Source organism: Myotis myotis, unplaced genomic scaffold, assembly GCF_014108235.1.
Source record: "Myotis myotis isolate mMyoMyo1 unplaced genomic scaffold, mMyoMyo1.p scaffold_m19_p_9, whole genome shotgun sequence".
NCBI lineage: Eukaryota > Metazoa > Chordata > Mammalia > Chiroptera > Vespertilionidae > Myotis > Myotis myotis.
In genome coordinates, this window is record NW_023416401.1 from 25,556,997 (window position 1) to 25,623,661 (window position 66,665).

The 66,665-nt window shown below is 48.3% G+C and overlaps 4 protein-coding genes and 2 pseudogenes across 6 annotated transcripts; 4 read left to right on the plus strand and 2 right to left on the minus strand.

The window, feature by feature from the left end:
- Positions 1 to 15,539: 15,539 nt before the first annotated feature.
- WFDC3 (WAP four-disulfide core domain 3) lies at positions 15,540 to 25,482 on the minus strand. Its single transcript, XM_036323865.1, is given in 6 exon segments — positions 15,540 to 15,750; positions 16,589 to 16,762; positions 17,936 to 18,067; positions 23,541 to 23,663; positions 24,307 to 24,438; positions 25,136 to 25,482. Coding segments are annotated over 5 exon segments (624 nt in total). The 5' UTR covers positions 25,215 to 25,482; the 3' UTR covers positions 15,540 to 15,750; positions 16,589 to 16,604.
- A 3,325-nt stretch (positions 25,483 to 28,807) lies between these two features.
- DNTTIP1 (deoxynucleotidyltransferase terminal interacting protein 1) lies at positions 28,808 to 47,909 on the plus strand. Of its 3 annotated transcripts, none has more exons than XM_036322468.1 (13): positions 28,808 to 28,979; positions 29,553 to 29,623; positions 30,763 to 30,859; positions 35,213 to 35,311; positions 38,517 to 38,585; positions 38,820 to 38,876; positions 39,128 to 39,186; positions 40,302 to 40,347; positions 42,353 to 42,411; positions 42,500 to 42,560; positions 45,568 to 45,639; positions 47,385 to 47,440; positions 47,547 to 47,909. In XM_036322468.1, the coding sequence occupies exons 1-13, from the start codon at positions 28,875 to 28,877 to the stop codon at positions 47,683 to 47,685; spliced, it is 990 nt and encodes a 329-aa protein (XP_036178361.1). In that variant the 5' UTR covers positions 28,808 to 28,874; the 3' UTR covers positions 47,686 to 47,909. The 3 variants fall into 3 exon arrangements, with proteins under 3 accessions (XP_036178361.1, XP_036178364.1, XP_036178362.1); XM_036322469.1 differs by having other exon boundaries at positions 28,849 to 28,979; positions 29,511 to 29,623; XM_036322471.1 differs by lacking the exon at positions 29,553 to 29,623.
- An 800-nt stretch (positions 47,910 to 48,709) lies between these two features.
- Positions 48,710 to 52,224, plus strand: UBE2C (ubiquitin conjugating enzyme E2 C). The gene is made up of 6 exons (XM_036322472.1): positions 48,710 to 48,884; positions 49,302 to 49,329; positions 50,040 to 50,126; positions 50,730 to 50,934; positions 51,267 to 51,326; positions 51,970 to 52,224. The coding sequence occupies exons 1-6, from the start codon at positions 48,784 to 48,786 to the stop codon at positions 52,026 to 52,028; spliced, it is 540 nt and encodes a 179-aa protein (XP_036178365.1). The 5' UTR covers positions 48,710 to 48,783; the 3' UTR covers positions 52,029 to 52,224.
- Positions 52,225 to 54,378: 2,154 nt separating this feature from the next.
- Positions 54,379 to 54,660, plus strand: LOC118663108 (annotated as a pseudogene).
- A 151-nt stretch (positions 54,661 to 54,811) lies between these two features.
- LOC118663241 lies at positions 54,812 to 55,297 on the plus strand (annotated as a pseudogene).
- Positions 55,298 to 57,705: 2,408 nt separating this feature from the next.
- On the minus strand, positions 57,706 to 60,660 carry TNNC2 (troponin C2, fast skeletal type). The gene is made up of 6 exons (XM_036323157.1): positions 60,538 to 60,660; positions 59,050 to 59,101; positions 58,763 to 58,906; positions 58,554 to 58,668; positions 58,290 to 58,426; positions 57,706 to 57,881 (listed from the first exon to the last, which is right to left on the minus strand). The coding sequence occupies exons 1-6, from the start codon at positions 60,538 to 60,540 to the stop codon at positions 57,850 to 57,852; spliced, it is 483 nt and encodes a 160-aa protein (XP_036179050.1). The 5' UTR covers positions 60,541 to 60,660; the 3' UTR covers positions 57,706 to 57,849.
- Positions 60,661 to 66,665: the final 6,005 nt, after the last annotated feature.

Below are 66,665 nucleotides of genomic sequence, written 5' to 3' on the forward strand. Positions count from 1 at the left end.
AAAGGAGATTCTAGCATTTAGAGAAGCAAAGAATACTGATACCTAAAGATAGCTCTCTAAGCATGTGAGGAGAGGGAGGTTGAAGATTGGGTGGAAGGATTAAAAGAAGTGACTTTCTTTACTTACTCTAATTCAATAAAGACAGCGATGTAGAAAACTTTTTGTTTTTCTCTAATACTTTTTTAAAAAACATTTTTATTGATTTCAGAGGGAAGGGAGAGGGAGAGAGACAGAAATATCAATGATGAGAGAGAACCACTGATTGGCTGCCTCCTACACACCCCCTACTGGGGATCAAGCCCCAGCCCGGGCATGTGCCCTTGACCGGAATCAAACCCGGGACCCTTCCGTCCGCAGGCCGGCGCTCTGTCCACTGAGCCACACCGGCCAGGGCCCAATTTGTGCTTCTTAATCCTTTCACCTTTTTCACGGTCAGGGCCAGCCTGACAGGTTGAGCCGGGCTGAGGCAGGGAGGTGGGAACTGAAAAAGAAAGAAAGACAGGAAAGCGGGGTCGGGAGGACCCCAGTTCTCTTGATGAACTGAAGCGAGTTTATTAGTCATGCAATCTTATTTATACACAACACACTGAATCGGAGGTCTGTCAAGAGGAATGTATTCTTTGTTCCTCTTAATCTCTAAGGGAGAGACACAGCAGAAGGACAAAAGTTCTCGGTACAGCATATCTCAGTAAATAGTTACAGACTTCTTGGTAAGCTATGAAAGGCTGTTCTCATTCTACAAATGTTGCTCTCATTGTACTGATAACCGCCATCCAAACAAGTCTGGGAAAACTGTGTGGGTAAGGGTCCCAGCCTTGCTAGCCCCTTCAGGTGCAAGGACCTTGCCAGCTTACATCTGGCCCCCAACATTTCACCAAACCTCACCCTCCAAACCTCCTCCCCTCTGGTAGCCATCAGTTTGTTCTCTGTATCTATGAGTCTATTTCTGTTTTGGAAGATGTTTATTTCTTCTGTTTTTCTTAGCTATTCTTGCCCAAGTTCTTCCTATTTTAATGGTATTTTTCAAGTACAAACTTTTTATTTTATTTAGCAATTTACATGTTTACCTAATCCACTAATGTCACCTACTATCTTTATCAATCTCTTCTGTCTACTTCCTTTATATTTATTTTGCTGGTTTTGTTCCAGTTTCTTAGATTCGAGACTATGTTAACTTACTTTCACATTTTTACATTTATACAGGGTGGGGCAAAAATAGGTTTACAGCTATGAGAACATGAAACACAGAGTTTAATCTTGTATTATTATTTTTAATTATTTTTCATACAAACAACTGGAAACCTACTTTTGCCCCATCCTGTATATTAAAGCACTGATAATAAGTTATTTACAGCTGCTTATTATAGAGATGCTGATATCCTGAGCCATGGGTAGTCATGATCCCTAGATATGCAGGAGAGAGGCCGAGGCTGAGGTTCAGCAGTAGAGCTCTGATAAACCGTGACCTTGCAAGCTACATGGCTAGGCACCCAAGCACATTATGTCCTGCTCACTCGGCTGATTCGGATGCAACGGAACCCTGCCCAGGCTTGGGCCCTGGAGAAGTGAACTCATAGATACGGGTTCAACTCCTCCCGAAAAAAAGCTCCACCCCCAAGATATAATTTCAGCCAAGTTCTGGATGCTTCTGCCTGCTCTCTGCAACACCATGAAGCCAGAGTTGATCCACTTATTTATGTTGCTCCTCATCTTGTCCATGCCTCTCCGTACATTTCCCGCTTTCATGTTCCCTCTAAAGATCAGAAAACAATTGTGCGAAAGTGGATATCTTGGAGGTAAGGCACAATAGGGAGGATGACCCAGGAGGACAGTGTGGAGGAAAAGGAGATCTAGGCAGCCTGGGTGATGTAGCTGCCAATAAGAAGGAACCAAGTTCTCCTTTTATCTCAAACTGTATGGTTCTAGAGCATCTGATTCCAGGACTTACACTGAGTTCCGTCCATTATGGATTGGAGAAGCAGAAAGATAAACGTAATTCTGGCTGGTTTTGCTCAGTGGTAGAGCATCATCAGCCAGGTTCAAGGACAGGTATCTCGATTGCAGGAGGCAACCAATGTGTCTCTCTCATGTGAATGTTTCTCTCCTCCCCCCACCTCTCTCCTCCCTCCTTTCAACTCTTTCTAGAAATCATTGGGAAAAATATCCTCAGGTGAGGATTAAAAAAGAAAGAAAGAAAGAAAAAAGTAGAACTCACTTAAGTATTTTCCAAAGGGATTTCAATGTAAGAGAAGTGGGGATTATGAAAATTGGATTGATATCAAAGTGTCCAGAAAATTCCTTTACGGGTGTGTGTGTGTGTGTGTGTGTGTGTGTGTGTGTGTGTGTGTGTGTGTTGGATGAGTTTCTATTCTATTTAACACATGTATACAGGACCATTGTGTTACACTCCATGGATATGAGGCTGAGGCCATCATTTGCATGCTTAGGGCACTCACATTCTATTTAAAATTAATTTGCTTGATTCAAATTACAATAGGTAAATGGGGCAAATTCCTGGTTGTAAACAAGGGCTGTAGACTTCAAGAAGACTGACATTAACTCTTCCTTTGCCTTCAATATGGTCATCATTGTTCCTGCTCTAACTACCTATCTTCATGGTCTCAGTAAGACCAGGTGAGTCTGAATGAGTAGCCAAAAAGCAGGGCTGAATGGAGAGGACAGACATTGGTGGGCGACAGGAAGATCTTTGGCCAGACAGGACACTTTAAGCCTTCGGGGGCAGGTGTAGAAAGCCCCTCTTAGCTTGTGTGCTTACAGGGATTCTGTGGAGGTGAAATGAAGGGCTCTGACCTATGTCCTTGGGAGAACAGATGAGATGTTCACTTCCAGTGACCTGGGAAAGTGTTTGGAGAGTCAAGAAGTGGGATATATATTTAATATGAAGAAGGGATGCTGTAATGGATAGAGGAAGCCTTGGGTCTTCTTTCTTGCTTTCATAGTTAAGGTAATAGAGCTGCCTATTGTCCTTCTCTAACTGTTTATCTGAGGCATTGACCCAGGTGATAGTCTAGAATCACTGCTTCGTATCACATATACAGTGAAACTTATTCTCAGGGAACTCTCCCAGTGGTAAAGAATCAGGTGGGTTTACATGGGTTGATGAGCATTACTAGTCTGAATCCATGAGGCGAAGAATGCCCACTTAGCAGTGGGGAAGAAAACCTGACTGTGGAATTTTCATGCACAGAAATCTGCAACTATCCCCCAAAGTACGGCACCTGTAAGCTAGTTTTGACCAGATTCTACTACAACACGTTGACATTTTTGTGTGAGCCCTTCATCTTCTCTGGCTGTTCAGGCAACAGGAACAACTTTAAACAGAAACATCTGTGTGAATATTATTGTATTCCTCAAGCGTAAGTCTCTCAACTCCTCACCCCACCTCCAGTGACACTAAATATTAGGAACCGGGAGTGTTTGTTTGTTTGTTTGTTTGTTTGTTTGTTTGTTTCAGGGAAAAGCAAGTGCAAGGCCAGGGGAAATTGAGCAAGTAGACAAATTATACCTGAGTTGGGGACAGTCAGTCATAGGCACAAATTTTAATGTCTTGGGTCATTTAGTCCAACAAAACTCTTTTGAAATTGTGAAGACTGAAGCCCAGGAAGGCTAATGATTTTCCAAGGTCACTCAGAAGGAGGACATGGACCCACCCAGCACTGCACTACCACCACAGTGGCCTCAGGTCTTTTGGGTCCTGTCCAACACCTCATTGTTGCACGGTTGAAAGAGAGGCTGGGAGAGTGTCAGGAGAGCAGGGGAAGACAAGTATCTCTGTTCAGTATGGCATAGTGAGGGGTGAAACCACAGCTCAAGAGAAAAGACATCACTTTATTCATTTGTATATTGTCAGAGGTTGGCATTGTATTTGCTCACTAATATCTTCTGGGTAGACATATAGATCAGGAGGGACACTAATATTAAAAACAGCTATAAAGTTCTGCTAAGATGTATAGGACCCACTGAGTCTACCAATGACCATATCAGTCACTAAATTTAATTATTTATTTATTTATTTATTTATTTATTCATTCATCCATTCATTCATTCATTCATTCATTCATTTATTAACAGGGACTGGGGTGATGGAAGACCAAATTCTTAATGCGACAGAAGGAAGAAGGAATATTCTTTATGAAAAATTATGACAAAATTATTCTGATTAAATAAATTAGACTATTTTTGGAAGGGGTTTATTTTTTTTAATTTAAAATTCTTGTTCATTTCTTTGCCCAGATTTGCCTTTCCTGCTGATTACATATATAAAATTTTCACTGAAAATTTTCTGTGTTGGCCCTGATCTAAATTCATTCATCTCTTCCATCCTAGATTCTTCCAACATAAACTACAAAGGACCTCTCTATAGGCACCAACCTACCCATGTAATGAGTCAGTCTGTAAAAAGGCAGTCATTGTTGATATCTTCTTGTCATGATCTGCCAAATTTTAATTTGCTTCTGTATTTTGTCACCTACTTCATCGAATTTCCATGTAAGTGGCATTAAAATAATCATTATTGAATTATTTCATCTTCCCCAAATCAATGATCATTCAATCCCCAACAATGCTCCTATTCTAGGGAAATGTCTCCAGTGACCCAGGTGCCAATAATATATAAACTGTGACTTCACATCTGGGAACTACAAGTCTTGAACCAAACTGAACCTCAAGTCAGAGTATAGAGGGTCATTCCCCTTTTTCCTGACTGCCCTATTTCTATTCCTCATCAAGGGCCCAGCCTCACAAATAAGTCCAGTGATATGAGCAGCTTCGGCCAGTATTCTAAGGTCCATACACAATAGGAGGAACTGCAGCCCAGGATAAGGCCACATGTGAGCATTCTAGCTCAGTCCCAACCATGGCAACCCTGGCTTCTGGACTATGGGCATAGCCTTGGGAAAATCTTGGGAATGGTAGAAAGCATAGGTTAGAGATGTCGCCCTAGCCCCTGACCCAGAAATTACTCCTGTACAAATAAATAAATAAGGACAAATGAAACAAGAAGGTCACTTCTGGGTAATGAGTCAAAGTCTAGTGTCCCACACCATTCTGAGTCCATATAAAACAGCTCTAGCCCTGACATCATACATCTTACCTGGTGCTCATTGATGGATTCTGAAGATTTTCCTCCCTCTGACTATTGTGAAACACATTTATATATATAAAAAGCCAGTGACTGGAATACTGTAACAACTGGAATGACTGGTTGGTCGCTATGATGCCCACTATGGCCAGTGAACCAGCCCGATGAGCCAACCAGCCCGATGAGCCAACCCCCCCTCACGGCCCTCACCTGGCCGGCCCCTCCCCTGATCACCCCCCTCTACCCCAATAGGGGGCGGGCCGGCTGGCCAACTTCCTGTAGCCCCTCCTCCTGGCTGGCCTCACCCCAGATGGGCCACCACCACCCCGATCAGAGGCAGGGCCAGCCGCTAACCACCTGCGGCCCCTCCCCCTGGCATACCCCACCCCCAATGGGCCCCCACCACCCCGATCTGCCCACAGCCCCTCCACCCAGCCAGCTCCATCCCCAGTTGGCCCGCCAACTCTGACCAGGGGCAGGGCTGGCTGGCCAACCACCCATGGCCCCTCCCCCAGGCCACTGGCCCCTAATCAGCCCCCCACCCTATTCGGGATCAGGGCTGGCCAGCCCACCACCCACAGCCCCTCCCCATGGCTTGCCCCACCTCCAATCCCCCCCCCCCCAATCAGGGACAGGGCCCACTGGCCAATCACCTGCAGCCCCTCTCTTCAGCCTGCCCAGCCCTGATCATCCCCTGTTCAGGGTGGGCCAGCCAGCCAACCTCCCGCCATCTCCTCCTCCTGACAGGCCCAGCCCTGATCCACCGATTGGGGTTGGACCAGCTGGACCCCACCTATGCACAATTTCGTGCACTGGGCCTCCAGTTGTTATATGAAGAAGTCTCAAGTGTAACTTCCTTGAAATGTGTTTCAGAACTATATTCCAGTATTCCAAGGAATTACTGTAAGTAACATACTCTCTGAAGACAAAGAATTGGAGACACTAACTACCCAAAGTCCAATTAGCCTCAGGTTTTCAGGTTTCTTCTGGGAGTTACCCAAGTTTCCTTTTCACTCAGTCCTAAATTTGCCTCTTAAAAAAAAGGTACACGTGTGCTGTCTGTGGTGCTGAAGGAAGACATACACAAATGCACACAAACATCAGTGAAAGGGCACAGAGTCAGATGACATTTGTAGGCCTTCCCATAGAACTACATACCCTCCTACAAAAAACTTCTGAATAAGAGAAGTCACACAGGACATAAGCCTATATGAAACCCAAACAGCTTCCATGCTACATTCGAGTGAAACATTTTGAGGGGATAGTCCTGATAAAAGGAGGACAAAAATTAAAAGATAAAACAAGGTCTTAGGATACACTCCAAAGACAGAATGAAAATATTATAGTCCTGACTCTGTTCTCTTCCCCAAGTCATGTCTGATCATTATAGAAACTGAAAGGGAAATTTTTATTTTTTTAAATATATTTTTATTGATTTCAGAGAGGAAGGGAGAGGGAAAGAGAGATAGAAACATCAATGATGAGAGAGAATCACTGATCAACTGCCTCCTGCATGCCGCCCACTGGGGGCAGAGCCCACAACCTGGGCTTGTGCCCTCGACAGGAATCAAACCTAGGACCCTTCAGTCCATAGGCAGGGGCTCTATCCACTGAGCCAAACCAGCTAGGGCGAAAGGAAAAATTTTAATGATACATGACAGAGAAATTAGAAGTAGTTTACGAATGGTTTATTTCTGGTTCCAAGGGCCCCAAAGAGAACGGATTTGGTGGAGCAGATGTGGGAATGTGGCACAAGTTTGGCTGTCATTCAAGAGATACTGAATGCATTTTGCCTTCACATCTGGGTGCAGAGAAGAGGTAGAGAAGGGGAAGTCCCATGATCATCACAACTCTGATCTCTTCCCTACTCAACCCTCCCCTTCCATCTCCTTTACTGAAATGAATAGATCAGGAGAACACCTCCAGTCTTTCCTAAGTCTGGCCCTCACTGGATCTGAGAGATCACTCTCTCCTTGTCATTTTTGTATTCTGCAGCCTGACACCAGTCCCAGCATGCCAGGGCCTTCTCGTCAGATTCATTCATGACCTGACTACTTCCTAACTTCTTTAATTCTATCTCCTGTTACAGAGTAATTATCCTCAAGTACCATGTGTATTTTTCAGGCCCTTGATGTAGGCAGGACATGCAATGTTTATGGTTAAAATCTTAATTACACCCAATATTTGAATCCCCCATGTCTGTCCCATATTATTACTGTTTCCCACCCTGTGCTTTTATCTCAACTTCACTCATCTTTTTATGAATATCCTGGGTTTTGAGAGGAGAAAGTGACCTAAAAGATCATCTAATTCAGCTTGACCTATAATGTGTCCTGGATCTGAAGATCTGAAATGTGAGATGACTTGACATATGTCCCTCAGTACCTCATAGTCTCACTTATGTCAAGCATGCGGCCCACAACGAATATTTTTGCAGCCCAGCCAATATAATGGTATGTAAGAAATGTTTTAATAAAAATTTCGTAACTTGATTTTTACAATATCCTGCTATACATAATTATTAACGAACTACAATGTTCACTAATTACTATAATCATGTTGCATTCATTTCCTTTACATGCCTTACATGCAGGCGCACCATTTCTCTCCACTAATACTAGCAGTGAATATTCTAGCAGCCAATTGCCACGTCATTAGTCTTGTACTGACTTGTTTGGTGTGTGCAAAGGGAAATATTTCGCTTTCAGAGAACAAGAAAAATGAGTTTATTTGCTTTATGCTTATTAATTTGTGCAGTTATTCAGTGTCTGATAAGTTAATGTTCAAGAAAAAATATTAATTTTTATTAAAATGTTCTATGTTAAGGATTGCTTATTTCAGCCCTTTGTATTTAATATGTCTCTATAGAAATAAACCTTTGTCTCTATGAAAATTGAAGCTTTTGTTTTTTTGCAGCCCACATAAACTTAAACCTTGTTTATTTGCCCCATGTTAGCCTTTGAGTTTGACATGCTTGATTTATGTCTTAGTACCTTGACACCCAGTTGGGAATTTTTTTCTATATGTGATGTAATCTTTTCTACTTCTTCATTCATTCAACACATTCATTGAGCCCGATATCAGAGGATAAGGCATGGAATAAGGTAATGAGAAAAGAGGTCCATACCCTGTCCTCATGGAATTGACAATCTGGAGAAGAGGCAAACAACCAAATATCCACTCAAGCATCTGATGACCAACTGTGATACATGCTCCACAAGAAAGGCATGTCTTTAGCAGGTGGACGAGGGGAACTTAGTCTATCCATAGATTCAGAAATACTTTGCAGAGAAAGTAATATTTGAGCTGACATCTGAAGCATAATTAGACACAGGGGAACAGGTATTCCCATCAAAGGAAACAATATGTGCAAACCTTGAGTTACAATAGAGCATAACATATTCAAAGAATTGAGTGCTACCCATAGAGCTGGGGGCACAGTGAGGATAGAAAGGTTAGCAGGGTCCCAGTCATGTCAGGGAAAGAAGTTCTATTGTATTCCAACTGTTATGGATAAGAATGGAGGGTTTCAGCAATCGGACTATTAATCCCCAGAGGGAAGGTAGGGGAGGGTGGGGGTAAGGGGAAGAGATCAACCAAAGGACAATGCATGCATATAAACCAAACCAATGGACATGGACAACAGGGGGATGAGAGCATGAGTGGGGAGGGGAGGATGGGGGTTAATGGGGGGGAATGAGGACACATTTGTAATTCCTTAACTAATAAAGAATTTAAAGATTAAAAAAAAGAAGAAGAATGGAGGGTTTCCATTCAGGAATTCTGGTTCTGATAATGGCGGAATAGTTTCTATTGAACTAACTATTCTACAGATAGCAATGATTATATCTTGACAAAATGTAAAAAAATAAAACTGTTTTAAGGCAGTGGAGAGTGAATAAAATAAAGCAGAAACTGTACTAGTTGTAATCCTTTAAAGAAAAGAAGCACATTGGGAGAGATCCATTTTACATGGTTTTTCACTGAGGACAATCCCGAATCCAACCTGCATGTGGCAGGTCAAGGTCAAGCAGAAAGCCACAGCCTGGTGCCCTGAGCAATCAGGAGGCAGTGCTGCATTCAGGATGGACCACATACTGAACAGGAAATCCAGCGAGAAGAGAACCGCAAAGGGAAATCTCCAAAATATCTTTATAAACTTCTTTCAAATTCTTTGTTTGTTTGTTTGTTTGTTTTAATCTTCACCTGAGGATATTTTTCCATTGATTATCAGAGAGAGTGGAAGTGAGAGGGAGAGACAGAGAAAAAAAACATCGATGTGAGAGAGACAGGCCAATTGGTTGCTTCTTGCAGGTGCCCCAACCAGGGCTGGGGATTGAGTCTGCAACCGAGGTACATGCCCTTGACCAGAATTGAACCCAGGAGCCTTCAGTCCATGGGCTGATGCTCTATCCACTGAGCCAAACTAGCTTGGGCAACTTCTTTCAAATTCTTGATTGACTCCTCAGTCTCTTCTGTGCAGGTGCGATTCCAAGGGTTCAAGGTGAGCAATACCAGGAAGGCTGGAAAACCAGAGATTTCAACGGCCACCCATCAAAGAGGACCTCTGAACCCTGAGACATGAAAGGGACTTGATAAACACCTCAGCTTTATCTAAATTGAAAGCCTGGAAGAACCATGACTTAGGAGTAAAGGCAATGTTTCAGGACTAAAGCATCCATCCTAGAACTAGGGGATTGTTCAAACAGATCTGCCCTAACAAAGCATAAAGCCAAATCTTCCCACACTCAAGGTGATCCAGCAATAATTTAACTGCCTGCTAAAAGGAAATACAGCACACTTAGAGAAGGATGACAATCCAGTCTCTACAATGTGTCATCCGCAATGTGTATGGATTTACCTATTCTAGGTGGCCTTTTGCATCTGGTTCATTTCGCTTAGCACAGTGTTTTCAAGGTTCATCTATGTTGTAACATGTATCAATAATTCATCCCTCTTATGGCTGAGTAATATTCCGCTGGATGGACATGCTACATTTTGTTTATCAATTTATCCGCTGGTAGTCATTTGGGTTGCTTCCACTTTTTAGCTATTGCAAATAGTGATTCTATGAGCATTCGTGTGCAAGTTTTGTTTTCAATTCCTTGAGGTATGTACCTGAGAGTGGAATTGCTGGGTCATGTGGTAATTCCAGGTTTAACCTTTTGAGGAAGCACCAAAATTTCTTTCTTTCTTTTTTAATGTGGTTACTAAAAAATTTGAAATGACACATGTGGCTTGCATTTCTATTAAAGAGTGTTGCTCTGCCTGGCCAGCATTGCTCAGTAGTTGAGTGTCAATCTATGAACCAGTAGGTCACGGTTCAATTCCCAGTCAGGGCATATGCCCCAGTTGGGGCGTGCAGGAAGCAGCAATCAATGATTCTCTCTCATCACTGCTGTTTATATATATATATATATATATATATATATATATATATATGCCAAGCGACTAGACTGGCAGAACGACCAGAATGACCAGTGGCTATAACATGCACTGCGGCAGCCAACTGGCTGATTGGGGCCCCAATCACCCCTCGCAACAGCCCACGGGCCCTCTCCCAACTGGCCCTGCCTGCAGCCCCTCCCCATAGCTAGCCCCACCCCCAATCGTCCCCCCACCCTGATCAGGGGTGGGGCTGGCCGGCCAACCTCCTGTGGCCCCTCCCCACGGCTGGCCCGCCCTGATCACCCCAATTGGGGCAGCTGGCCAGACCCCACCCGTGCACAAATTCATGCACCGTGGCTCTAATATATGTATATGTATATGTGTATACGTATATGTATATTTGTATATGTGTGTATATGTGTACATGTATATATGTGTGTGCATATATATATGTATATAAATACATATATATAGCCTTCTTCCAAATAGGAGTGGAGGAACTTAATACTAAAAAACAGACTATATGAAACTGAAAATCATTAAACCAAGAGCAAAAACGAGCAGAGACAAGTAATAAAGTGGGTAACAGGAGGCAATTAATCTCGTCAGAAAAGCTGAATAACAATAGCTAACGCTTGTTGAGTGTGCATTTTATGTCAGGTTCTGTGCTAAGAGCTTTCTTTATGTATTGACTCTCCCCAGCAATCCTGGGAGATGGGTAATGTGATAATGTTATCTTCATTCATTTTGCACAGAGCTAATAAATAGAAGAATCTAAATTCAAACCCAGGCCTCACTCCAAAACCCAAGCTCTTGGTTTCCTGGTAGCCAAGACAAAAATAAAAACATTGGCTCCAGAAAGCACCTATCACAGGCCTGGCAACATTAGTGATGCCCAGTAAGTGATTCCCCTGCCCATTCTCATATTGCTCATCGTGAGAGAGAAACTTGTTCCTGACCTTGAGCCACACAAAGAATTTGCTCCTTGGTTTCATACAAGATACATTGATACAACATAATGGATAATGTCCCCAAGATAAATGTTAGCAAAACAGCAGAAGCATTCCACATCACATGAGAAAGGATGGCATAATGTTAGGTCCTAATTTATTAAGTGCAATTCAGCAGGCATCTGGAGTATAGACCCAGCTACATAATGTTTTCTTAAAGTGCTCCAAGTGGCTTGGAAAGGCTGGGAGGAACTCAGTGATCAGTATGTAACTAGGCTTCTAGAATATGTTGGTGCACCCTCACCCCACCACCACCCCTCTACCCCCGTTTCTCTTGCCCCGAAATGGTCTGTGGTTTAGACTTCTGCTGCCCTCTGATGGCTCTGAGAATAAAAGCACCCAGTGAAGAATCCACTCAAAACTCCAGGGAGGCGGGGGCGGGGAGAGCCTCTGAGTCCCTCACCACTTCAGATAGGTCTTGAGCCCTCACTGAACACCCTCACCCTTACCAACCCTTGACCTCTGCCTCCAACAAAATCCCAAATTCTAGTTCAGCCCTTCAGCGACCTCTCTCTCTCCCTCTCTCTCCTGTCATTGCTGCCTGTAAGTAGGTCTGCAGCTTCAACGTGAACAAAGGTGGGCTGCCCCAGGTGAGAAGGAAAGATCTAGAAAGGACCCTTCTCCTGGTGCTCAGTTTGAGCTGCTTGGGGCTCCCCACCTCAGCAGAAAATAATCCTACATCATTTAAGATTCCCAGACTATATTTTCATTGAAAGCTCTTCTTTGCTGATATTTTTTCACTATATGTGCATGTATTCATTTTTTTTTTTTTAATAAACAATAAAATGATAAGCAAAATAGTGGTCAAGAGGGAATCTGTCAAAGTGTTCTGCAGCTGATCACACTGACACCAGCGCTTCCCAGTTCCCTGCAACATGAGCCTGGAGCCACAGGTGTCCCTAGCATGGCCACCGCGCGGTCAGGCCAGACACATTTCCAGATCAGGCAACACTGACATATGTCTACTCTACTCAAAGAGACAAATTTCTAAACCCAGTGGAAACCGGAATTTCACACTCAAGTGTGAAAACAGAGTCAGGAAAGGGGCCACAAAAACTCATCAGAGATTTAAAAAAAAAATTGTAGTTGCACTTCACCTTTTTCCCTTAAAGCATTTCTGCAATATCCAAGATAAGCACTGATATCCTTTTCCCTCCTTGTTATAAAAGCCCTGCCTGCTGCCCAGCTGGCATGGCTCAGTGGTTGAGCATCCACCTATGAACTAGGAGGTCATGATTCGATTCCAGGTCAGGGCACATGCTTGGGTTGTGGGCTCAATCCTCAATAGGGGGCATGCAGGAGGCAGCTGATCAATGATTCTCTCTCATCACTGTTGTTCCTCTCTCTCTCTCCCTCTTTCTTCCTCTCTGAAATCAATAAAATACATATATAGTTTTTAAAGCCCTGCCTACTTAGCAATTTCTGTCCAGATTTTAATTGCATATGTCCTTTGACTCAGTATGGCATGTACAGTTCATTACCTACTGCCCCCCACCCCCCCGCCTGGCCCATCCCTCAGCCTCGGGGACAAAGCAGGATTAATTTAAGACAGTCACATTTTCCCATTTCCATTTACAGACATTTGCTTTCCCTGCCTCTCTTACAGCAACAGTTCTGGCCAATGAGATAAGAAGGGAAGTCTGGGGATGGTGGTTTCTGGGGGAAATGCCCTCTGTCATGAAAAGAAGAGCACCATAGCCCTAGCCGATTTGGCTCAGTGGATAGAGCATCAGCCTGCAGACCAAAGGGACCTTGGATTCTGGTCAAGGGCACGTACCTTGGTTGCAGGTTCCTCCCCAGCGCAGGCCCTCACTGGGGTGAGTGCAGGAGGCAACCAATCGATGTGTTTCTCTCACATCAATATTTCTCTCTGTCTTTCCCTCTTTCTTCCAGTTTCTCTAAAAATCAATGGAAAAATATCTTCTGGTGAAGATTAAAAAAAAAGGAAAGCACCATTGCCCTGGTCAGTTGTGTTCAGTGGTTAGATGTAGGGAGCAGCTTTAGGGTCAAGCCTTGGGCTGACCTGTGGCAGGGCCACAAACAAGTCCCATCCTGGAGAGCAAAGCTCTCCTAGCCTAATTAAGCCTGACCTTGTAGCCCTCCCTAATTCCCTCCTAAGTAGCTAATGGGCTGTGGGAGGTGTAGCAAGTGTTGCCAAACAAGAACTTTTGTATACATGTTAATCTACCCTTGTTTTAATCAGACCATAAAATAAAGCACCCGCTTGCAGGCTGGGTCTTTTGTGTCCTCATCCAGGCACGGGAGACCTACCAAGCCCCAGCTGTATTCTCTTGTCTGTCTTTTCTTCAATCCTTCACCACCCTCCTCAGGTTCACCCTTGGCCATGCTGGCCCAGCACAGTTAGAGTATTGTGGGTTCGATTCCTGGTCAGGGGCATGTACCTCAGTTACAAGCTTGGTCCCCAGTCTGGTTGAGGAGCATGCAGGAGGCAGCCGATCGATGTGTCTCTCACATCCATGTTTCTCTCTCTCTCCCCCCTCCTCCCTCCCTTCCACTCTCTAAGAAGAGAGTACCATTTGAGATAACTTCTCGAGGTATTTGACTGTTTGAGGTAGCCTTTCTGCCACTGTCCTCTATACACACCTTCTTCCTGCTGTGACAACTAAAGCTGCAGCAACCATCTTGCACCCACAAGGTGAAGGGCACAAGGACAAAAGCCAACATAATGATGGTGGGAAAGGAAGGAGTGAGCCTGGTCATCAGTGCTGTGGTTGAGCTGCTGAACTAGCCTCACTGCTTCTCTCCAGACTCCAATGTGAGAAAAGCCAATGTCTTCACTGGCCAAGCCACTGTGAGTTAGGTTTCTATTACTTGCAGCCCAACAAATTCCTAAAGGAGAGACTTGAGAATTACATTCATTCTTTCATTCAATAAATACTTATGGAGGGCCTATTTTTTTGTTTGTTTGTTTTTAGTTCTATTTAAAAAACTAAAATTCTGCTACTAAGAATTTACCCAGATTTACCTGTAAAGGTGGGCCAAGATTTATAGGTACAAGGAAACTAATGTCCAACAAGGGTTGACTCATTAAATTAGCTATTTTCATGGGATTCTAGTAAAATAATATATGTGATGACATAAACTATCTCAAAGATACAAAAAAAGATCCATTTTATATACATAAAAATGTAATTTTTTTTCATAAAATTGTAATTTTTAAAAATTATCTTGGTTCTGCCCTAGCCAGTTGGGCTCAGTGGATAGTGTTGGCCTGTGGACTGAAGGGTCCCAGATTCTATTACGGTCAAGGGCACATGATTCTCTCTCATCATTGACATTTCTATCTCTCTCTCCCTTTGTCTCTGAAATTAATAAAAAAATATTCTTTTAAAATTATCTTGGTTCCAAGAACCTAAAAACATCTTCTTTCTACAGTAACGCTACCTGGAGGAACAAATGGCCTGCCTTGGAGCAAGGGCAGTGCCCCCAAGGAAGGAGGTCCACGTGACTATAATAAACTTATAGTGGCCCCTTAGCCCACTTATTATTATAGTGGCCCCTTAGCCCACTTCCATCCCCAACCCATGTTCTCTGATAAGAGAAAGGTCTGACTGTCCTACTCCTGAAGTTTAAGAGTGATCTATGGCAACTCACCAAGTTTTATCTTCCCATCTCCCCCCTAGCCACACCCAACCAGCACCTATTTTCAGTGTTCTCAGAAAGAATGGATCACCTATCCTTCCCAAATAGTCCCATCATTTCACAGCCATGCTCAGACCCCTAGCTCTCTTTCCTCATCTTAGTCCTCAAACCGTACAGACAAGCCCATCTGGTGTGGCTCAGTGGTGGAACGTCTATCTATGAACCAGAAGGGCATGCTTTGATTCCCAGTCTGGGCACATGCCCAGATTGTGGGCTCTATCCCCAATGTGGGGCATGCAGGAGGCAGCCGATCAATTATTCTCTCTCATCATTAATGTTCCTCTCTCTCTCTCCCTCCCTCCCTCCCTCCCTTCCTCTCTGAAATCAATAAAAATATTAAAAAAAAAAAAAAGTACAGACAAGAGGATCAGCACCAGCCTTTATTGGAGACTAGAAGCACCACACATCCACTCCCCAACCCCTGGGCTGTTTCTTGTGCTCAGGCAGCAGCAGGAACAGAAGCAGGCAATGTGCGCCCCTGGGAGTATCACCAGCCCAGGACAGCACCTCTCCTGGCTTCCAGGACAAGCCCCTTGGAGTCACCAGAGAAGCTCAGGATACATCAGGACAGCGAGGGCACCCGGGTCTCTGCAAGAAGAAGTAACGTCAAGTCACAACTGTGCCCTCCAGGCTGCAGGTCCCCAGGTGTTTCCCCTCCACGGAGAGAAGCTTGGCACAAATTGCTCTCGGAAACCTCAATCGGCTCCCTGCTTCCTACACAATCTAGTCCAAACTGGCACTGAAGACTCTTATCATTCAGATGTCAACTTCACCTCTCCTGTAACAACAGCAGCCTGTTCCTTTGCCCACTCTCGCCTCCCACCTTCACCCCGACTCCCCAAACATGTCACATACATTTCACCCTCTGTGCCTTTGCTAACAATTGCCAGACCGTCTGTCCAGCATGTTCTCTGGGCTGTCCTCCCTTTATCACATTCTGCCTCGCCTTTAGGGCCCACATCAACTCCTCCTGCTAGCACGAAGACCTCCCAAGGCGCCCCACCCGCTCTGAAAGCCTATAAGCCCATACCGTCTACGCAAGGGTTCTGTGATATACGACCTGGAACATCTGATCTTTCTCTCCCCAGTGATGGCGAACCTTTTGAGCTCGGCGTGTCAGCATTTTGAAAAACCCTAACTTAACTCTGGTGCCATGTCACACATAGAAATTTTTTGATATTTGCAACCATAGTAAAACAAAGTCTTCTATTTTTGATATTTATTTTATATATTTAAATGCCATTTAACAAAGAAAAATCAACCCAAAAAATGAGTTCGCGTGTCAGAGGTTCGCCATCACTGAACTAGACTCTCCAGGGCAGAGACTTGGTCTTGGCCTTCTGAAGTCCCAACCCAGCCCCTAAGCCAGTGCCTCACACACAACAGTTTGCGTCCATTGTTTTTGAGGATGTTAGACTGTACTCACCTAATTCATGGTCCCGTTAGGGCTCCTGGCCAACTAGGCGCAGCATATCCGGCGGGACACAGAAGCGCCCGCAGCCTGACTTGCAGCACCTGCTCCCGGCTGGGCAGTGCTCATCCCCCATGCAGGTGACAATGCACAGGCCCACCAAAACTCTTGGACAAGTACCGGCCCGTCCTGTGGGGAAGCAGACACAGGTAAAGAGGACGCTCGGCTCCACTGACCCTGAGTTCCCATCTGGAACTCAGTCATGGGGGCTCCCAGAAAATCCATCCCAGAAGCAAAGATCTGGCTGGGAAACCTTGAGCTGGAGGATCTGAGAATCTGTAGGCCCCGAGAGAGCACTTGGACCAAAAGTGTTCCAGTAGGGTCCCACAGGGAGCTCCCTAAAGGGAGCTGGGGGTTTGACACTTCTGTGAGGGTGGGGCTGGGCAGAGTGCAGAAGGATCAAGGCTCCCAAACCACTGCCCTCCCAGGTGCTTGGGCTCCACAGGGTCACTAGGCTTCTCTGCCACCCTAGACAATGTTTGTGCTTTGCGTTCCTTTCATCCAACGTTACTATAATCCACTCATTTGTCTACCTTCCCTGTTAGGCTATCTGCTACATAAGGACAAGAATCTGTCCCCAAGCCCTGGCCCTTGCCCCGGCATGTAAATGCTGTCTAAAGACAACATCTGGGCCGGTGCTTCTGAAATGGAGTTCCACGGTGCCTGGCACAGCAGGAGCACTCAAAACATACATTTGTTTAAAACACATATTGAAGAAACAAAGAAATCACATCAGGAATGCTTTTATCTGTTGCATTTATGTCCCTTCCAAGTAAGATTTCAGGAGGTGGGGAAGCTTTGTGCAAAGAATTAGGTCAGAAAATCATGATCTGGGGCAATGCCCTCATTTTACAGGTAAAGAAACTGGCTCAAAAAGAGGGGTTGGTTTGCCCAAAGTCACAGGGCAAATCATTAGCAGAAGCAGGACCAGAAGTCACGCTGCCTGGCTCCCAGCCTAGGGATTTGTCCTCCTGCCCCACCTGCTTTCCCTAGTTGTGTTTTTATTACTTTTTTTTTTTTTTTTTGCTGGGTTTGAGGTTTATTTTTTCTCTTTTTATTATTATTTTATTCTTTATTGATGAAAGTATTACATATGTGTTCCTTAGTTATTAATGCCAACAAGGACCACTGGCCCTAGGAGGAGGGGTTGCCTTGGGTTGAGGGGCCCAGGACGACAGGAAGGGTGAGAACTCTGATCCCGCCTGGGAAGGGAACGGCAAGAAGGCCACAGATGACTCCCTCCCAAACTGACTCTGGGCTCAAGGCGCACTCAGGGAGTCCTTCCCCCAAAAGCCAACATACCTCCTATAATGTCTCCTCGGCAGCTGTGTCCACAGCCGGTGCTGCAGCATTTCTGCCCCTGAGGACAGGACTCGTCTCCATCACACAGCTCCTTGCATGGAAGGGGGTCGGCAGGACATTCACCGCCAAACTCTGCCATAGAATCAGAGCACTGGGTCCCTGAGGTGTTTCCCGCTATTTTTACTATGACTCTTGAGTACCAAATGCTAGTGCATTTTTCATGTTGTCCCATATGTACGTTAATATAGATGTGTGTTTAAAACGGACATATCCGGGTGCACTCATGGACCTGTGATGCTGATACTTTATATTCTGTGTCTCCTTTTCTTAATGCAGGCCATCAACTACTAAATTGCTTTCAAGACTTGCAGTTTGAAAAACACTGTTGAGGTCTAACCCACTTTCTGATGGTGAGCGACATCTACACTGGTGGCCCCCACTGAGCCCCACTTCCTGGGATCCCTGCCCTCATATAGCCCTCTCCCAGATTGTCTCTGGGCTTCACCATGGGACTTGCTTTGACCAACAGAACATCAGCAAGTGTGACTGGTGTGAGCAGAGGCTGGATACACAGTTACATAGTGAGGTTGTCCTCTCAGAACACTCCCTCCTGGAAGCCAGCTGCCGCGCTATGTAGCAGCTTGATGCCATGCCCCATTAGAGAGAACCTGGCTGAAGAGAGGATCCTGGGCATCCCAGCCACGGCCGGGCTCCCCACGGAACCCCCAGACACATGCAGCCATAGAAGTGATGTAAGAGCTGCACCATGTGTTGTAAGAGCTGCCCACCTAACCCACAGTAAGGTTGGGGGTGGTGTGCATGCAGCAACAGATAACTGAAACACTGGTTAACGGAACCCCAGGTTTGTTCTGAGAGGCAATGAGCCCAGCCAGCTAAAATGACTTGCTTCCCCACATTCCCCTGCAACTAGGGGTGGCCACAAACTGAGGCGTAGCTGGGCCAACTTGCGCACTCCTGATGTAGAGACGACGCCTTTCAAACTGCCCCTCGCTTCAGCCTTCTTCCAGTGCAAAGGCTGACACAGCACAGGGAGGCAACTAGGATAAGGAGAAGTCCGGGTCGCAAAGAGAAAGCAATTGTTTCATCCTTGCTGGCGTCACGGAGCTGCCACCCCACCCCTCGCACCTGCTTCAGGGCTTCTCCTTATGCAAGAACAATGAGCCCCTGTTCAGTTAACCTTCTGCCACGTACAGACACACATCCCTGATATGTCCCTTCACCGTTCCTATGGAAATAATAAAACTCAGAGAAGAGAAGGGGCTTGCCCAGAACTGCAGAGTGAGTCAGCAGCACAGCAGGACAAAACTCAGCCTCCCGACCCGCTATGAAGCACTCGTTCTGCTGCTACGTCATCCTTAAAGCACGCAGACACCGCTCCAGGTCCTTGGGAACAGGCACACCCAGAGAGGTCACATCCAAACCAAACCAACGCGCCGTGACTCATTCACCTCAGCGTTTACTTCAAGTTTTTTAAATGGAAAAAAGTGACAGGCGATTAAAGACTTTGCGGAAAACCAAGGCAGGATTGGCTTGGTGCCTCTGAGTAAGAACATGTAATACATTTGCATATGGCTGGCTCCAGGAAGTCTGCCATGATGGAAAAAGCAAGTGTTTGGCCTCCAGCAAGAACACACGTAGCTAAACAATCAAGGTATAATCACCCTGCCCTTTAGGGTTCTCCTGAACAGCTCCTATTTCAAATATTCTGTGCCACTATCAGATCACATCAAAATTACATGTCCTGATTTTTATTTCAGAAATAAGGTCACTATAACCACCAGATACCTCCTCATACCTCCCCACCTGCTTGACAAACATTAAATCCAGTTAACAAAGAACAAAGCTTTTTGTCCCACGGTAAAATCTCCCTGGTGGAAAACAACCAGCAACGTAAACCTCTCATATGCCCTAGAAAGTGGTGCCTAGAGTGGCACACTTCCCAGATGTCACCATTTTGCTGAGCGTGGCCCTGAAGTGCCAGGAGCACTCTGCTACTGGAAGGGAGTAGAGGTCTGGTCTCTATGCTGGTCCTGGGGGTGAGGGCAGCTGCTGGCAGAAAAGTGAAATCTCAGGACATCCTAAGCCAAGAAGGGCCCTGTGAGCTCTGAAACCTACTCCTCTTCTCTTGCAAACAGACATCCAGGAAAAGAGGGCTTGACCTGAGATCAAAGAGGGCAGAATTGGGTCCCAAAACCACATCACCATGGTGCCCTTTGTACCACGTCACTATGATCCCCCTACTCCACAAGGATCACCCCAAAACAGATCAACAAGCGCTGGGACTCACTCAGCCCAGTTCTGCCAAAAGAGAAGACCCGGTGGTAGACAGTGGTAGGAGTTAGGAAAACAGAAACAAAACCGGTGTGTCAGAAGCCCCTGAGACCATCCTAGGTTTGGTGATGCACTGGGGCAAACAGGACTCAGCATAGAGCTATGCTCATGGCTCTGATCTATTAAGTCTATAATCTCAAACCGTGACGAGGACATGAGGAAAATTAAAGGGTGCGGAGAGGTAGAATAACCGGGAACTCACTTTAGAATGGATACAATGGCCAGCTCCACACACTGGGCAGATTGTACCAGGCCCTACAAGCTGGCAGTGAGGGACCTGCCTGAGACAGATTCCCAGGCTCTGGTTCCAGGGCTGGACCTCACGAGTCCTGGCAAGGAGTACAACCCTCTATTCTCTCTTATGGGCAGGCTGCCCAAGAGAGCTGTCTACGCCAGGCACAGACAACTCGACTGGGCACGGGGAAGCGGCCTGCCACCTGGGGAGGTCTGGCTGGAAGGAAAGAGGTTGTCGCGTGGTGTGGAGTGGCTGGGTCTCAGAGAAGATGTGCTCAGGGGAGGAAAAATTACCCCGGTTCCCGATGAAAGGGCTCATTAGAAACTGCACCCCGACGGGTGCACCTGAAGAGGCAAATGGACGAGAGCTCATGGATAGTGAGGGCCAAACACTGTACACACTTTGAATCATTACAACAACCTGCGGGGTTTATTCTTTCCATTTTGCAGCGAAGGGAACTGAGGCTCAGAGAAGCAGAAGAGACTTGGCCAGGGACCCACTGGCCAGTGACTGGTGAGCCTCCCACTTGAACCCAGACCTCAGACCTCTGACAACCAAAATCTGTGCTTTTTCAGTGTTATATGGGGCCACGTGTACTCATGGGAGAGAAGGTTCCAGTTCCTTTAGAAAACATACCGGAAGGCATAATGTGATCCTATTGGAGACAGCAAAGAAGATAATAAAGTAATCTGAGTATTAACTTATCAAAAAATACTTTAAAACTAGAAAACACCTTGAAATACACTTAGAAAATGGGAAGTCATAAAGATACAACATAAGATCTGCCCTAGCCAGTTTGGCTCAGCAGAAAGAGTGGCGGCCTGGGAACTGAAGGGTTCCGGGTTCGGTTCCAGTCAAGGGCGTGTACCTAGGTTGCAGACTTGATCCCCAGCTCTGGTTGGGGCATGTGCAAAGGCAACCAACTGATGTGTCTCTCTCACATCAGTGTTTTCCTCTCTGTCTCTCTCTCTGTCTCTCTCTCTCTCCCTTTCACTCTCCCTAAAAACCAATGGAATAATACCCTCCGGTGAGGATTAAAAAAAAAAGCCAGATCTCCCTAAGTTAAGTTATACATCTAACACCTCTCCAATAAAAGTAGCCTCAATATTTAGAAGGGAGGGAAGTGGGGACTAGACAATGTGATAACAAAACATATTTGGAAGCACAAGCAAACAAAAGTAGCCGTGACCATCTGAAAAAAGGGACATGAGAGGGGCGGGCAGGGGAGACACACCATCCATTTCTAATGCCTTTTGGGGGCCGCTCAGGGAATGGGGAGGAGCCGAGGAATAGCAGACAGTTTTCTCGCTTCTACTTCCAAATTCTCTCAGTTGTGTCACCTTTCTCCATCCCCACTGCCGCCTCCCTAGTCCAACTGCACTCTGTCCTCACCGGGAGTCATTCTCCTGCTCCCTGTCTCAACCATAGCAGCTTCTTTCAGTTTCTCACATGTGGCAAGCTCCTTCTCAGCTTAAAGACCTCTGCACTTGCTTCTCTGGTTCATCACACCCTTGACCTGCCTAACTTCAACTCCAGGTCTCAGGTTAAATGTCGCTGCCTCAGACAGGCCTCCCTCGACCACCCAGTCTAAAGTGAGCTCCCAGTTATTCTATCTCTCAGCGCCCTTTAATTTTCCTCCATGTCCTTGTCACGGTTTGAGATTACAGACTTCTTTCATGTTTGTCTGTTAAGCCTCTTTCTCCCCCACTAGTCTATGAGCTCCAGGAAGGCAGGAACTGGATCTGCTTTGTTCACCACAGTTTACCCAGAACCCATTGCTGGATCTGGTGAAGCATAGTAACCTCCATCTTGGGTAAAAACTGCTGTTTAAAATTTTAACCCTGCTATTCTGGCTTCTGTAAACGTTTGCTTGCTTAAATAATAGGGGAAAATAAGACTACTCCCATTCCAGAGAGGCTATGAACTATGCCCCAGACAGAGTTGGCAGTCCTGGTGCCAGGCCAGGCCTTGAGATATGGTCTCACGGCCCTGGCCCAGCAAACAGGACTTTTTCTGAGACGGTCCAGAAGTCTCGTTCCAAATTTGGAAAACAAAGAGCTGAAAAACGTATAAATAGGAAAGACTCCCACCATGTTGGGCCCCAGAATTTGAGAAGCAATATTTCCTCTGGGCCCAATAGTGCTAGCAAAATGAAAAAGACTCCAAATAAATTTGGCTTATTGATTAAGGCATCTTCTGATTTATAATATAACACTGGCATATAGTAAATACTCAATAAATATATACAGATATAATGTATAAATGAAGAATTAGCTCATGGGGACCCTGTAAGAGTTTGAAAGAAAACATCTCTTTCAAACACCTCTTTACGAGAATAAGAATAAAATAGGACCCATTTCCAACAGGAGACAGCAATCCTATGTGTGGACAGAGGTGACATGGAGTCTCAGTAGCAGGTGCGGGAGGGCGGGTGCTGCCTTGTATAGGAAGCAAGATTCTTTTTGCTGCCTCTTTGCAGACGCTCCAGCTAAGATTTTCATAAAGAATACTGCAACGAACTACAGGAATTGGAAATTACCCAACAGCTTTCAAATATGCCCACAAATATACACTGAGTGGCCAGATTATTATGACCACCCCATCAGTACAATGAAGTGAATTAGTTATGCTAATAATAATAATAATAATAATAATAAAACCTTGAGAATATTTGCTTAGGAAGTTTTCAATATTCAGTATTTTTGCAAGTGTCAATGAAGTGCTGATGGGGTGGTCATAATAGCCTGGCCGGTCATAATAATCTGGCCACTCAGTGTAGATATGCCAAGATTTCCCTTCTGGCAGCCTTTTCTGCCTGCCGAGGCCACATCCCACAAACCACCATGGCTTGGGTACCCTTCCTATATCTTTTCTTAGGAAAGATCTCAGGATAGAGGAGGCACTTCATTGTTTTTCAGAGTAAAGGAAAACCAACAACGAAATGGCATGTGCATATCTGAGAAAGAAACGAGGAGGCCAAGCACAGCCTGGGGTACAGAGCGAGGTTTCTGACCCCGCTCTGTTTAGCGATCGGGATGACACAGCTCCTGCTGCTGCCAAACCTGCAGCATTCTTGACACCTGACGCACCTTTTAAAACAGGATTGTTTCCGAACAATCCTAGGACAATCTCCTTTCCTCCCTGCAGCAGAAAAGGAGACGGGGAGAGAGAGAGAGAGAGAGAGAGAGAGAGAGAGAGAGAGAGAGAGAGAGAGAGAGAGAGAGAGAGAGAGAGAGAGAGAATGGTGCCTGGTAACACCCACAGTCATAGCAGACCAGACAATCACAACATGGATAATAGCTCACATTTACTGTGACATTTACTTATGCCAGAAACCTCTCATATGATCCTCACAACAATTCTAAGAGGTACAAACATGTATCCCCATTTTGCAGATGAGGAAATTGAGCCTTAAAATTTAACACTTAAAAGAACTATTTAAGGCTGATTTAAGGCATACGAAAGTCTGCCTGGCTCTAGGGTTTACTCCGTTCATCCGATCTTAAACAGGCTTCCCTTCGCAGCTCTGCCCTCCAGCCTTCACTGGAACCCTGGGTTCAAAGTGAAAGACAGAGATCATTGGTCACACGTTCTTCCCTGATTGACAAGGGACTGGGGGCACTGGGTGTTAAAGGAGAAGAGACCCCAAAAGGAGAAAGAAGAGGTGCTCTAGGCAAGTTAGATTTCAAGAGCCAATGTAGGAGGCAAGAAGTTCTCTGGGTCTTTCTAGTCCAGAGGCAAGTTCAGAAAGCACACTTGGATTTTGCCCCTTATTCCAACAGACCCTTGAGAATGCCTCCTCGGCAGACCTGACCACAGCCTGTGCTGCAGCACTTCTGCCCCACCGGACACTATTCATCCCCTTGGCACAAATATTTGCACGGGTTCTTGTCAAGGTGACATTCTCCTTCTTTTACTGCAAAAGATATCATGGGAGGTTGGTGTAACTGGCCAGTCCTCAAGAAACGGGGAATGGAAGCCAAATGTACTTCAAGAACTTTCAACCTCTCCAAACACTCCTATGTAAATATCTCTGCAACCATGTTCCTCTCCACCCACACAACCACACACACACACACACACACACACACACACACACACACACATACACACCACTGCTAAAGGACCAGCCATTCTGCAAATAGAGAGAGAGAAAGAAAGGCTGGGGTGATCCTGTTCTCATGTAAGACTCTCTAGGACAGCGGTTCTCAACCTGTGGGTCGAGACCCCTTTGGGGGTCGAACGATCCTTTCACAGGGGTCGCCTAAATACATCCTGCATATCAGATATTTACATTACGATTCATAACAGTAGCAACATTACAGTTATGAAGTAGCAACGAAAATAATTTTATGGTTGGGGGTCACCACAACATGAGGAACTGTATTAAAGGGCCGTACCATTAGGAAGGTTGGGAACCGCTGCTCTAGTAGAAAGCCAGAGAGGGTGAAGAAAGGCTGGGCAGCCCACCCTCACTGTCCCCAGAACCTCTGCATCCAGTCCCGTCCTACAGAGATGGCCACGCCCACAAATGAGGCCCCTCACTCTGGGAGGAGGCAGGGGACGACTTCTCTGGTCACTTTCTGTTACTGTAGCCAGGGATGATGACTCACCATGCTCTCCTGCAGCCACCCAGGATGTCAGGGTCCCAAGAGCAAGAAGTGCCTTCAGGAGGAAGAGGGAGCTCAACATGATGATGATGCTGAGAGCTGAGATGAGAGTCCAGGTCAGGCCAGAGGTGTTCACCTCGCCCAGAGTATCAGCTGGACGAAAGTAGGACTAGGAGCCTGGCCTAAATCTAGCCCCAAAGTTTGCCCTTTTATAATAGTCGCCAAGGACAGCCTCTTCTGACAAGAAGAAAAATGATTGGTTGTTGGTCTGTAGGAAAATTCCTGGCACGACCAAAGGGCACAGGGTGGTGATCAAGCTCTGTAATGTGCCATACGCAATAGCCCTGGACAATGGTGACGAACCTGGGAAATTGGAGGGAAGGCCACTGGATTGAGGATCAGAGAGAGCCCTGCAGGGCCTTGGGAGGACACAATGACAGGACTTAATAAGAAAATAACCAGAGTTAATGAAATGCACTGTGGCTCCTGTTCATCCTAACAACCTAGAAAACAGATACTTAGAAACTCAAAAAGCTACAAAGAGCTACCTTTGAGTCTGCTCAGAACTAATTCAAATGCACCAAAACCTACATCTTGGTCCCTCTGGCCCACACAGGCCATCCTAGGACTGTATGAAGGCTATGTGACAGAACCACCAAGAATAGTTGCTATGATTCAAGTAAATCTAGACCATATAACCTCCTTTATTTATCTCTTCTTGCTCTATTTCTTTTTTAAAAAATATATATTTTTACTTATTTCAGAGAGGAAGGGAGAGGGAGAGAAAAGTAGAAGCCTCAATGATGAGAGGGAATCATTGATCGGCTGCCTTCTGCATGCCCCCCACTGGGGATCAAGCCTGCAACCCGGGCATGTGTCCATGACTGGCATCAAACCCGGGACCCTTCAGTCTGCAGGCCGATGCTCTATCCACTGAGCCAAACCAGCTAGGGCGGCCGTGGGCAAACTACGGCCCACGGGCCGGATCCGGCCCGTTTAAAATGAATAAAACTATTGAAAAAAAAGACCGTACCCTTTTATGTAATGATGTTTACTTTGAATTTATATTAGTTCACACAAACACTCTATCCATGCTTTTGTTCCGGCCCTCCGGTCCAGTTTAAGAACCCATTGTGGCCCTCGAGTCAAAAAGTTTGCCCACCCCTGCTCTAGGGCCTCTATTTTTATTTTTATTTTTATTTATCTATCTGCTTATGACTTTGGTCAGCCATGATATGGGTGACCAGGCCGGCGGGGGGCGGGGAGGGCAGTTGGAGGCAACCAGGTCGGCAGGGGGGTGCAGTTAAGGGCGACCAGGCCAGCAGAGGGGGGTAGTTGGGGGCAACCAGGCCAGTGGAAGGGAAGTTGTGGGTGACCATGTTGGCAGGGCAGGGCAATTGGGGGTGACCAGGCCAGTAGGCAGAGGCGGTTAGGGGTGATCAGGCTGGCAGGGGGGCCAGTAGGAGCGATCAGGCAGGCAGGTGAGCAGTTAGGAGCCAGCAGTCCTGGATTGTGAGAGGGATGTCCAACTTGCTCCCAACTGCCCCCCTCTGCTGGCCTGGTCGCCCTTAACTGCACCCCACCCCTGCCGACCTGGTTGCCTCAGGATAGGCCCTAAACTGGCTGTTGGACATTCCCCAAGGGGTCCCGGATTGGAGAGGGTGCACCAGGGCCTCTAGTCTATATATATAAAGAGCCAGGGGTCATCACATCTGAAACAACCCAACGGATGACCAAACAGGCTGAGTGGGGTGACAAGGTCAGCAGGGGGGTTAGTGAGGACCAAACGACCAAACACCAGGCTGCGTGGGGCCACCAGGCTGGCAGGGGGGTTAGTGAGGGACGACCAAACAACTGAGTAGCAGGCTGCGTGGGGCCACCAGGCTGGCAGGGGGGTTAGTGAGGGACGACCAAACAACTGAGTAGCAGGCTGCGTGAGGCCACCAGGCTGGCAGGGGGGTTAGTGAGGGACGACCAAATACCAGGCTTCGTGGGGCCACCAGGCTGGCAGGGGGGTTAGTGAGGGACGACCAAACGACCAAACACCAGGCTTCGTGGGGCCACCAGGCTGGCAGGGGGGTTAGTGAGGGACGACCAAACGACCAAACAGCAGGCTGCGTGGGGTGACCAGGCTGGCAGGGGTGGCAGTGAGGGGCAACCAGGTTGGCAGAGGGGTGCAGTGAGGGGTGACCAGGCCAGCAGAGGGGGGCCATTGGCAGAGACTATTCCAGCAGGGGGGGGTGTGAGGGGCAACATGAAGGGCGACCAAGCCAGCAGGGCGGGCAGTTGGGGGCAACCAGGCCAGCAGGGGAGGCAGTTGGGGGTGACCAGGCAGGTAAGGGGGCAGTTGGGGGTGACTAGGCTGGCATGGGGGCCAGTGAGGGGGACCAGGCCAGCGGGGGGGGGGGGCTGTTGGGGGCAACCAGGCTGGCAGGGGGGCAGTTGGGGGCGACCAGGCCAGCAGGGGGGCAGTTAGGGGCAATCAGGTTGCAGGCGGGGGCCAGTTAGGGGCAATCAGGCTGGCAGGGGGGCAAGTTAGGGGCAATCAGGCAGACAGGCAGGTGAGCAGTTAGGAGCCAGCGGTCCTGGATTGTGAGAGGGATGTCCGACTGCCAATTTAGGCCCAGGATTGGGCCTAAACCGGCATTCAGACATCCCCCAAGGGGGTCCCGGATTGGAGTAGGTGCAGGCTGGGCTGAAGGGACCCCACCTCCGTGCACAAATTTCGTGCACCGGGCCTCTAGTAAAATAAAATAAATTAACTCACGCACTTTCTACTACCCTGTGTTGTGACTTGGAAAAAGTAACTTTCTCTACCACTCATAAATCAATCCAATTCTATTCAGGGCCTCCTTACATCTAAGGCAGAGTTAAGGGGAGCTCTGGGGAACTCTATGGCTATTAAACCCCTGCATTCCCCGCCCATCCCAGAATCAGAGTCTGGAGAGAGAAGTCCAGCTCCTTGGGGTTGGAGGAATCCACGGTCCAAGTCCCAGCCTTTATTCTGATGCCTTCAGACTCAAAAGGCAGCCCCTGGGGTGGAAGCCTGTTAAGACCTGGTGGATGCCCAGCCAGCATGGCTCAGTGATTGAGGGTAGACCTATGAACCAGGAGGTCAGGTTCGATTCTGGTCAGGGCACATGCCCAGGATGAGGACTGGATCCCCAATGTAGGGCATGCAGGAGGCATTCAATCAATGATTCTCATTATTGATGTTTCTAACTCTCCCTCTCCTTTCCTCTTTGAAATCAATAAAAACATATTAAAAAAAAAAAGACCCAGTGGGCGAGTGCTAGAGTTGCCCGGGGCCTCCTGTCGTGGGGGTTCCGTGTCCACTCCAATTCTGGGGGCTCAGTACAGGGCATATTAAAGTCTACAGTTTTCAAAGACTGAACAGCAGACGCTGCTGTATGAAACACTCCCCTAAATTCCCCAACTTCAACCCCTGGAAACCTGCTCCCCTTTCTCTGCCCCGCTCTTCAGACGGAGAACGATTCTTGACTGAACACCCGGAGTCCACACTCGCTAAGCGACCCCTCCCCGGAGCGAGCCCCGCCCACCCACCCACTCAGACTAGGTCTCCAGGGTCTCCGAGCTGGAAGCGGCAGTTGGTTCCCATGGTAACTCCGCTGTTCGCCGCGTCGCGCTTTCAGGCAGGCGGCCGCGCGTTCCAATGACGTCACGGGGCCACTTTCCGGCCCATTGGCAGAGTCGGGCTGGAGTTGTGAGGACCCGGGGCGCCATGGGGGCCACTGGCGACGCCGAGCAGCCGCGGGGACCCGGCGGGGCAGAGCGGGGCGGCCCGGAGCTGGGAGATGCGGGCGCAGCGGGGCAGCTGGTTCTCACGGTGAGAGTGCCCCGAGGAAGGCCGGGCGGCCTGGGCTCGGGCCGGCAGGGCCTCGGGTTCCCGGGACCCTAGCCCGCGGGCAAAAGAACGCGGAGGCTGGAGCTGCCGATGGGGGGTGGGCGTTTTTCTCATTCCGACGACCAGGATTCAAGTTCTGGTGCCGCCCTCCGCGCTAGGTGACGTGGGGCAGTCGGGTCAAGGCCCCGTTTCTTCTTCTAAAAGCGGAGGTGATGAGTGTCTGCCTCCCAAGGTGGTGGGGATGGGATAGAAATGCGATCAAGCGCCCAGCACACATCATCTGCCACCGGAGTAGGTCCTCGGTACACACTGGTTCCCTGCCTCCAGCCGGTCCTGGAAAGGTGGGGTCGGGGCTTTTGAGGCAGGAATCTCTCCCTGGGTTTCTCTTCCCTGGCAGGGCCTTCCAACCACTGCCCGCCCCGATCAACCGCAAGCGGGGAGAAGTGGTGAAAGCACCTGAGAAGCAGGGCTGTCTGGGTTCAACTTCATACTCACCCTCCACCTTCACCCCAGTGTCACGGACTTCGGTGACACCTGCTCCCTTGGTCCCCACAGAATCCTTGGAACATAATGATAAAGCACCGGCAGGTGCAGCGAAGGGGCCGCCGCTCACAGATGACCACCAGGTGAGGCTGGCTCTGGATGGGACTTGCCTCCCAGGCACTGTCCTGGAAGGCAGCTTTGGGGCCCTAATGGAGGGCTGAGAAGAGATCGTCACGCAGGAGAAAGAGCACTGGGCTAGAAAAGAGGAGACTCAGGTTCTGTGGCTCTGTGTGGCCTTGAGCAAGTCACTTCCCCCTCTGAATTCCTCTTCAAAATGAGGGGACCGGAGAGATGAAACAATGCCTAAGCCCAGCTGGGGTGGCTCAGTGGTTGAGCGTCAACCCATGAACCAGGAGATCCCAGTTCAATTCCTGGTCAGGGCACATGCGGGGGTTGCTGGCTCGATCCCCAGTAGGGGGCGTGCTAGAGGCAACCAATCAATGATTCTCTCTCATCATTTATGTTTCTATCCTTCTCTCCCTCTCCCTCTCTCTGAAATCAATAAAAACATATTTTTTAAAAGCGTGGCTAATAGCCCTGACAAGTTTGGCTCAGTGGCTAGAGCGTCAGCCTATGGACTGAAGAGTCCCAGGTTTGATTCCGGTGAAGGGCATGTACCTTGTTTGTGGGCACATCCCCAGTAGGGGGTGTGCAGGAGACGGCTGATGGATGTTTCTCTCTCATGGATGTTTCTAACTCTCTATCCCTCTACCTTCCTCTCTGTAAAAAATCAATTAAAAAAAAAAAAGTAAAACTAAATAATTACTTTAAAAAAATAGTGTGGCTAATAGGATCCATAGGGTACTATTACCCTGTGGTAATAGGGTAATAATTAATAAAAATTGTTATCATTAAATAGATAATAAGAGGGATAGGAGAGAGCACAAGATGAGCCTTTGAAATGCTGATTATATTTTTTGACCTGGATAGTGATTACATGGATGTTCACTAACACTGTTTGTTAATGTGTATAGACTTTTCTATATAAGTATTATACAGTATTTCATAACACTTTTAAAACAATACTCATTTTATAGAGTTATGAGATGAGATGAAGGCATGCATCTATGTAGTTTGCAGAGAACCTGGGCACATAGCTAGTTTTCAGTAAAAACTATCCATTATTGTCATTAAAGGATTCTATGTCAGTAACTAGCTGGGCAGACTAAGAAAGGGTGTGTTTGGGATATGTCCCCTGACTGTGCCTCCCTCCTGAATGCAGTTTCACAGATCCTGCTATCTCCATGGACCTGCTCCGAGCTGTGCTGCAGCCTAGCATCAACGAGGAGATCCAGACTGTGTTCAACAAGTACATGAAGGTGAGGGGACACAAAAGTAGAACATTAAACGGGAGAAAGACTCATGAGCAGTCTTTTCCTGCTGCACTATCTCCCTGGCTCTCTCTGGTACACACAGATATCTAGAGTTTTCCCATTCTGAACCCCCGAGAACTTTTTTCTCTCTTTAGGGGTAATTTGAGCACCTCTTTGGCCAAGCTATTGTGAGGAGGAAATGACTTAAGTGTAATGTGCTCAGAACTGTGCTTGGAACATAACAGGTTGCTTTTATTATTTGTTTAATAATATCACCATTATTATTATTTAAATTCTTTTTCACCCTAGCCAGTTTGGCTCAGTAGATAGAGCATCAGCCTGCTGACCAGAGAGTCCCAGGTTCAGTTCTGGTCAAGGGCATGTACCTCGGTTGCTGGCTCCTTCCTGGCCCAGACCATGGTTGGGGCTCGTGCAGGATGTGTTTCTCTCTCATCAGTGTTTCTCTCTGTCTTTCCCTCTCTCTTCTACTCTCCCTAAAAATCAATGGAAAAATATCCTCGGGTGAGGATTAACAACAACAACAACAACAACAAAATTATTTTCTAGGACCATAAATAAAGTTCTACATGATTCTACCTGAATTCCTCTCAGATGCTTCAAACCCAGCATATTCAGAACTGAACTCTTTTTCTTTCTAGACCTTCCCCCTCTTACATTTACTCATTCATTCAAGAAGTATTTACTGAGCGTCTCCCATAATGGCAGACACTATTCTAGGCACTGGGGATGCAGCAGTGAACAGTATGGACAATGTCCTTGCCCTCTTTTAGCAAATTTGTACCTTGTTAGGGAATGCCAGAGAGAGGGGGAAGAGAGCGACCAATGGGGAACAGAGGTGCTATTTCGTAGATTGTGACGGGGAAAGTCCTATGATAAAAGGTCATTTAAGCAGAGATTTGAATAACGTGAGAAAAGAACAAGCCATGCAGAAACGTGGGTGAGAAGCCATCCCAGCCGAGGGAACAGGCCAGAGGCCCTGAGACAGGACTGTGCTTGGCACATTGAAAGCACCCAAGTGGCAAGTGTGACCGGAACAGACTGAGCCAGGGGAGAGTAGTAGGAGAGGTGATCAGAGACATAACAGGGGCCCAGCTCATGCAGAACCTTGAAGCCATTGTAAGGACTTTGTGTTTTATTATGAGTAAAATAAAGTTCTTGGAGAGTTTTGAGCAGAGCATGTGATCTGAACTTTTTTTTTTTAATATATTTTATTGATTTTTTTTTTACAGAGAGGAAGGGAGAGGGATAGAGAGTTAGAAACATCGATGAGAGAGAAACATCGATCAGCTGCCTCCTGCACACCCCCTACTGGGGATGTGCCCACAACCAAGGTACATGCCCTTGACCGGAATCGAACCTGGGACCCTTGAGTCCGCAGGCCCGCACTCTATCCACTGAGCCAAACGGTTAGGGCTGATCTGAACATTTTTTAAAGAGTTACTCTGACTGTTGTATAGAGAATATACTGCAGGAGGACCAGTTAGGAGACTTGACATGATAGTGGCTTAAGTGTTAGCTGTGCAAATGTTGGGAAAGAGTCCAATTCTTTATGTATTTTAAAAGTAGTGCCCGGCTGGTGTGGCTCACTTGTTCAACATCCCCCTATGAACCAGGAGGTCTCAGTTCGATTCCCAGTCAGGGCACATCCCCAGTTGTGAGCTCAGTCCCCAGCAGGAGGCAGCCGATAGATGATTCTCTCTCATCACTGATGTTTCATCTCTCTCTCTCCCTCTCCCTTCCTCTCTGAAATCATTACAAATAATAAATAAATACATACATGCATGCATGCATCTATATGTATAAAAAGCCAGTGACCAGAACGACCAGTCGCTATGATGCCCACTGCAGCCAGCCAACTGGCCCAATTCGGGGCAGGGCCCCCTTGGCCAACCTCCCACAGCCCCTCCCCCCAGCTGGCCCCATCCCCCATTGGCCCACCCCACCCCAATTGGGGGTGGGGCTGGCTGGCACACTACCCGCGGCCCTTTCCCCAAGCCGGCCCCATCCCCAATCGCCCCACCCTCACCCCAGCCAGGCCAGCCCCCATGGGGCCCTGATTGGGGATGGGGCCAGCAGCCAACCTCCTGCGGCCCCTCCCCTTGCCCAGCCAGCCCCCGATGGCCCCGATTGGGGGGTAGGTGGGCCTGCCAGCCAACCTCCCATGGTCCCTCCCCCCAGCCGGCCAGCTCCCCCCCCCCCCCCCCCCCCGCACCCAATAGGCCTCGATCTCCGGGCAGGCCAAGGGACCCCCCCACCTGGGCACGAATTTGTGCACTGGGCCTCTAGTACATAAATAAAATCCCTCAGTGACTTTCCACTGTCTCTGGGTAAAATTCAAATTCCTTATGGCATATATGGCCCAAAGTGATCAGACCCCAGCCACACACTCCTTATTCCCTGTCATTACTATCACTACTTTTTGTATGTCCCAGAATGCACCATGTATTCTCATACCTCCACACTTTTACACATGCAGAAATAATGAAGCCAGTAAGGGAAGGCTAGGCCAGGATTTAATCTGTGATTGCCTGCCTCCAAAGCCCTTTTCTTGTTGCTTATTTGAATAATGGATACCATGATTCAGGAACCTTCTCCCCTGGACAAATGCTGGATAAATACAATTTGTGGCACTAGGCTTCCCTCTTTATAGTCAGTAAAGATACCTCTTATCGCACTTGTGTTCGGGCAAAGTACAAATAAATTGATTACATCACAGCTTTGATTTGACTTGACTTCATCTGATCACTTTGTTTGACAGTATTCAGAAAAGATCCAGACTAGAAGGTCCTGGTTGAATCTGACTTTGTCCAATCTCAAAGGTACATCTGTAGGATGGGAGGAGTGGGGCCTGGCCAGGGTCTCAGGATACCAGCAGCTCCAACTGGGGGAAGGGAAAGCAGAAGGTTCCACCCCAGGTAAGAGGGAGAGCTTGAGCCTGAAAACTAGGTGATGTGAGGCCCCGAACAAGGCCTGAGAACACGTTCACAACGAGAGCCCAAGTCATGTCTCTAGGGCAAAGTATTACTTAGATCCCTCAAGTAGTCACCTTTCATGTCAAAAATATATTTTGCTATATGTCCTTACTGTGATTTGTTTTTCTTACTGTGATTTTTAATATTTGCATATTTATGGTATGGCCTGAGCCATAATTTATTTAAGTTATACCTGGACTTTTAAGTTATTCTTTGATTTTGCTCTGTTTACACATTAATGCTGTAATGACCATCCTTTGGGTCCCTCTGTGATTATGCTCCTCCTTAAATGAGGGTAGAGTGGGGAAATGAACCTGGAATATGAGTCTAAATCTGTCTGATCTCAAAGCCATACTCAGAATCACTTTTCCCTTCTGTATGAGATATGGTAAAAGCTTCTCTTCTATTTATTTCTTTGTGTTTAACCCATTTAACAAAAGTACAAGAGAACAAATTCACTTTTTTTTAAAAAATACATTTTATTGATTTTTTACAGAGAGGAAGGGAGAGGGATAGAGAATCAGAAACATCGATGAGAGAGAATCATCAATCAGCTGCCTCCTGCACACCCCCCACTGGGGATGTGCCCGCAGCCAAGGTACATGCCCTTGACCGGAATCGAACCCGCGACCCTTGAGTCCACAGGCCGACGCTCTATCCACTGAGCCAAACCAGCCAGGGCACAAATTCACTTTTATTTACTTTTCAATAAGTTTAAATCCTAGAGCATTACACGGATTCTGTGTCCCAACAGGCTTAGCAGAAAGGTTGCTTCAGAATTGGGCAGGAGCCACGCCACTGTGTCCATGAGCAGAGTTCCTTTCCACAGATGACTCTGGCTTGCTTTGGTTTGCCACCAGGAGCCACTGTTCTTAGCTGTACACATAAGCACATCTCTTGCCTAGATAGTATTCTTGAGCATAAACACCTACGGTTTTAGGAAGAGCTGTGTGTGCCGCCTGATTCCAGAAACCCTGCTCGTAGCCAGCAAAAATGGGCTTGGACCATAGCCTTCCAGACATATTTGTCATTTTAGAAGTCCTGTTCCCAGCAGTCTTCCTCAGGCTCCAAGATGGTGGAGATAGATAAAAGCTTCTCTTTTTGTATATTTTTATTTTTGAGAAAGAGAGAGAGAAAGAGAGAAGGAGAGGGAGGGAGACACATCAATGTGAAAGTGAAACATTGGTCGGCTGCCTCCTGCATTGCCCCCAACCTGGGATCTATCCTGCAGTCCAAGCAGGTGCTCTGACTGGGAGTCGAACAGCACCTTTTGGTGCACAGGATGACACCCAACCAGTTGAGCCACACCAGCCAGGGCTAAAAGCTTTTCTTTTATCTTCAGTTTGCTCTTTATACTTCTCCCTAGTTCTTCCAGAAGGCAGCACTGAATGTGCGAGACAACGTTGGGGAAGAAGTGGATGCAGAGCAGCTGATCCAGGAGGCCTGTCGCAGCTGCCTAGAGCAGGTGAGACCAAATAGGACCAGAGATGTAGGCACAGGGCTTAGCCCTGGGATTGCCACTAAGAAGTGTGATCCCATCATCAATGGGGGATGCTGGAGAAGCCACTTACTTCCAGGTAGGGCTTGGCGGTGTTGCTGACAGACGGGGAGGAAAATCGTTACTATATGCCGGTATTGTGATAAATGTTTTCATATCATTTGTTCATTTACATCTCAGAAGAAACTCTTTATGGAAGACATATTTTAATCCCTAATTTACAGATGAAGAAATTGTGGCTTAGAACAAGCAAGAGTTAGAATAGCTGAGGCCCATCTCACCTCTGCAAGTACTTGGGACTTGATCCTTGAAGTTGTCACAGCCCCTGGGGACTATCACCCTTTCTGCCTCCCTGCCTCTCAGGGTGTGGCCAGGAGGCATGACATCAGGTTTATAAATGGCTGTGTTCCCAAGATAGTAGTGAACCTGTTTGCATGTGTCAGCTGCTGTTATTAATAGAAATTGTCAGCATCACCCAGACTCTGCTTGACTGAAACCATTACCTGTCAGAGATGGAAATTTCTTCATAATCAAAGCCACAAAGGCTGGTTTAAGTTCATGTCTATAAGGGTAATTATCATAAGAAGAGTGGCTGGCAAAAAAAAAAAAAAGAAGAAGAAGAAGAAGAGGATTGGCTGGCTAGCTGCTCAGGCACAGCCTCGGAAAAAGCAAGATCGGGGCCTGGGCCTCAGCTCTGAAAGGGCAGAAGAACTCCGTGCTGTCGGTGAGAGCTTACTCGCTTCTTGGTGGCATTTGTCACAGTGAATCATGTCATGTTTCTTAGAACGCTCCTCTCTTGGCTCCAGCCTCATTGACCATACCCCCTCAGCTTCCTGGGCCAGCTCCTCTTCTCTTCCTGACCTCTGGCTATTGGTGCTCTCCTGAGTTCAGTCCTCGGACCCCTTCTCTTCTGTGGCCCATTCTCATTCTGGGCTTTGAAGCCTAAAAATTTAACTGCTGCTGATTCCCAGATTATGTCTCAGCCCTGAGCTACTTCCTCCATTCTATTCTCACAGCATCCAGATCCATCCTTTTAAAGATGAATCAAATTGTCTCACTCTGCTCTTTTTTTAAAAAAATATATTTTATTGATTTTTTTACAGAGAGGAAGAAAGAGGTATAGAGAGCTAGAAACATCGATGAGAGAGAAACATCGACCAGCTGCCTCCTGCACACTCCAAACTGGGGATGTGCCCGCAACCCAGGTACATGCCCTTGACCGGAATCGAACCTGGGACCTTTCAGTCTGCAGGCCGGCGCTCTATCCACTGAGCCAAACCGGTTAGGGCTCACTCTGCTCTTTAAAACATGTTAATGACTTCACTTCGCAGGCAAAATAAAACCCTCATGCCTTGCCGTGACCCACAGAGCCCTATGTGGACTGGCTCCTGCCTCTTGGACGTCACCTCCTCCCACCTGCCCTATTGACTGTATTCTAGCCATACTGAACTCCTGCCTCTCCAGCACACCAACGCGGGGCCTTTGCACTTGCTGCCCTCACTGCCTCACGTGCTCTTCCCTTAACTCTACATAGCTGGCTCCATCTAAAGTAGCCCCTTCTCACTTCCTTCCCCACCTCCAGTTACTCTCTATCACTTCATGTGTTTATTTCCACTCTTTATTTCAACTTGAAATTATTAATAGTTCGTTTGTTTATTTTCTGCCTCCCTTCCCCCCAACTCTGCTAAAATCTTGAGTTTTATAAAATTGAGGCCTGATCTTGTTCACTGCTGTATTCCTAGCCCTAGAATATGATTCTTAATATTAGTACATTAAGTATGTGTAGAATGATTGAGAGAGTAAGTGAATGAGTGAATGAACAAACAAATGAGAACAAATGGCAAACAAGCAGCGTTCCTGCTCTCATAGTTAAGTGGACAGGTATGAAATGTCACGTGTGCGTGGAGACTTGTGCACTCTTCACTTCTGGAGGAGAAAATCACGGGGTTAATTTCAGACCTAGCGCATTGGGTCATCCAGGCGTAGACACGGCAGGCTGATATATAAGTCCAGAGCACGAAGGGGAGGCGACAGCTGAAGATAAAAAAATTGCAGTCATCAGTTTATAGATGTTAATTGAAGCTGTGAGCATAGATGAAAGCAGACAGAATACCTAATGAAAGAGGACAGAGTGAAAAGAACCAGATCTAGGAGGACGAGCCAGCAAAGAAGGCTAAGAGAGAGCGGCTAGAGAAATAGAAAAACCAGGGAAGTGTGGCCGCAGGAGCCAGCAGAAAAGTGTTTCCGGAAGGAGGCAGTGCTCAGGGCTCTCAAGTGCTCCTCCTCATCCACACGTCAGCTCAGGCTGCCTTCTCAGCAAGGCCTTCCCTGATCACCTGCTTCACGGAGCCCTCCCTTCTGGCGATTCTCTTGTCACATCTGCCTGTAGGGTTTTTTCTTGAGAGCATTTATCATGATCTGAGTCAGCTTGTTTATATGTTTATTTATTGGCTTATTATTCCCATCACCCACAGAATATAAGCTGCACAAAAGGAAGGACCTTACTGTGCTATTTCCTGCTGCTTCCTCAGCCAGTTACCTCCTAGGCACCTAATATTATTAAATGAAAACGGCAGCTTCCTGAGGAGTATATCGTATATCAATGCATTTAGTTAAAAAACACACATAGTATATATTTACATCGAAAAAAGTGAGGAAGAGCCCTAACCGGTTTGGCTCAGTGGATAGAGCGTCGGCCTGCGGACTGAGGGGTCCCAGGTTTGATTCCGGTCAAGGGCATGTACCTTGGTTGCAGGCACATCCCCAGTAGGGGGTGTGCAGGAGGCAGCTGATCGATGTTTCTCTCTCATTGATGTTTCTAACTATCTCTCTCCCTTCCTCTCTGTAAAAAAAAATCAATAAAATAGAAAAAAAAGTGAGGAAGAATTTACATTGAAATGTTAACAGTATTCTGTGGTTACTGAGATGTCAGGTTTGTTTTTTTGTTTTTTGGGGTTTTTTTTACATTTTCTAGTTTTTCAACAATGATCATTAATACTAAAGTGGGGGGGGCGGGGCGTGGTTAATGAATATGTGCTTATGTGCATATCCTGGAGTGCCTTTGTACTGACCATGAAACAGCTGTCACCCAGTTTGGAGTATGTCTCTAAAAGTGAAGGCAGAGAGGCTTCCCACCAAAACAGTGACTGTTAACACAATCTTTTCCTTTCAGGCAAAACTGCTGTTCTCAGATGGAGAAAAAGTTATACCCAGATTGACCCATGAGCTTCCAGGGATAAAGGTCAGAGTCACTGTCCTGGGGCTTAAAAGGGGACAATGACCAGGAGGCAGGGGCATTCCATGTGCCACCCATTTGTAGGACCAGGTCCAAATAGCATCCTGCTGGGAGGGTTTCTGAGGCCTGGCTCAGGGAGGGGGTGGAGGGGTGGTCCAGGGGCCCTGTCTTCTGCAATCCCAAGGAACCTGCAGCCCCCAGATACTGGCCTTCCACTGGTTCCCTTTCCTTTTTCTGCAGCGTGGTCGGCAGGCAGAAGAGGAAGGTACCCATCGAGGAAGTCCCATTCCCAAAAAGGTAAACCATCCCCACGTTTTCTGGCTGGGCAAGGCCTTAGCCCAAGGGAGAGTGGTTGGCTTCCTCAGTGCAGCCTGGGGCCTTTCTAGCATGAGAGGCAGGAACCCTGGAAACACTCGCTCTTCCTGTTCACTCTCAAGCACCATTTCGTCTCTTTGGAAAAACCATCTCCACCAGTGACCCTGGACCTGCCAATAGGGTGGGGTGGGGCTTCCACAGGGTCAGGCTCTGACAGTTGTTCTTTGTGGCAGAGGAAGGGACGGCCTCCTGGACACATCCAGTCAAATGACCGGGCAGCCCCTGGCATGGTGTGAGTAGGGACCAATAGAGCTGAAGGGAGGAACGGGAGGGAGTGGGCCTGGAGGAAAAGCGGCCAGCGTTCTGTCCCTGTAGAAGTGAGATCTGTTTAAGTCACCATGGAGGAGGGTCACCCGGGTTTGGGGGGTAGGAAAAGAAAGCAGCAAGGAGGAGGGTGTTTTATCCTGCTTTTGCCCCAGAACAGTTCAGCCAGCTTCATTAAACACCAGACTTTCTTTGTTGGTGGTATATATTGAATGTTTATAATGTGCCATAACTGGTCTAAACTCCTTACATATGTACTTTTTAATCCTTACATCCACCCTGTAATGAAGGTATAATTAATTTTGCAGATAAGGAAATAGACTCAGAATTATTTGCCCAACATCATATAACTTCTAAGGGGAAAAACTACTCCATTCCCTCTAGGATGGCATTTTCAAAGATTTTTAAAGCAACAGAATCATATATATTCCCCCCACCCCCCACCCCCCCTGAGGGAAAGGGAGAGGGAGAGAGAGAGAAACATCAATGATGAGAAAGAATCATTGATGGTTTGCCTCCTGCATGCCCCCTGGTGGGGATTGAGCCCGAAACTCGGGCATGTGCCCTTGACCGGAATCGAACCCAGGACCCTTCCGTCCACAGGCTGATGCTCTATCCACTGAGCCAAACCAGCTGGGGCCAGAATCTTTTTTCAAACAAAACTTTGCATGGAAGCCCAATATTTAAAGCAGATAAAGCCTTATTGGTCTGGTTAAAAGTGATGGGGATAGCTGGTGCCCTGGCTTAGAAGATGGAGCAGTAGTAATCATCAGACCTAGATTTGTGTCCCACCTGAGCCAGTTCCTTCCTCACTAACACAACAGCATTGCTGTTGGAATCTCCTTCTGACAGATGAGAACTGCAATTCAAAGAGGTTCTTGGACTTGATATCAGATTTAGTCCTAGGATGGCTTCTAGTCCAGTGCTTTTCTCCCCTTGTGCCTCCTCTAATGGGTTACCTGGAAGAAGTACACTCAGGGCTAAAGTGAGAGTGTAGGGGCAACTCCCACCACCAGCATCAGGCTTTCTGCCAATCCTGGACCTGAACTTAGAGAAGTCACCTTTCTTCTGTCCCCCAATCAGGTGGAAACCAAAATCCTGTGAACCAATTCGCCGAGAAGGCCCCAAGGTATGACTGTGTGAGCATGGCAGCGACCTCCATCCTAGGGGGAGACTCAGTCAAGGCTCTGGGCCCAGCAGGAGCGAAAGAGGCTGGGGTGGTGAAGGGTGTGTGCCTGCCATTCCAGAGCCATCTTACCCCTTCCCCTACCCGTAATGCTGGCCTCCCAGAAGGAGCCCAAGCAGGGGTTGGAGTTAGGGGTAAACGAAGGGAAGGGAAGGCTGAGTCTGCTGAAGACTTCTCCTTGTCAAAGCTCGTGATGTTTCCAGTACTTAGTATGTGACAGGCACGGCCCTCAATCTTCACATGGCTTCTCTCATTTAATCTTTATAACAACCTCATGCAATAAATTCTGTTACCCTTCTATAGTTGAGGAGCTTCCTTTCCTGCCAACTCCCTGTGGGCAGAAATTATATTTTATTTAGTTATCTTGTGTGCTTAATACACTTGAGTGTATACTAAGGCTTAGGGACTTGCTCACAGTCACATACTAGTAAGTGGTAGAGCCAAGTCTCAAACATAAGATCCGTCAACACCAGAGTTTGTGTTGTTAACCATTAGCCTCTGTTGCCTTCGGAACATTGTTTACAAGCCCTTTTAGCAGTAGAATCCTCTCTTTAAGTAAAATCACATGTGGAAGCCAGGAAGGTAGGTGAAAGCTCCACTGTCCTGGTTGAGGCTGCCAGTATGAATGGCCCACCTCTTGTCGTGCTGGCCCTTTGCCTTCACACAGCGACCACACCTTTCTTCTAAAACTCTGCTCCCTTAAAGCAGGTGGTCCTGCGTTCTCCTGGGTCTTTCCGGTCTTTCTGTTCCTCCCAAACATCTTTCTGTCTTTTGGGAGTTCTTGCTCAGCAATGACCCATACAAAGGGCATTTCCCAAAGTTCCCTCCTTGGCCCACTTCTCCATCTAGTTCCTCTCTGGATGATCTAAATAATTCACTCCTGTGGTTTCAAGGACCAGTGTACTAAACCTGCCATACTTCTTGGTTTGTCCCACACTCCCTTTCTAGTTTAAAACTTATATATCCCACTACCTACTAGATCTCCCTGCCTGGAATTTCCGTGGCATTTCAAACTCAGATATCCAAAATGGATATCAGAGTCTTTCCTCAGCTGTCTTTTATGGTCTCTACTTTAGTCATCTTTGCCTCTTCCTCTCCTTCCACCCTGGGTGCTTCCACCTCCTAAATATATCATAGTTGCTATTCCCTCCTCTTCATCCTTACTGCTATCCTGGCTCAGGCCCTCATCTTCCTTCAAAACTGAGCTGTCCCCCTGCCTGTAGTCTGCCACTTCACATCCAGAAGCCGCACTGCAGAAGAGTGAGCTATCTTTAAAGCAGATCTGCTCCTCCGTGCAGAGGCCCTCAGTGACTCCCCATAGCCTCCAGAATGAGCAAATGTACTAGGGCCTTCAGCCCTCTCTGCTTCTCTCTCCAGCCTCATTAATTGCGACGCCCTAATTTGTGCTCTCTCTTTTAGCAACACAGAATGATTTATAGTCTCTCCAGGTTCCCTCACCAGCTCTCACCTGCCTTTCTTCCTCCCAGCTACCCTGTCTAACTTGTGCTCATCCTTCCAGAATCAACTTGCCAATTACCTCTTTAAGGAAGCCTTCTTGTTTTCCTTCTCTTTGGCACCCCTCCCACCTACACTCGCCTGTATATCATTGCCCATCTCATGATGGTATAATTATCTATACCAAGCATGTCAAACTCACGGCCCACGGGCCACATGCCTCGTTTATTTGGCCTGTGTTAGCCTTTGAGTTTGACATGCTTGATCTATACACATAAGTCTGTAGACCCTGAAAAACAGAAACTATCTTACTTATCTCTTTAACCCCAGTATCTAGCACAGGGCCTAGCATAGTGTAAATATTCAGTTTCTTGAATCAACTCTTTTGAATAATGGAATAAGGGTGGTGTTGGTAGACGGGAGGGAGAGGAATGTTTCTTTCCCGCCCATCAGATAAACCTCACCCTCACCAGCCTGTCTATTTTTTGCGTAGTGGGACCCAGCTCGGCTGAATGAATCTACCACCTTTGTGTTAGGATCTCGAGCCAACAAGTAAGTCTTAGAGCTTTGGCACTGAGGAAGGAGTCCACCCCTAGGACTACAACTGCTGGAATCCTTACATTTGTCTGTTATATTTCAGAGCCCTGGGGATGGGGGGCACCAGAGGGAGAATCTACATCAAGCACCCACACCTCTTTAAGGTAGGTGAGAGCTGGGGGTCAGGCAGGCCATTTCAGGGGAATATGTGACGTTGGGAACTGTACACGGCACAGAGAAGCTTGGGGCAAATACCGATCTGGGAGTCAAGGTATCTGGGTTCTAGTTGCCCTCGACCTTACCTTTTATAATTTATATAACAACTCTGTGCCTCAATAATAGCTTCTTGTCTTGTGTGTTTATTGTGTACCGAACCTGGTTTTATAGGTGCCACACTTACATTATGGAACTTCCTTTAAGATGGAATGGCTGAGAAAGGCTAAGTGACTTGCTCAGAATCACTCAGTAGTAACTAGTGAGTCAGGTCTGTCCTCAGCAAAACCTGAGGTCTTGTGCATGTTATTAAACTAGGTCTCCCTCATTTTTTTTTTTTTTATTTATCGTTAAACCTCATCTGAGGATATTTTACCATTGATTTTTTTTTTCTTTTAAGAAAGTGGAAGGGAGGGCAGGAGCGGGGGAGAGAGAAACATTGATGTGAAAGAGAGACATCAATTAGTTGCCTCCGAACGAGCCCTGACCAGGGCAGAGATCAAACCTGCTACCCTTGACTGGGAATCAAACCCATGACCCTTAGGTGCACAAGCCAGAGCTGCTTCATTTCATCATAATGGCTGTATAGAATTCATAGAATAAATATTCCATCATTTATTTCACTACTCCCCTGTTGTTAGATATTTAAGTTTTTTCCAACAGTTGCTATCATAAACAATGCTGCACAAAACAAACTTGTGTACATGTATGGGTGATTCTGAAGGGTAAATCCCTGGAAATGGGATTTTTCTGGGTCAGAAAATGCACACTTTTAAGTTTTTGACTAATGTTTATATTATACTAGAGGCCCGGTGCACAACATTTGTGCACTGGAGGGATGGGGGTCCCTGAGCCTGGTCTGCGCCCTCTCACAGTCTGGGACTCCTCGGGGGATGTCCCCTCAGGGAGCGGGCCTAAGCCAGCAGTTGGACATCCCCTGCGGGGGTCCTTAATGCTGCTGCAGAGGCAAGAGAAGCTCCCACTACTGCACTCGCTAGCCATGAGCCTGGCTTCTGGCTGAGTGACCACCAGGGGGCAGCTCCTGCATTGAGCTTTTGTTCTCTAGTGGTCAGTGTGCATCATAGTGACCAGTCTTCTACTGTTTGATTGATTTGCATATTAACCTTTTATTATATAGGATGGGAGGTGAAATAATTATTCAAACTCAAAGTTAGTAACCATACAGATTTCCCAGTTGGTCTCTATTTCAAATGTTCTGCCTGTTTTATAAAACCTATCTATATTGAGCACTTATTATGTGTCAGATACTATGTTTAGCACTTTTTATGCACCACTTTATTCTTTTTTTTTTTTTTTTAAGAGAACGTTTATTAAAGTTGGGGATAGTGAAACAAGAAAGGGATGGGGAAATGAGCCTAGGCTCACTAAGTGGTCAGACAAAAGAGGGTCTTGGGGACAGGTTTAGAGGGTTTGCCCAGGATGAATTGCCACTGACCATTGTTGCTCTGGTTGTAAGCCTCCTGGGGTCCCTCAGAGTTTAGGTGACTCATCCCTGTGGGGAAAGAAAGTGGGAAGGCTTGTGCATGCAAGCAGGCCCATTTTACTTATTCTTAACAACTGCTGGGGTCCAACCCCAGCAGGTCCAGGGGTCCCCAAAGGTGTGGACGGAGTCGGCGAAGAAGGAATGACACAGAGACAGCGTTTCAGTTGATCAGCAGCCTAGCCAGGATCTCTAGCCAAGTTCTGGTCAGGATCTCCAGCGAAGTTCTGGTTAGGATCTGCAGCCAGGTTCTGTGTCCACGTTCTCTTGCTAGGTTCTCCAGCCAGGTTCTGTCCAGGTTCTCCAGCCAGGTTCAGTCACCAGGTTCTAGTCAGGTTCTCTTGCCATGTTCTATCCAGGTTCTGTAGCCAGGTTCTCTTGCCAGGTTCTGTGGCCAAGTTCGGTGTCTAGGTTCTTCAGCCAGGTTTTCTCGCTAGGTTCTGTCTCTAGGTTCTGTGTCCAGTTTCTGTCCAGGATCTTTTGCCATGTTCTCTCCAGCGAAGTTCTTCTGTCTCTAGGTTCTGTGTAGGTTCTGTGTCTAGGTTCTGTGTGTATTCTGTTGTCTTGTTACATCTGTATTTATACCAGTTGATTCCAGTCCTATCAATCTCTATTCCAAAGGTTAGGGCATTTCTTATCTCCATTCCAGGGAGTAAAGATTATGTAGCTTAAGCATGATTGTTTGTAGTTAAAGTGATTAATTACCCGTCTGGCACTTAGTTAAGGGGTTTTATTCCCTCCCTAACTTCAGGGGAAAATCCCTACCTGGAGAAACAACTTTTCTCAGAGAGGTGACCTTGGTTAAAACACATACTGCCAAGAAGGTGAGCAAACATATTAAGAACAGTATGCCATATATGCCAGGTCCCTTGAAACAGCAAGGATGGACCGGCTCCCGACAAACAACAACCCTATAAGTATTAATACTGTCTTTTTCACAGATGAAGATACTGAGTCTCAAGGAAATTACTGCCCAGGTTTATACTGTCTAATAAGTGGCAGAAACCAGACTTTAAACCTTTTTTGTCTAATTCCAAAACCAGGTTCTTAAATGTGATGCTATCCTTCCTTCCCCTGAGCATGAAGTGTCCTAGTTTTTGTTTTAGGAAATATGGTCACCGTAATAGTCATATGTTATAAGCTTCCTCAAATCATTATTTCAGAGAGGAGTAGAGCTCTATAATAAGAGTCAGACCCATTGCCTGAGATGCTGTGTATTGAGAAACATAGGGGTTGGGGAATTAGATGGTAACTAAATCTCTGGAAATTGGGTCCCGCTCCTGGTTTCCTGGGCTCAACTGCACTTTTTCTGAAGAGGTTGGTGAGCCCTCTGCATCCACCCAGCTAGGACAAGGTCTTGTTCATAAGAATTGCTCAAGGGCCCGGAGTATGATCTGGGAGCAAATAAGGAAAGCCCCTCACACCAGGCTAATGTCTCCTGTGACTTCATCCCTCAGTACGCAGCTGATCCCCAGGACAAGCACTGGCTGGCCGAGCAACATCACATGCGGGCAACAGGAGGGAAGATGGTGAGCACTGTTCCCTCGTGCCACTGCCAAAGACCCACACAGCCCAGGGTTCTGGCTATTGGTGGCAGCTTACCTCCAAATCTGAGAGATTCTCAAAGCCTGATGAGTGTAGAAAGACAGGCATGTAAGGGCAGAGAGGGCCTGGTCCTTCATGCTGAACAGCAGGCTGGAATCCCTGGATTTCCTTTGCTGTCCCTAGGTCTCCCACACAGCACCCCCTCAGCCCCTCCTCACCTCATTCCTCATTCATAGCTTTTATTAGCTAAGGAGAAGAATGGCAGGTACAAGACACACTACTACTTCTCCCTTGTGCCTGTTGTCAGATTTCACTCATCAATCACAACATTCTGCACCTGGCACCATTAAAGAATCTTTTCTCAACACAGTGCTTAGTCCCTCTGCGGGGATTGCTCCTATTAGAATCTCATGGCCTTGCAAACCAGTATGCCATCTCCTTTCTGGTACTGAAAGCTGTCTTTTATTTTACTGCTATATTTAGACCTACACCCTGTCTCAAAAAATAGGTGAGGGGGAGACAGGATCTAAAATTAGGCCATGAGCAAGAATAGTTTTTTTGTTTTGTTTTGTTTTTATTGCTGACTTGGGAGGCCAGTACACTTCTGGATTTCCAGCTCTAGGCCCCTCTCAAGAACACCTAGTCTGTTACAAAGTTTGCAGTGTCCTTAAGGTGACAGTCAAATGACCCAAGGGACACACAAGTAATTATTCCTGACCCCAAGACTAGAAAGACATGTCTCCCACAGAAGACTTTTTTATGTGATGAGCAACAGCCTCTGTATGGGAAGCTCACAAGAGGGCTCTCGCCCACTGCAGCCCATGGCATTGTGCCAGCAGTTTTACAGGCCCCAAGGCAATACAGCCCAGTTACTAGACAGTTTTCCCTTCTGCCACAAAGTTCAAAACCAAGTAATCTTGGTTCCCAGAGTTAACATAGCTTCCTCCAGTTTCCTTTTTGCCTGTATATTTCACTAGCTCTCTTGCCATTGTGTTATTAAGTACCTTGGGATCCTTTTTTATTTTATTTTTTAATATATTTTTACTTATTTCAGAGAGGGAGAGAGATAGAAAGAAATATCAATGATGAACCCTAGCTGGTTTGGCTCAGTGGATAGACCATTGGCCTGTGGGCTAAAAGGTCTCAGGTTCAGTTCCGTCAAGGGCATCTGCCTAGGTTTCGGGCTCGATCCCCAGTGGGGGGCGTGCAGAAGGCAGCCGATTGATGAGTCTCTGTCATCATTGATGTTTCTCTCTCTCTCTCCCTCTCCCTTCTTCTCTGAAGTCAATAAGAATATATTTTAAAAAAAGAAAAAAAAACATCGATGATGAGAGAGAATCATTGATTGGCTGCCTCCTGCATACCCCCTATTGGGGATGGAACCCACAACTGAGCATGTGCCCTGACTGGGAATCGAACCATGACCTTATGGTTCATAGGTCCACCCTCAACCACTGAGCCACACCCAGCCAGGATCAGGGTCCTTTTATAAAAGAGGAGAAAGTTATAGTCACCAGTCTCCACTCCCCAATCCATAGTTCCTATTTGAGTGAAAGATTGCCTCAAGGAACTGTTCCCCAGACAGTCCCTGTTTACGCTCCCCTACTAAGTTATAACTATGCCCCCCTCCCTTACAGCCCTTACATTAAGCAAATGTTTAATAATGTGTGGTTGAGTTACACAGAAATGAATCAAAGATGACGATCACTTTCCTTTGCTCCTGGTCCAGGCCTACCTCCTCATTGAAGAGGACATCCGGGATCTCGCTGCCAGCGATGATTACAGGTAAATCCAGATCTGTCCCCTACTCTCTCCCCTGCCTTACAGTACCCCCAGGATGAGCTGGGGCCTACATCCTGTCTTCAACTTTTTTCCTCAATGTCTTTGTCAGAGGATGCCTGGACCTGAAGTTAGAGGAGCTGAAATCCTTTGTCCTACCCTCCTGGATCGTTGAGAAGATGCGAAAGTACATGGAGACTCAACGGACAGAGAATGAGCATCGTGCAGTTGAAGCACCTGCACAGACCTGAAGCCAGGTGGCCTGGCCACACTAGGCAGCCTTCCTCCTGACCCTCTTTCCCTGTGGCCGAGGCCACCACTGAGACTGCTCCCAGATGGATGATAAGCGGCATTAAGCTGTGCCTCACAGGGGTGATTCACTACAGGGCATCCCCAGACTGGCATGTACTTCTATATTTGTAAAGTCATTAGGATAAGAAGCAATTAAACAGTTTGTAATAAACACAGATGATGAGCCTGCTGTGTGTTCTGCCTTGCGGGGGCTGACAAAACATCAAGGATTCTAGAAGTGGGTAGCGGAAAGGGCCAGGTACCCTCTCCCACCCCAGGTTAGACCCAGGAAGGTCCTGCTTGCCCTTCTGCTTCATGAGATGACCCCGGGAATACCTTGCACACCTCCCTGTCCCTGTTTCTTATTTCTTCACCCAACTAAGGCATGGAAGTAGCAGAACATAAGGGGTGGCACCACGGTGGGTTCATGACAGACCAGAAGAAAATGCAGAGTGGCTTTCATTACCCCCATTTTATAGGCTAAAACACTAAATTATGTAGAAAGGCAGCATATGAACCTGTTTTCTAATAGGGAGTCCACTGCTAGAATGCCATCGGCCTCAAGTTGTTCCCCTCGCCATGGGCCCAGGACATAATGGGAGAGAGGCAGGGGTTCCGGGTTCCAGGAAGGGTACCAGGCAAGATTAGAGGCCCTCTCCCCGGTAGGGCTCAGGGCTGGTAGTGCTGGGAGTTGTGGCCTATAACCCTGCGATTGACCTAAAGGGGCACGTCCCACGTGGACTTTTTCTTAGCCCTTTAATGGTCGCCGTTTTCCAAAAGCCACCAATCCACTGCAGACTCGTTTTAATGGCAGCCTCCCCAGCCAATCGCCCGTCGGAATCAGGATTCCCGCGGCTCGGGAGTGGTGCGCTGGGGGGTGAGTCTAGCAGTTTCACCGTGACGGCTCTCGGAGCGCCCCATTGGCTGGATCAAACCCAAGCGAGTCTCTGATTGGCCAGCGCTGCCGGAGCATTCAATTCAAATGCGGGCGGGTGGGCCCGCAGCCCTGCAGTTACTGTCGAGTCCTCCGAGTTCGCGTCTCCGCCAACGCTGCCCGGATGGCCTCCCAAAACCGCGACCCAGCCGCCGCCAGCGTCGCCGCAGCTCGTAAAGGAGCCGAGCCCAGCGGGGGCGCCGCCCGGGGCCCGGTGGGCAAGAGGTGAGTGGTGCGGCGGGGAGGCCCGGCCTGGCACGCCCGGGCCGGTGGGCCCAGAGCGCAGGCTTCCGGGACCCGGTCGCCCCGGAACGACTGAAATATGGGAAGTTGGGGGGCACGCCAGGAGCTCGGGCCGCCCCTAGAGACCCCCCAAAGGAGGGTGGGAATTTCGAGGTCTGGGCACGGGAGGGACGCCAGAGGAGCAGTGGGGGCTCCGAGCGCTAGAACAGCGCCGGAGGAGCCGGAGAGCGGGGCTCGCCAGGCCTCCCGTGGGAGTGGGGGTGGGGGGTGCCACGAGCGGAGTCTCGCCGCAGCGAGGGCATCCTGGCAGCTCCTCCGGAGAGATGGCGGGGAGGGGATGGACCCGCTGAGCCCTGGCCCATCCGGACTCCCCGGTGACTCCAGACGCTCTGTCCGCAGGTTACAGCAGGAGCTGATGACCCTCATGGTGAGTGGCCGCCCGCCCGGATGCCCTGCCAGGTGGCCCACCTGCCACTTCGCACTCCTCCCTCAGTGGCCTCCTTCCCCACCTCACGCTCTTTGCTAGACACGGAGTGAAGGAAGGGGTAAAACAATGAGTACAGTCTGCTCCCTTCTGGGAACTAGCTCGTATACCTCACCGACACCTTTTTCCCAGCAGTCCCCACTCCCAACTCCATCTCCCCGCAATGACATTGTCTCTAAAATCGGTTCCCTGAAGCCCTAGGAGGCCTCGCCCTATTTCCCTGCCCTAAGCTTTAACCCCGCCCAGCTCTCCACCCTCCTCAGTGTGTCCACCCGCCCTTCCTGGAGATGCTTCCATCCTAGGGGTCCTTTCTCCACCTCGACCCTGCATATTCCACTCAAATCCTTGTATGTCTAGCTCCCTAGTCCAGCAGGCTCTGCACAGGTAGACCTGGCACTCAGTCCCACGGTGAATGGAATTCCCAGCAACCAACAAGGCTGGGTGCAGGGAGCCTTCTGCTCCCCTGCAAAACCCCTCCCTCCCCCTGTAACCCCCACACTCCTCCCCAGCGGGCATGCTCAGCCCGCAGGAGCCTAAGCCCTTGCTCAGGAAAGCCTGTCACTTTGGTCTGAAGGACTTATTTTGGATCAGAATGTGATGGGGTTAAGGGGTTTGCCCATTGTGTTATCCTGAGAGCTCTGTTTCCTCCCCAGACGTCTGGCGACAAAGGGATTTCTGCCTTCCCTGAATCAGACAATCTCTTCAAATGGGTGGGGACCATCCATGGAGCAGCTGGCACAGTGAGTGTGGGGTTGGGTAGGGGAGTGTGATGCTGGGTCTGGGGAGAGGTGGGAGGTGAAATCATGCGCCATATCTGCTTCCAGCCATTAGGCCTGCGGGGCTCGCCCCTGTGCTCTGAGCCTTCGGTCCTGGTCCCCCCTTCTGTACAGCAAGAAGGTGGCTTTAAAGTAAGGTTGTCCATCTTAGATTCTCAGGGGCCCAGACAGCAAGGAAAAGAATGGAGGACAAGTGAGGACTTTGGCCAGTGAGAGGGCACAAGTCTCATGACAGCAGCTTCCCGTTGCTGTTTCTCTGGTTTAAGAGAGGTCAGGACTTCAAATCTGCCCCAAATCTCCCAATTTTTACATGTTAGCAACTAATATTCTAATTGGACTAAAAAGCAAGCTGTGGTAACCCACAGGGCACCAATTTACAACCCTTGGACCAAAGGATCCCTGATGTCCCCACCAGATGAGAGAAATTACCAGAACCAGCATAGGAGTTTGTCTTCTGTCGAGTCCTAGAAAAGCTGAAAGGTCCTAGCGAGGTCTTTACGTGGGGCGTGGGCTGGAATAGGAGGTTCAGGGTGGCAAGCTTACTCCCGCCTCTTTCTCCAATGCCAGGTATATGAAGACTTGAGGTATAAACTCTCCCTAGAGTTCCCCAGTGGTTACCCGTACAACGCGCCCACGGTGAAATTCCTCACGCCCTGCTACCACCCCAACGTAGACACCCAGGGTAACATCTGCCTGGACATCCTAAAGGACAAGTGGTCTGCCCTGTATGACGTCAGGACCATCCTGCTCTCCATCCAGAGCCTGCTAGGAGGTGACTACTTTTTTTTTTTTTTTAATATATTTTATTGATTTTTTTACAGAGAGGAAGGGAGAGGGACAGAGAGTTAGAAACATCCATCAGCGGCCTCCTGCACACCTCCTACTGGGGATGTGCCCGCAACCAAGGTACATGCCCTTGACCGGAATCGAACCTGGGATTCTTCAGTCCACAGGCTGACACTCTAGCCACTGAGCCAAACTGGTCAGGGCTAGGAGGTGACTTCTAAGACTAGCCCTCCTCCCCCTGCAACCGGGGAACCTGTCAGGACTCCCCCAGGCAGCCTCGTCTACCCCCTTGACCAATCTTGTTCTCTTCACCCACAGAACCCAACATCGACAGCCCGTTGAACACACATGCTGCAGAGCTCTGGAAAAACCCCACAGGTGGGTCCTTCCCCTGCCACTGGGTGACCCCTCCCCAACCTTGAAAGTCTCCCTCAAACAAAAAGGATCTCGGTGACTTGGGAAGCCGTTCCTACCTCTGCCTTGGTGTTTCTGCTTTGCCTGCTTGATATAAAATCAGAAAATTGATGTGGGTTGAGGGACTTTAAAAAAAAATTTTAATACTCACCTAAGGATTTTTTTTTTTCATTGATTTTTCAGAGAGAGCAGAAAAGGGATGGGGGTGGGGGGGGACAGGGAGACAGAAAAACATCAATGTGAGAGAGACACATAGATGGGTTGCCTCCTGACGGGCTGGGTATCAAGCCTGCAGTCCAGGTACCTGCCTTTGACTGGGAATCTGAGACCCTTTGGTGCACAGGCCAACGCTCTTAACCACTGAGACCCTGGCCAGGGCAGGTTGAGGGGCCTTATAAATAGAAGGCAAAGCTTTGTGCAAATGACTTGATCACTAAGGCCCCCTAGTCCCCTCCCCAGTGTCACAGGAAGCAGAGTCCATCCAGGAGATCTGACTGGGTGGGCAACAGAGGGAGAATCTGTTCTGGGAACTCCCCAAATTCCACCCCCTTTGCATGCCTGCTGCCCTTCTCCCCATCACTCACCAAGATCTGCCTGTTCTCTTCAGCCTTCAAGAAGTACCTACAGGAAAACTACGCAAAGCAGGTCTCCAGCCAAGAGCCCTGACCTGGGCTGTCCAGCCTGTCTCCTTGTGCTGTCTTTTTACTTTTTCCTTGGATGGTCTGTCCTTGCCTTGATTTCTGTTTAGGACTCTGTCTTTAGCTGTGGTGTCATATTTGTTTTGTGTCTGTTTTTTTAAATTAAGTCTCTGGTTGAGCCCCTGTGATGAATATATTAAATAAATACATTTTGAATTTTGGGAGTGCTTTCTCTTTTTTTACAAGTTTCTGCCTTGTAATTACCCTAGAGTGGGGGCAGAGTCAGGCTCCTAGGATCTGGGCTCATGGCCCTGCTCCCTCTCCAGGGAGAAGCGTTTGTCCTTCAGGATGTCCAGGCTGTAGGGCCAAGCAGTGGAGTGACTAGGATTTGTTCCTTTGTGACCTTAGTTTATGTCTCTACATATATTTCCTCGTCTATAAAATGGGTGTCACAAAATGCCTATTTCTTTGGAGTTGTGACATGCACTAGGAATGTTAGTGACTATTGGGGCTGCCCTAGATGTGTTGCAGATGAGGCTGAACCAGTCTGGGGGTGGGGTGCAGAGGACCAGCCACCTACCTTATGACAGTAGATGTTCTGGCCCTGAAAAAGAAGGCTCAAGTCACCCCACAGCAAGCCCAGGATCTGGAGAGGCAGCCACAGAAAGCCCCTTCCCTGCCAGAGCACTCAGGACAGCTCCTGACTCACAGATGGCCCCCATGCTCCAAGGGGGCTCATTCCCCTCCAGCTCCTCTCTCCAGTGGCCCAGCCCCTCAGGCCATCCTTCCACTGGCCTATGGACCCCTGGCAGCTAGGACCCAGCAAAGGGGAGGAGGAGCTGAGGTGATGGATATGGCCCAGATCCTGCAAGAAGATCAAGAGGACAGAGCATCCGGTGTGCTCCAACATGGCCCAGGTCTCGGCCTCACCCAAACGGGTGAGCTCTGCCTGCAGCTGCTTGTGCAGGCCTGGGGCCTGGGGAGGAGGACAACAGGGAGGCCCTTCTGGCAGCACAGTTATCACCTGGAATTTGTTAGAAATGCACATTCTTAGCTCTCACCCACCCCTTTTCTTACTCCTGCTATCCCAGCCTCCTTTCTGCCCTCTAACCCCACCAAGCCACGTGTGAGAGTTGTCGGATCTGGTAGAACTTGGTGTCCTCACTCAGTTTCCTTATCTCTAAAATTGTGCTCCTAGCTCTTTAAAATACATTGTTATTGATTTCAGAGAAGAAGGAAGAGGGAAAAATAGAAACAAATGATGAGAGAGAATCAATTGGCTGCCTCCTGCACGCCCCCCACTGGGGATCGAGCCCACAACCCGGGCATATGCCTTTGACCAAGAATCAACTGGTGACCTCTTGGTTCCTGGGTTCCACTCAACCACGGAGCCAGGCCTGGCTGGGCCAAATGCAAATTTTTATTTAGTTGGTCTGGAGTAAGGCTTGAGCGTCTACATTTCTCATCAGTTCCCAAGTGCTGCCATTGCTGTGGTCTAGCTCAGAGTATAGAGCAGTATTCTCCAGGAGTCTTGGCAGCACAGTTATCACCTGGAATTTGTTAGAAATACAAATTCTTGGCCCCAACAATCTCTCCTGGTGATTCTAATGCTCTCCAACTAGCAAATCACTCGGTTAGAGGATGTCTGAGAAGAGCGGAGCTCAGAACCTGGCACTAAGATGGTCCTTAGTCAATGCTGGCCAAGGTGTGTGTATTTTTTAAAATGTTTTGATCCTCACCTGAGAGCATGTTGAGAGAGAAAGATGAAGAGAGAGAGAGAGAGAGAGAGAGAGAGAAAGAGAGAAAAACAGCTGTATGTGCCTCAACCAGGGATTGAACCCCAACCCAGGTATGTGCCCTGACTGGAATCAAACCAGCAACTTTTTGGCACTCAACCCAATGAGCCATTCAGCTGAGCAAGGTGGACATATTTTTGCCTGCCTTGGGAAGCCTCCCCATCTGGTGCTTGATTACCGTGTTTGGTTCCCCAGATGGTCACGTGGCCTTACCTTGCGACAGTCACAAGGACCCCGCTCTACACTGTAGTTCAGGACCAATCAGTGTTCTCTGGAATTATCACTAGAAGAAAGTGAAATTATTTCACCTATTAGGTTGCTAAAAGAGGAGGGACCCAGCCGGAGTTGCTGGTGGAGACCGCTGCAGATGCAAGAAAACCAAGCAGAGACAAAGACCTGAGAGATGGAGAGAGGTGACATTGAGACTCTAGCCTCCAGCTCATACCCTGGCATCTCAGTTACATGAACCAACAAATCCCTTTTTGGTGTAAGTCAGTTTGATTTAGATTGTTTACACTTTCAACAAGAAGCCTAGTACAGTTAGTCCAGGTATATTGACCTTTTGGCTCTTTGAGCAGCACCATGGCAGTGAGAAAGAACAAGTGCCTTACAAAAGGCGGCAAGAAGTTTGCAGCCAAGAAGAAAATGGCTGCTTGATTTTCTAAGAAAGATTGGTATGATGTGAAACACCAGCTATATTCAATATAAGAAATATTGGAAAAACACTAGTCAGGAGAATTCAAGGAACCAAAATCACATCTGATGGTCTCAAGGTCCATGTTTTTGAAGTGAGCCTAGCTCAGTGGTCGGCAAACTCATAAGTCAACAGAGCCAAATATCAACAGTACAACGATTGAAATTTCTTTTGAGAGCCAAATTTTTTAAACTTAAATTATATAGGTAGGTACACTGTTATTAACTTAATTAGGGTACTTGTAAGGCTTAGGAAGAGCCACACTCAAGGGGCCAAAGAGCCGCAGTTTGCCGACCACTGATCAGCTAGGCCCTACCTGATCTACAGAATGATGAAGTTGCATTTTAAAAATTCAAGCTAATTACTGAGGATGTGCAGGGCAAAGACTACCTAACTAATTTCCATGGCATGGATCTTACCTGTGACAAAATGTGCTCCATGGTCAAAAATGGCAGACCATGATTGAAGCCCATGTTGATGTCAAGACTACTGATGGTTATTTGCTCCATCTATTCAGTATTGGTTTTACTAAAGAATGCAAAGTCATACTAGGAAGCCTCTTACAAGAGCTCAGCATTAACAGGTCTGCCAAATCCAGAAGATGCTGGAAATCATGACCGGAGAGATGCAGACAAATGACTTGAAAAAAGTGGTCAATAAATTGATCCCAGATAGTATTGGAAAAGACAGACAAGCCTTGTCAGTCTATTTGTCCGCTCCATGATGTCTGTTAGAAAAGTAAAAATGCTGAAGAAGCCCAAGTTTGAACTGGTAAAACTCATGAAGATTAATGGTGAAGTGAGCTGATGTATTTGAACCCCAAGTCCAAGAAGCTGTTTAAAATACAGAATCCAGATTTTTTATGATGACAAAATAAAAAATCCTATTTGTGATACTTTTTAATAAAAAGTAGGACTATTGCCCTAGCCGGTTTGGCTCAGTGGATGGAGAGTCCGCCTGCGGACTGAAGGGTCCCAGGTTCAATTCCGGTCGGGGGCATGTGCCTTGGTTGCAGGCACATCCCCAGTGCAGGGTGTGCGGGAGGCAGATGATCAATATTTCTGACTCTCTGTCTTTTTCCCTCTCTGTAAAAAATCAATAAAATATATTTTTCAAAATTTTTTTAAAAAGTATGACTATTATTATTCCTATTCACTTCATACAGTTGAGTGCCTACATGGTAAAGGCCATATGCTTGGGAACGAGAACTCAGGGAAAAGAATGCAGTCCTGACCTTGGCTGGCTTAGCACAGTGGTTAGAGTGTCAGCCTGAGGCCCAGAGAGTCCCAGGTTCGATTCCTGGTCAAGGGCATGTACTTGGATTCAGGTTTGATCCCCGAGCTTCTCTCAGGAGGCAACCAATCAAGGAGTCTCTCTCACATCGATGTTTCTCTCTCTCTCTCTCACCCCTTCTTTTCCACTCTCTAGGAATCAATGAAAAAATATCCCTGGTTGAGGATTAACAACAAAAAAGGCCCCGCCCATGTGTCTCAGTAGGTGAGTGTCCTCAGGGCACATGCCTGGTGCAGGCTGATCAATGATCCTCTCATCATTGATGTTTCTCCTTCTTCCTTCCTTTCTCTGAAATCAATAAAAAAATATATATGTTTAAAAGACTCAACAACAACAACAAAGACTCAACCAATTAATAAGTGGAACAACAAATCAATGTTTCTCTCTCTTCCTCCCTTCCTCTCTAAAATCAATTCAAAAAAATGGAGATAGTTAGATCATGTGCCTCAGGGGTTGTGTGAATAAATGAGACAATGCCTGCAAGGCACAGAGCCCTGCATACAGTAGGCACCAATCCTGATGATTATAACCCCCAGTACTGATCCTGAGTGAAATAATAACTGGGAAACATGAATGGGAGGTGAGAACACAAAGAAGTTGGAGAGGGAGGGCTGTAGCAATGAGGAGCAGTGGAGTTCAATGTTTCAAAAATGATGAGCCAGAGCATTTGAGGTCTTGCTTCCTGGCAATTGTCATCAGTTTGGCTCAAATAAACTCATAAAAAAAAAAAAAAAACTCTCTCTCAGAAAAAAGAAAAGAATGATGATAATGATATTAATAATACTATTTATTAAACACTGAAACTATGTGCCAGCACTTTGCATACATTAACTCGTTCTCACAACCCTGAGAGGTAAGTACCATCATTATCCCCATTTTACAGGTTAGGAAACTGAAGCAGAGTGGTTTAATTTGTCTCCAGCAGTGGGGATTCAAACGCAGGTCACCTGGCTAAAGCTAAGCCACCACTGCACTTGATTAGCTGTGACCTGGTGCCTGCTATAATTGGGTTATGTACAAAGAACTATGGAAGCTAGCTTACAGCCAATGAGGGCAGGTATCAAAGGAAGGGAGGATGGTATCTGAGCTGGATCTTGGTATCTTGGAGATGATATCTGAACTGGGTTGAAGAATTTGCCAGACTTATTAGAGGAGGAAGGGCATTCCAAAGAAGGAAAACAGCATGTGCAAAGGCCAAAGGCTTGGAAGTGCACCCCCACTGTCCATAGCAGGAATGAGAAATTGCCCAGGGTGGCTGGAGCCCACGTGGAAAAAAGCAGCTGTGGGAAGCAAGGGACAGAGGGAGGGGAAGGAATTTGGATTTGATTCTAGAAGCAATGGGGAGCCTTGAAGTCCTTTCCACCGGGGAGTGGCCAGGCCAGATCTCATTTTAGCTAGATCATGCTGATGGCCCTCTGTTGAACGCACTGGAGGGGCCCGAGAGCTGGGGGACCAGGAGGAGGCAGGGATCCAGGGTGGAGATGGATGATGAGGTCAGACCCTCCTTCCTGGCTGAGTCCCCACCCTCCCTTGCCATCACCAGTAGACCTAGAAGCGCTCAGAACAGACCAAGTGGAACAGGTCAAGCGGGAATAAGGCTGCCTGGGATGGATGGAAACCCCACTCCCCGACTCCCAGCCCGGTGGCCTGCGCCAAAGAAAGAAGGAACAGTGGGGAGTGAAAGTGTCAACACTCCACCCCGCCCCCAATCCAGCCTCCAGCCCCGCCTTCACCCGCGGACCGCAGCTCATCCTGACTCAGATCGAAACCCCCGCAGCCTCCCCCTTGCGCCGAGGCAACAAGGCCGCCGAGGTGCCCACGCCCAGCGCCAGCTGCGGGTGGCCGGCCGCGACCTTGCCCAGCGCGCCCAGCCAGGCGGCCCCTGACACCCGCTCCTCGGTCCTCCCCTCACTCAGGCCACGCGCTTTGCAACGTTTGCTTTTATTCCTTCCAGAAGGGGATCCGAGAAGGGGCCGCGCCACGCTCTCGGACAGGGATGACACCGTGTGGGGGAGAGCACCTACGTCCGAGGGCCGCGCGGTCTCGGCGGAGCGAGGGCCGACCTCTTACTGCACGCCCTCCATCATCTTCAGGAACTCTGCGGGAGGGGGAGGAACAGACGTCAGGGGTGCCCTCAGGGCAAGGAGCCTGCGCCGGGGTGCAGCGTCAGGCCACGCCGGGGGCGGGGGGTACCTTGGAGTGGAAGCGATGAATTTAAGGAAACCCGCCGCGGTCCCTACGCCCGAGGGGAGGAACGCGGACAAGCTCCGCCCCGCCCCAAGGCTGCCCCGCGCTGCGCCCCGCCCCCGACGCTTCCGCGCGGCTCGGACCCCGCCCTCACTCCCCCAGGTGCGTGGGCCCCGCCCCCACGCCCCGCACGGCTCCGACCCCGCCCCCACGCCCTCACGTGGCTCGGGCCACGCCCCACGCCCACCCATTGCTTTGGCCCCGCCCCCACGCCCTTCCGTGGCTCGGGTCCTGCCCCCCACGCTCTCGGGGCCCAGACCGTCGAAGTCGATGCGGCCGTCGTTGTTCTTGTCGCCGTCTTTCATCAGGGACTCGATCTCCTCCTCGGTCACGTGCTCCCCTGAGGCCCTGAAGATCTCCGCCAGCTCCTCCGCGTCAATGTAGCCGTCGGCGTTCCTGGGGGCGGAGCCGGAGGGTGGGCTCAGGGCCGGCGGCGCTCGCCCCGCCCCCGAAGTGGGCCCCCTCCCGGACCCTCACCCGGAGAACCTCCCCTTCCTGTCGCCGGACGAGGTCCCCAGCGCACCTGTCAAAGATGCGGAAGCACTCGGCCAGCTCCTCCTCGCTCTTGCCCTTCGCGTCCTCTTTCATCTGGCGCACCATCATGACCAAGAACTCCTCGAAGTCGATGGTGCCGCTGCCTGCGGGGCGCAGGGGCGCGTGAGCCCGAGTCCCCCGGGGGTGCTCGCCTCGCCCCAGCACCCTGGCGCCCTGCTCAGAGGGCTCCGCGCTCACCGTCCTCGTCCACCTCCTCGATGATGGCGTCCAGCTCCTCTTTGGTGGGCGTTTGGCCCAGCATCCTCATCACGGTGCCCAACTCCTTGACGCTGATGTCCCCGCCGCCATCGGCGTCAAACATGTCAAAGGCGGCCTTGAACTCTGCGAAGGGAAGGGAGGCAGAGGGCTGAAGTGAGCCAGCCTCGCATCTACCACCCTCCCACCCCCGGGGGAACCAAACGCCCCCAGTACACATCACCCCCACAGACAGACAGACGGCCGGACAGCCTGCCCGCCCCACTCACCAGCGATCATCTCCTCGCTGAGGTAGGACCGGGCCTCAGCCTGCTGGTCGGTCTGCAGGAGACACGGAGTCAGAGGTGCAGTCTTGCCTTAACCCGGCCCCCTCGACCCCCACCTGTTGGAGCGCCCTCGGTCCTCCAGGAGAACAGCTCCAAACCCGCCACCCCTCCTGCCGCTCCCACAGCCCCAGCCGGTCTGGAGAGCTAGAGAGGGAACAGATTGTGCCCAAGGCTTTCGCACTTGTCAGCCGGAGGTCAGGTCAGCAGCCCCCCAGTCACCGTGGGCAAGTTACCTAATGTCCCCTCGTCCCCTCAACTCTTCTCAAAACCTTTTCAGGGATGAAATGGAATCAGGGCTGTGAAAGGACCTTATAAAATGGACCCCATTCCAGCAAGATGTTCCCATTTTCCCAGCTCCTAACAGTGCCTAGTACTTGAATAGGTGCTCAGTAAACGTTCTCAAGTCAGTAACGCAGCACCAAGTTACCCAGCACCTACTAAGCGTCAAGCCCATACACCAGGCACTGGGACCACCGAGCAGAGTCAGACACATCAATCCTCCCCCTCCGGGAACTTGCAGAGATGGAGATTTTAAGTGTCCTTCATATGGTGCAGTCACAGAAGTAAATGCCATTCATGGGGGGCAGAACATGATGGGAGCCTTGTGGGGGTGAAAATTATATTTGGGGGGCGGTTCTGATCACATCTAGACAAGGCATTTTTGTAGGGGCTTTGGGCTGCAGCTGGTGGTGGTGAAGGGCAGAAGCAACCACGATCTACACCTCAATGGGTGCTGGCCCTCGTCCTTGCCACCCACCCTCCTTCCCTCCTTGCCCATGCCATAATTTTAGTCTGGCCAGGGCAACAGCAGCTGGCCTCCAGCGTTTAGTTACTCCTTGAAGTGCAGTGGGGAGGGGGATCTCAGAGGAAGGTGATGGCTCCAAGTCAGAACCCCTCTCTGGGAGGCTGAGGTCTCCCTAACTCTGGTCTGACCTCTCTGCCTCTCCTCATCATATTGGAGTTCTTGGGTCCCTGCACCTGAGCTGGCTCAAGGCCCCGCAGGGCTCCCATCTCCAGAGGAGCCTCTGTCTCACTGGCCATGGGAGAGCTTGGCCAGGCTTCCAGCAAGTCCTGGCCACCAGTTTCTAGAATGACTCACTCTGGCCCTTGGGGTCTCCATCTCTACCTCGCTAAGGTAGACACCAGCTGAGACACATACACCCCTCACAGTTCTGTGGCCAACATGCTGGAAGTATCAGAAGGTCTGAGGGAATTGGCAAGCCTTAAGAATCAATGCCTACCACATCCCAGCCCTGCCCTTTCGAGAGAAGTCCAAGGCTTTCTTCCCAGGCTTCCTCCTGGGTTTTAGGAACCATCATGTTCCATCTTCAAAGGTCCAAGTTACTGCGCCACAGAGCACCCAGATCTGGCCTGAACGAGGCCCAGAAATGCTCCAGCAAGCAAAGGGATGAAGTCCCTTCTTGTCCTTACCATGGTTGCTATTCACAGGGACTCCTCTGCTGCAGGCCACTGCCTCTGTACTCCACCACCCAAAGATGTTCTGGCCTATTCCAGCCCCTGGGATTTATAGGGGCCCCCTCTCCTCCCACCTCCTTGCTCCCCAGGAATGGATGTCCTAGCCAATCAGATCCTGGGGTCAGAGAGCTCCCCCTCCTTCCAGTATCCTAGCCCATTACCTAATTTAGCCAAGGGCCCTTGCAGAGAAATTGAAGCCTCAGAGCAGGTGCCAGGCCTTGACATCCTAGATTCCTGTGAGGAGAACCCGCCCTGCTCCACCGCCTTAGCGACCTCCCTTCAAGAAATACTCTTGCTCCAAGACGGGTAAGGACAATCAGAGTAGAGAAAAGTGAGGGTACACGTAGGATGGGGCAAGCACCAGCCTTGAAGTCCAAAACCCAGTGCTGCCCTGAGCTTCAGTTTCCTTATCTGTGAGGTGGGGCTCGTCATAACCTCCCTCAGAGAGACTGTGGCATATGAGAGCCTGGGTATAAATCACCTAGCTTGCGCCAGTTACATAGGATTCGGGCTTGGCAAGTGGAATGTCTTGTCTTTGAACCATGGTAAGGGGCAGAGGGCAGGAGGAGGGGGAAATGACAGTTATTGAACCTCTCCGACATCCCACAGGCTGTGCTAAGCATTTTTTTTCTTTTTTCTTTTTATTTCTTTTTCTTCCCTTTTTTTTCACATGTGCTAAGCATTTTAACCACATGATCTCATCTAGCACTCACCCTCTGAGGTGGCAACTATTATTGGGGAGCTTTGTAAATCATAAAGGACTAGAGTCATGATGGTGATTCTTTTTTTTTTTTTTTAAATACATTTTATTGATTTTTTACAGAGAGGAAGGGAGAGGGACAGAGAGCTAGAAACATCAATGAGAGAGAAACGTCGATCAGCTGCCTCCTGCACATGTCCCACTGGGTATGTGCCGCAAACAAGGCACATGCCCTTGACCGGAATCGAACCCGGGACCCCTCAGTCCGCAGGCCAACGCTCTATCCACTGAGCCAAACCTGTGTTGGCTGGTGATTCTTATTAATCTTGACTGAGGGGAAGTTGGGACAGACAGTCCTTGACAGACCCATCCAGAAGGAGAAATGACTGTAGCGGTCCAGGAAACAGGGTGTGCACTTGAAGGAGAAATCAACATTGAAAGCAGATTCTTCTCTCAAGTTTACCTTCTTTTTTTAAATATATTTTATTGAGTTTACAGAGAGGAAGGGAAAAGGATAGAGAGCTGGAAACATCAATGAGAGAGGAACATCAATCAACTGCCTCCTGCACACCCCCTACTGGGGATCGAGCCTGAAACCAAGGTACATGCCCATGACCAGAATCAAACCCAGGACCCTTCAGTCCACAGGCTGACACTCTATCCACTGAGCCAAACCAGTTAGGGCTCGAGTTTACCTTCTGCGGGGAAAGGATTTTTGGGACTGACATTCTTGGGGAGAAAGGGGACCAGGGGAAGTTTCTCTAAGTAGATGATGAGGTAGGTGGCCCCTTGCCAGAGCTCAGTGAAGAAGTCTGGAGAGGGAAGGGGTGGGTAGATCAGGTTAAGTCCCAAGGGAGTCCTGCCTGAGAATCCACAGGGTCCAGGCTGGGTGTTGGGGGGTAGGCAGTGCTCATGCTGAATGGCTAAGTCAACAGAAAGAGCAGTGAGACAACCGAGTGCTGATTCTGGGGCCAGTGAAAGGGGGCTGGATACCAAGGAAGGCAGATGGACAGTGGCAACTGGGCTGCCCTCTTCCCCTATATATAGACATTCCTAATGAAAGCTCAGCGGAGCCAGGCCAGGCTAAATAAGGCCTCCCCAGCCAGGCAGGGGGCCAAGGTGCAGCAACAACTAGGAGATTCCAATGTGGACACAACCAGTAGAACCAGTTGATCCCTTTGGAACAGGGTGTGTGGAACTCTCGGCAATCATTTGTTCATTAATCTGCTCTTTCATTTATTCAGGGAAATAGGTAAGGTCCAAACTCAGTGCAGCCAAGCAAGGTCCTACTTACCCCTGGTCAGACTCAAGCACAGCTCCAAGCATCACCCTTCATGCCTCCAGGTCTTTACACATGCTGTTTTTTACTTCCAGGACTTCCCATCTTCCCTTTCTTCATCTACCTACTTCCCTATCATCTTTCTCAGTTTTAACATCACTTTCTCCAGGATCACTTCTCCCCTACACCCAGGCCAGGGGGGTCATAGCACTGAGCATGCCACATAATCACGACCTGCTCTGAGTTCCACCAGAGACGGTGTCCTGTTCACCATTGCATTCCCCAGCACCCAGCACTCGTTCAATAAAATATTGTAAGGATAACTGAACTGAATGGCATTTGGTTCAATATAAGGAGGAAGTTCTTAAGAGTCATGGTTGAGCCCCTAACTGGTTTGGCTCAGTGGATAGAGCGTCGGCCTGCGGACTGAAGGGTCCCAGGTTCGATTCCAGTCAAGGGCATGTACCTTGGTTGTGGGCACATACCCAGTAGGAGGTGTGCAGGAGGCAGCTGATCCAAGTTTCTCTCTCATCGATGTTTCTAACCCTCTATCCCTCTTCCTTTCTCTCTGTAAAAAAATCAATAAAATATATATTAAAAAAAAAAAGATTGCCTACAAACACAAACAACTTTAAAAAAAATAAAGAGTCATGGTTAAAAAATAACAGGAACGGGCAACCTCAGGAGGTAATGAGCTTCCTGTTACTGAATATATGCAAGCAGGATTTGATGACCTTCTCTCAGAGACGGTAGGAAGACACTCATACAGAATCTAAGAAAAGTGGAGAATACAGGACATCCTGAGATCTCCTTGTTCTATCCCTGTGTGTATGACCCAGGGTAAGCCCCTTCCGTTCACCCATCTGGAAAATGAAAGTGCTAGTCCAGATTTCTGAGTGACCTTCCCAACAACCCATGGTTTTTGCTTTGTATCCAGACTTAGAATGCATATGCCAAAGTACAAGTTAAGATTTAGCCAACATTTGGCGAATGCATGAGTGCTGAATGAATGAACTGTGCTTTTTTGCCCCAGCACCCTGCTGGTAAGCTGAATGAAGACTACTTAGGCTTTGAAATTACACAGACTTGGCCTGCTCCCCTGTTTTCTAGTTGTGGACTTGGGGAAAGTCAATTTGCCTCAGTCTTTCATCTTTTTAAAAAATATATATATATTTATTGATTTCAGAGATGAAGGGAGAGAGAGAGAGAGAGAGAGAGAAACATTAATGATGAGAATCATTGATTGGCTTCCTCCTGCATGCCACACACAGGGATAGAACCTGCAACCTGGGCATGTGCCCTAACCACGGAATCAAATCTCTTGGTTCACAGGTTAACACTCAACCACTGAGCCACACAGGCTGGGCATCTTCATCTTGACAATGAAACAGTATTGTCCAGTAACAAACAACCCCCTCCCCAAGATGTTGTGAGGTGAGGTGTGACCTCCTGTAATGTGCCTAGAACAGGATGTATGACACAATGGAACCTCAAGAAATGGGAGCCCTGCCCCTTCTGCACGCGGGAAGGGCAGGGAGTGTGTTTTCCACCAAATCTGTTTCCCCGGACTCACTCTCCCCTGCCATTCAAAATGCATAGGGACTACTGCCTGGCTTTATTTGTTCCCTAGTATAACTAGCAATATCTGCCCTTTTAGGCCCTGGTAGGGACTGACATCTGGGCCTTCTGACAGGCAGCAACAATAAATTCTCAACCTGCTGCTGTCCTCTGGATAAAAGATAAAACAGCCCTAACCGTTTTGGCTCAGTGGATAGAGTGAAGGGTCCCAGGTTCGATTCCAGTCGGGGGCATGTGCCTTGGTTGCAGGCACATCCCCAGTGCGGGATGTGCAGGAGGCAGCTGATCGATGTTTCTCTCTCATCGATGTTTCTGACTCTTTGTCTCTCTCCCTTCCTCTCTGTAAAAAATCAATAAAATATATTTTTAAAAAAATTTTTTAAAAGTATGACTATTATTATTCCTATTCACTTTATACAGTTGAGTAACTACATGGTAAAGGCTACATGCTTGGGAATAAGAACACAGAGAAAAGAATGCAGTCCTGACCTTGGCTGGCTTAGGACAGTGGTTAGAGTTGTCAGCCTGAGGCCCAAAGGGTCGAGGGTTCGATTCCTGGTCAAGGGCATGTACTTGGAATGCAGGTTTGATCCCTAAGCTTCTCTCGGGAGGCAACGAATCTAGGAGTCTCTCTCACATCGATGTTTCTCTCTCACCCCTTCTTTTCCACTCTCTAGGAATCAATGAAAAAATATCCCTGGTTGAGGATTAACAACAAAAAAGGCCCCGCCCATGTGTCTCAGTAGGTGAGTGTCCTCAGGGCACATGCCTGGTGCAGGCTGATCAATGATCCTCTCATCATTGTTGTTTCTCTCTCCTTCTTCCTTCCTTTCTCTGAAATCAATAAATATATATATATGTTTAAAAGACTCAACAACAACAATACTCAACCAATGAACACATAAATAAGTTGAACAACAAATCAATGTTTCTCTTCCTCCCTCTCTAAAATCAATTCAAAAAAATGGAGATAATTATTAGATCATGTGCCTCTGGGGTTGTGTGGATAAATGAGACAATGCCTGCAAGGCACAGAGCCCTGCATACAGTAGGCACCAATCCTGATGATTATAACCCCCAGTACTTATCCTGAGTGAAATAATAACTGGGAAACATGAATGGGAGGTGAGAACACAAAGAAGTTGGAGAGGGAGGGCTGTAGCAATGAGGAGCAGTGGAGTTCAATGTTTCAAAAATGATGAGCCAGAGCATTTGAGGTCTTGCTTCCTGGCAATTGTCATCAGTTTGGCTCAAATAAACTCATAAAAAAAACAAAAACAACTCTCTCTCAGAAAAAAGAAAAGAATGATGATAATGATATTAATAATACTATTTATTAAACACTGAAACTATGTGCCAGAACTTTGCATACATTAACTCGTTCTCACAACCCTGAGAGGTAAGTACCATCATTATCCCCATTTTACAGGTTAGGAAACTGAAGCAGAGTGGTTTAATTTGTCTCCAGCAGTGGGGATTCAAACGCAGGTCACCTGGCTAAAGCTAAGCCACCACTGCACTTGATTAGCTGTGACCTGGTGCCTGCTATAATTGGGTTATGTACAAAGAACTATGGAAGCTAGCTCACAGCCAATGAGGGCAGGTATCAAAGGAAGGGAGGATGGTATCTGAGCTGGATCTTGGTATCTTGGAGATGATATCTGTCTGAACTGGGTTGAAGAATTTGCCAGACTTATTAGAGGAGGAAGGGCATTCCAAAGAAGGAAAACAGCATGTGCAAAGGCCAAAGGCTTGGAAGTGCACCCCCACTGTCCATAGCAGGAATGAGAAATTGCCCAGGGTGGCTGGAGCCCACGCGGAAAAAAGCAGCTGTGGGAAGCAAGGGACAGAGGGAGGGGAAGGAATTTGGATTTGATTCTAGAAGCAATGGGGAGCCTTGAAGTCCTTTCCACCGGGGAGTGGTCAGGCCAGATCTCATTTTAGCTAGATCATGCTGATGGCCCTCTGTTGAACGCACTGGAGGGGCCCAAGAGCTGGGGGACCAGGCGGAGGCAGGGATCCAGGGTGGAGATGGATGATGAGGTCAGACCCTCCTTCCTGGCTGAGTCCCCACCCTCCCCTGCCATCACCAGTAGACCTAGAAGCGCTCAGAACAGACCAAGTGGAACAGGTCAAGCGGGAATAAGGCTGCCTGGGATGGATGGAAACCCCACTCCCCGACTCCCAGCCCGGTGGCCTGCGCCCCAGAAAGAAGGGACAGTGGGGAGTGAAAGTGTCAACACTCCACCCCGCCCCCAATCCAGCCTCCAGCCCCGCCTTCACCCGCGGACCGCAGCTCATCCTGACTCAGATAGAAACCCCCGCAGCCTCCCCCTTGCGCCGAGGCAACAAGGCCGCCAAGGTGCCCACGTCCAGCGCCAGCTGCGGGTGGCCGGCCGCGACCTTGCCCAGCGCGCCCAGCCAGGCGGCCCCTGACACCCGCTCCTCGGTCCTCCCCTCACTCAGGCCACGCGCTTTGCAACGTTTGCTTTTATTCCTTCGAGAAGGGGCCGCGCCACGCTCTCG

Bases quoted from the DNA above. Each gene is read 5' to 3' on its own strand.
- DNTTIP1 (XM_036322468.1), top strand. From the start codon at position 28,875: ATGGGGGCCACTGGCGACGCCGAGCAGCCGCGGGGACCCGGCGGGGCA. The intron at 30,860-35,212 runs GTGAGGGGACAC...ACTTCTCCCTAG, and splicing joins TGTTCAACAAGTACATGAAG to TTCTTCCAGAAGGCAGCACT. The intron at 42,561-45,567 runs GTAGGTGAGAGC...TTCATCCCTCAG, and splicing joins AGCACCCACACCTCTTTAAG to TACGCAGCTGATCCCCAGGA.
- TNNC2 (XM_036323157.1), bottom strand. The intron at 58,669-58,762 runs GTGAGCGCGGAG...TGCGCCCCGCAG, and splicing joins CGAGGAGGTGGACGAGGACG to GCAGCGGCACCATCGACTTC. The intron at 58,427-58,553 runs GTGCGCTGGGGA...CTCCGCCCCCAG, and splicing joins TGCTTCCGCATCTTTGACAG to GAACGCCGACGGCTACATTG.
- UBE2C (XM_036322472.1), top strand. From the start codon at position 48,784: ATGGCCTCCCAAAACCGCGACCCAGCCGCCGCCAGCGTCGCCGCAGCT. The intron at 48,885-49,301 runs GTGAGTGGTGCG...CTCTGTCCGCAG, and splicing joins CGGGGCCCGGTGGGCAAGAG to GTTACAGCAGGAGCTGATGA. The intron at 49,330-50,039 runs GTGAGTGGCCGC...TTTCCTCCCCAG, and splicing joins AGGAGCTGATGACCCTCATG to ACGTCTGGCGACAAAGGGAT.